Source organism: Myotis lucifugus, unplaced genomic scaffold (genome assembly GCF_000147115.1).
Source record: "Myotis lucifugus unplaced genomic scaffold, Myoluc2.0 scaffold_965, whole genome shotgun sequence".
Lineage (NCBI taxonomy): Eukaryota > Metazoa > Chordata > Mammalia > Chiroptera > Vespertilionidae > Myotis > Myotis lucifugus.
Genome location: NW_005872013.1, coordinates 1 through 72089, shown reverse-complemented (window position 1 = coordinate 72089; position 72089 = coordinate 1). Strand labels below are relative to the sequence as shown.

Genomic DNA, 72089 nt, shown 5'->3' with positions numbered 1-72089 from the left:
ATTAATAAGAAAACTGTACATTTGCAAGAAATCCTCAGGTTTTGTGTCCTCACGCTGCTGTCCTCCTCACAGACTAGCCCTAAACCTAACCACAGTCTTCCCAGCCCTGCGCTCTGGACAGAAAGGCACAGGGTCACCCTGCCCCGAGGCTCAGGGCGACACTAGGGTGCTGTGATCCCCCTGCAGTCCTGACCTGGGACGCCTCCTGAGTGGCGGCTCAGCAGCAGCTTGCAGGGAAAGTCTTCTTTCACAATCCCACCGCCCTCAGGTGGCGCCCATTCATTAGTCCCTGACATTGAAGACTGTGTGCATGCCTGTCTTCAGGCTGCAGTTCTGTTCTCCATTTCCTTCCTCTGCTTCTGGTCTATACGCAGCTCCAAGGACTGCTCTCCTGGCTCAGGAGCCCTCGGTCCTGGCCAATCCAAACAGTCGACTTCTCCTCACACTCTGAACAGGCTTGGTGCAGCCTTCATTGTGGGTGGCTGTGTATTGTTTCCCCCATGCCCTGCGTGGTTCAGGATCTGGAAGAGGGGTCGCACACAAATGAAAGAGACTAGACAAGAGATAATTTGGAAATTGGGGGGTCAGGCAAGAGCCCATCCCAAGAGGATGGACTCCACTTGTGCTCAGGCCTTGTCATCCTTTTATTGAGTTTGGGATCCACCCATAGCCCTTAGGCAGGCAAGTTCCAGTAACAGGCAGACTATCTTACCAGTAAGGATTTACATGACCATCTGTGGAGCATCACTGGCAGATGCCCCCACGGGGGATCCTGACCCTTGGCTGCCCGGTGCCCCTCATGGGACACATGCTACTCCCCTTAGAGTTTCCTGTTTGAACTTGGCTCTGAATCTTTGCAAGTTCTTTCTGATGCAGAGGCCTTAACAACCCACTTGACCTGTTCCTTGGTCTTGATTGGGACTCAGGCGCATGGTCCTTCCCGATTGACCAATTCAAAGGGAGGGGTTGGCCTGTGCTGTTTCAAGATGATGGCCCCCAGGGAAGCAGCAAGCCATTTGGCCAACATGGTGGTGTCTATACTGTTCTCCAACAGAAAAGATGATTTGTTTATTCTCACAATAAACAAGGGAAGGGCAAACCAAAATCCCTAAAAGATAGACGGCCAACATTATATTCAGACAAGCAGAAATCTCATTAGCTGTTTATACCTTTTATAATTATCTTAAAGAATATCAATTAAATTTAAACTGGTTTTTGTATTAAAAATTTCAGTTGAGATCACAAAATTAATCCTCCTTTTTTTCAGTTTTTGGCCATTTTAATTGTAAAAACCAAGACATTTATATAAACAAGACCGCTATGTAAAATAGGATTCATCCTTCTACCAAAGCACTCTCCCCACACTCAAAAAGAATATAGAAAACCCACAGAGAGAAGAAGTACAAATCAACATGAGGTCCCTGATGAGAAGTAACTGGCAGGCCAGGTTCCCTGCTGAGACGGGACACCGGCGAGGGCACTCCTGGCCCAGGCAGCTCGCTGGAGGCTCAGTGACACCTCGAGAAACTGCCGGGCAGCAGTTCCCATGCCCTCAGCTGCAGGCTGGGGGCAGTGGAAAAGGTGGACGAAGCCTGGCAGTTGTGGGTTGGGGGGTGGCTGCTTGGTCCGCAGGCCGAAGCTGGGGCCCATGAGATGCAGTGGTGCTCAGCCTGGGGCCAGCTCAGGGAAGGGGCTTCTGGGGAGTCCCCACTTCCCCGGAGGACGGAGGACGAAGAGAGAAGCTGCCAGTGCCCCTGGAAGGGAGGCTCCTTACTGGGGCCATTTGCATACGGTCCATAAATACAAGGGCAGTGGTCACTTGCCAGCGGCCCTGGGTGGAAAGCAGGGGGCTCCCGGATGCGAGGGGTGTAGCCCCGAGAGACGTGGGGCTGGCATGTCCCCACGAGAGAAGTTCTACCTCCCCACGCTCCTGCCCTGCCACATGCCCCCAGCCTCCCTGCATGGAGACCACTGCCTGCTGCCCCTCACACCCTGGGACTCAGAGTGGGATGGCTGGGAGCCTGGAGAGAGAGATGTCGAAAAACTCACACACTGGGCCTGGCTCAGGACACGAGTACACAGGACAAAAGAAAGACCCCACGGTCTCCTTCAGAAAACTCAGCCCTGCCTGGGCTGCTCCCCACCCAGAGGAGGGGCAGGGAAAAGCCATGCAGGGCGGGGGCAGGGCAGGGACAGTATCAGGAGCACTTCCACATACACACAGCCAGCGTCCCCCTGAAGTACAGGTACAGGAGGTTCTTCACCTCGTGTGTGATCTCAAACCCGAAGCCCTCGCTGATCACCACGTGCCAGGAGGAGCCGAACTTCTTGTCCAGTGTCTCTTTGATCATCTTGGCGGCACTCTCATTGTTGTTGGAGAATTTCTCACAGACCATGACACACAGCTCCATGGTCTCCACTCCCATCTCCTCTGGCATGTCTGAGTGCCTGACCAGAGGGAAGGTCTGTAGGCATTTATAATCAGTCTCATCTTTCTTCCCTTCTGCTTCTCCCATGATCTTTCCACCGCGACCACTGGAGGCGAGGCGGCTTTCAGGAGGTGCCGAGATGGGCAATTAGGACACACCCAGGAGACTCAGGACGCAGGCCCTGCCAGCGTGATGGGAGCAGAAAACATCTTAACGAGGGATGCTGCTCCCGCAGGGGCTGCAGCCCGGCCACAGCTAGTGCACCCCCGCCGGGGTTGTCAGGGAGCAAAACAAGAGTGTCTTAGCAACAGTGAGGAAGTCCCACCCCTCCAATCCTCCTTTTTAATCAGACCAATAAGCAACATATTTTGAATTCCTAATTATTTCAGAGAAAACAAAAATTATTTTTTAAAAAATAAATTTCTACACTTTAGGCATTTAGCTACCACAACTACACAATTTTTCCCAATTCAATCCAAACCCCAAACCTCCAGAGCTGACAAGTCAAACATTCAGATTAATAATAATTTCATATTTTAAAAAAATACTCTTATAATGTACCCCACGAATCACAGAAGGACACCTCAAGAAGTTGAATTAAAGAGTCACATTTATTGCAATCCAGGACTCCGAGGGGCCATTTCGCTCTCCCAAATCTCGAAGTGATAAGATGGCCGCAACACCAGACTTACATAGGCAAAAATCACAAAGGTATTGATTACATCCCAGGGTTTGGAATGAGGACCCTGGTTTGCACACAGCAGTTACAGAAGCAAGATTGAGCATGATAACTATAGTTTTGGGTCTCCGGATCATTGAGTTGACAGGAACACATTATCTGGGACCACTGGGTTGACAGGAACACATTATCTGGAGTAATTGTGCTGTCCTGGTCTTGGGACCACTGAGTCAACCAGAATGCATTATCTGTGGCCACTGAGACAATTTAGGATAATTGTGCTGTCCTGTTTCCCAGGTACAGAAGAATGTGCTTCGATAACCAGTAAGATCACAATCAATGGGATATTCACATTACAGTCAATGAGGTATTCAATTGAATGGGATGATTTATACAATTCAGAAAATCAAAGTAAGTTTTTTATTGTTAAGCCAAACAGCAGAGTTAGAGTTAAACTAAGGTTTCTACCTGAGAAGATTGCTACCATACTTCAATACAAGACAAATTTAATTAACAAATTCAATTCTATTCTCTAGATTTCGTAGGAGGCATACTCAGATTAACACTTCAGCATTATTTCACTTCAAAATACCTAGGTATAAGTTTTATCATTTGATTCAGTCAACTCCAAGGTCCCAAGTTCCCAGCGGCTCTGTAAAACCACTTTTGAGGCTCCCACACAGGCTTGGCCTAGCCTTTGACTTTAAAACGACCATAATTTTTTCTGGGGAAAGTCAAGAAGCAAATTTGTAGCTTTTCAGATGAAAATTAGCTACATTGTTTCCTGATAGTTGGTTGCCTGCGGGAAATTTCAAAATTGTCCACAATATCGAAGCCTTGGAGAAAACTGTTTTCTGCTGGCGAAACAAGTTTGGTCTAACCTGGTCCATTTAAATGTCAAAGAGGTAAGCTAGTTTCTCCCTGGGCCATTGGAACTTCACAATCAATATATCATTTATTAACTTTTGAACGCGGTTCATTAGCATTTTAAAAAAACTACTCTTTATTATATAAATACCAATCTTGTTGCTAGACTCAGCCTGCATTTTTTTTTTTTTTGGTTTCTTTCCACCATCTTTCTGAGGGAAAAAAAAAAGACAGTCTTGGTCTTTCTACACCATCTTCAAAGAGAGTTAAGCTTAGCTCAAGACTTTATTAAAGGAGAGAAACCAAGGTGGCAGCATAGTTAAACACCGGAAATTGCTGCCTCGCACAACCACTTCAAAAATACAACTAAAAGAAAAAACGGACATCATCCAGAACCACAGGAAGGCTGGCTGAGTGGAAATTCTACAAATAGAAGGAAAGAGAAAAGCACTGAGACTCAGAGGAGGTGCGGAAGTAAAGTGCAGAGGTACGGAGGCGCACGCCGAAAGGGCTGGCGGCTGAGGATGTGGTTGTCTTTTTCAATCAGGAGGAAGTCTCAAGCTCCCAACTGCTTTGAACTCCAGTTCCAGGTGAGTCTCTGGGGACCCAGACTCATATGGGGAGAAACTGGACTGTCTGGCATCGGTCGGAACTCGAAGGCGGCTTTCTCTCAGATGTGCTTGCAGCGATTACCGGGACACTGAGAAGTGGGGCCTCTGAGGGTAGGACTGGGGAGCAGCCATAGCTGCTTGCTCCACCCTGTTGATCCCCTGAGACCCCACCCCACCCAAGCTGTGCACAGAGGCTTTTGCATATGAAAGGCCTGACCCTTTGCAACCTGAAAATTACCTAACAAACTGAAGCTGAATAAGAGAGACCCAGAACTTCCAAAAGAAGGTCCAAGGCCCCACAACAGCTTGCATTGCTTCACAGGTGGGCCTCATCTGGGCACCTCCAAAGCCCAAAGAAGAGGAATCTGAAGATCTTTCCATAGCTCCTCCTGGGCAGCCTCAGGCAGAGGCTAAATTAGCACCTCCTTAGAGATCCAAGAGCCAGTGTACCCAGTGGTCAGAGTGGGACCATCCAGATTACAACTCCTCAGATCTATAAGGGACACACTCAGGGGGCAGACTCAGTGAGCACCAAAGCCCCACTGAAGCAAGTCTTGCTCCAGAAGGATGTCTCCAGCTCAGAAGTTCTTTCACTGCAGACACAGCTGATTCTCACAGACAATTAGCCTGGAGGTCAATTCCTCCCAGTGATACCTACAACAATCAAGACTTACCTAGAACAAGACTGTGCACAAAGCCTACAAAGGGGTGCACCAAGAGTGTCCACCTCAGGTAATTGGGGAGGCTGAGCCACTGGGCCCTATAGGACACCTAACACAGAAAGCCACTCTATCAACACAGGGAAGCATAAAAAATGCCGAGACAAAGAAACAGGACACAAATGACAGAAATGGAGGAAAGCAAACTACTGGATATAGAGTTCAAAACCACACTTTTAAGGTTTTTCAAGAATTTTTTAGAAACCGCCGATAAATTTAATGAGACCCCCAAGAAATCTAGTGAGACCCTTGAGGTTATGAAAAAGGACCAACTAGAAATTAAGCATACACTGACTGAAATAAAGGATATTATGCAGAGTTCCAACAGCAGACTAGAGTATTGCAAGAATCAAGTCAAACATTTGAAATACGAAGAACCAAAAATCACCCAACCAGAAAAACAAAAAGAACAAAGAATCCAAAAATATGAAGATAGTGTTGAAAGGGCGAGGGTTATGCCCTCCCCTCCATCTTGCCTGTATCCTCCATGTTGGGGCCACGTGCAGCCTTCTTCCCGGAAGCCCAGGCCTCTGCTGGCCACGCCTGGGATTTTAAACTAACCAATGACAATCAAGGGAAGTGCGCGCCATAGATATGACCACATCCTGTGTAACAAGACATCGACTTGCACTTGGCCAATCGGCAGAGCACAGTCCTTTCTCCTCCCCTTACTCCAACCCCCCCTTTAAAACCCGTCTCTAGGCGGGGTTCTGTCTCTTCGCCACTTGGCTTGTCGTTGTGTTGGTGAGTCTGGTAGATGGGGAGCTCAAGCTAGCTTGAAATACAGATTCTTATGCTTTTGCATCAGGTTGGCTGGCTCCCTGATGTGGTTTCTTGGGAATCTTGGAATCTGGGCATAACATTTGGGGGCTCACCAGGGGTTCCCAAGACCATGTAGGGACCCCCCCAATTCATAGAGTCTGCTTGGCCGCGGTAAGTGTCTGTGTGTTGTGTATTCTGTTCTGTGTGATATCTCTAAGGGACTTGTCCTGTATCTGGAGGAATGGCTTCTAGATGGTACTCACCATCAAAACTCGGACTGGCTAAAGGTTCGAATCTGGCCTATCTTTTAAAAAAGGTAGAAGAGAAGCATTCCTAGGTAGTTTTCTACTGCCTCTGTTCAGGGACTCATTCTTTATCTGTCCTGTGTGAGCTCACTTCTGGAATCTGTGCCTGAGGGGTCCAGGCGGACACGCCGTGAACGACCACAGGTGGGGAGAGTTAGAAGACGTTCTGCTCCCCACGAGGAATGTGTATTCTCCTCACAGATTTGAGGGATGTGTATTCCCCTCATGAGAGATGTGTATTCCTCTCGCGGATTTGAGACGAGGTGGGTCGCTCCCGCCGGTTTGGCGTAAGGCCATCGTCTAGTTGCTTCCATGGAGTTGGAAGGCTGTTCTTTGGGGCCCCCTGTTTGTCTGTGTCTGTGTTTTTGTTTTCTGTGGACTTACTGGACGGATGTTATGGGACGGACTCAGACTGCTCATTCGGGTATTGTGATTAATTATTTCAAGGAGATTGGGGGAGGCTTTAGAGCTCCCTCAGGAGTTGGGAAGTTGTCAGGAATTGAATGGATTGTTTAAATTCTGAATGAATGTCTGGTGAAAGTATGTGAGTGTAAAGGCAGGGGAGGGGTCCCCGCCCGCCTGCGTGCCTCCCAGGCAGGGAAGGTGATCAGGGATCACTGTGCCTTAGGCCGCAGGAGAGGAAAGATGCACCTGGATGCGGAGGCTGAGGCCGGCGCACCGAGGCCGCTTGCAGTGCAGTCAGGGCGCCAGGCGCCCGGGGGCAGGTGTGCAGGGGCGCGGTGCTCGGCGAGCGCAGCCCTCGCCCCGGAGCCCGGCCTCGCCGCGGGCCCAGGCGGCTTGGCGGCGGCGGCGGCGGCAGCGGGCTGGCGTTGGCCCCCGGGCTTGTGGCGAGCAAGTGGAGCCCAGTGGAGCGCGGGGGGACGAGGCCGGCGAGTCGCTTGCGGGTGTCAGGTCCGGGGGGAAGGTCCCCCGTGGAGCCTGAGGGCCGGACACCCGGGAGGCCGGCGGCGGAGGCTCTGGATGCGAACCGGGCTCTTCCCGTGGAGATCGCCCCAGCTAGATGATAGAAGTTAAATGTATCCTTAAATGTAAAAGTATTGATTTGAAAGTCCTTCTTGTAATTGAAAAGTTTTAAAATGCATCTGGCCGAAACCGGTTTGGCTCAGTGGATAGAGCGTCAGCCTGCGGACTGAAAGGTCCCAGGTTCGATTCCGGTCAAGGGCATGTACCTGGGTTGCAGGCACATCCCCAGTGGGAGGTGTGCAGGAGGCAGCTGATCGATGTTTCTCTCCCATCGATGTTTCTGACTATCTATCTCTCTCCCTTCCTCTCTGTAAAAAGTCAATAAAACATATAAAAAAAATAAAAATAAAATAAAATGCATCTGGGATTTCTGTGCATGTGTAAAGGGAAAAGACCAGTTTAAAAACGAGTGCGCATAGTTTTGAGCTGAACTTGACCTTTTGCTGTGTACAGAATAAAAACCCGAGACTGTTTTGGCCTTAAAAATGGCAGAGATGAACCTGACAAAGAAATGTTCGGATTGAATTGGGAAAAATTGTGTTATTGTGGTAACTAAATGCCTTTGCTTATTGGTACAGCCACCATTTTGGGCTGCAAGCCTTGGCAGCCACCATGTTGGCCACATGGTTTGCCGCTCCTCTGGGGGCCACCATCTTGAAACAGCAAAGGCCCCTCCCTCTGATTTAGTCAGGGGTAGAGCTTTAAGGCAAAGTTTTATGGGGCTGCAGATGTGCTTGCTTGGCGGATTTATTTTTTAAGCTAATCTCTTAAATCTAAAAAACCCTGCTTTCCTTAAACTAAGGACAATTAAAGGTTATGTCAAAGTCTTTAAAAGGGACTGATAGCAGTAATCCAATTTCTAAAGTCAGATAGAAACTGTGGTTTCATACTGATCTTCAAGGGCATATTTTTCCTTTGCCTGGGAGGGACAGTGCAGCTGTCCCAGGGTCGGGAGGGCTCCAGCTAACTTGCAACTCAGTGTTTGGGAGACCCAGGATATGCCTAAGTTTGACCTAGATTACCCAAGGACTCTAGATAATGTGTTTACCCACAGCTGTGGTTTGGATTGCATGCTGTCTCTGCTTCTGTAAATTGATCTGTCCTTATTGCTTAAATATGTATCCTTGTTGTTAAATTTGAATGTATTGTTAATCTGAGGAATGTTAATTATTTACGTGTCACCTAAAAATTAAGGCTAAAAGTTCTAACTAACTGAAAAGCATGGCTTTGATGTGATGGGATGAAAGAGAAATGCCGAATGGATGGTAGGCCAATAAGCTGGAACTGGTCACTGGTGGTGGATTATGAGAAGGGCTGGACATTGCCTAACTTCTCCTTCCTTGGTACCCCTGAAACATCGGAGGGTACTTCTGGCCTTGATTTTCTTGGTTTTTGGTTTTGGGTTTGTTTGTTTGTTTGTGATGAAAACCGTTTCTATCTGAATGATACATAGGTCAAGAATCCTGTCCTGGAATGTGGGAAAGGGAAGACCCCCACATCTGTTCCTGTCAGGCCCCCATCAGGGGACTTGGGCGATGTTCCTGTTATCAGCTCAAGAGCCCAAGACTGTAAAAATACTTGTTCACTGAAAAGGTGTAAGTGTAAATGTTATTTGATGTTTGTAAACATCTCTGTTTGTTTGCTGGGAACTTTGATTTGCTATGTGATATTCTGTGCTGGGTTGGGATTTTGGAATTCTGGGGTAAATTTAAAAGGTATTTGTGGATTTTCTAGTCTGATTGGGACATTTAAGGATGGGGCTCACAGTTCCTCAAGGCAAAGATTTAATGGGCCCTTCCCCCTGCCTGTGCTGAATTAGATAATACAGGCCAGTACTGATTAAGAAAAAAAATGGGCCTTGGAATCTGTAAAGATAGGCGGGAATGAAGCTGGTCAAATGTACTGAAAGGGTTTGGTCTAGCAGAGGAGGGGCTGATACCCCCTCCTAGCGCACTCCCTTGAAAGAGGCCTGGTTGCTGCTCTGCCACAAAGGGAACTGGTAGAAACAAACCATGGAAACTGGCGGGGACTGGGTGGCTCTCCTATCATGTTTAGCAGGCCACCCCCTATCATTCCTAACCCTAAAGCTGACTTTCTTGCTGCAAGAATTGTCTCTTTTCTTGAGAGGGCTCCAGAGGGCGCACGAGGACATTTGGCTGTGCCGCGGCGCCACCCAGGAGACTGGCCCAACCCCAACTCCTCATCAGCACAGACCAGGAGATTGGGTCTATGTCAAAAGGCACCACCTGGAGACCCTGGAGCCACATTGGAAGGATCCCTACACCCTACACCGTGGTGCTGAGACCCCCACCGCTCTCAAAATAGATAGACAGCCTCGCGACCTGGGTCCATCACACCCACGTCTGGTCAGCAGACCCATCCGCGATCTGGAAAGACTTCGTCACCAAATGGAGCATCGATCGAGATCAACACAACCCGCTCAAGCTCAAGCTACGGCGTGCTCGACCTGCCCGATGCTGGTAACATTGAATAGACTTAGATAATGCCTGCATCTTCATGGACATGGCTCCAAAAAGACAAGGACAATTCATAGGAAGATCAGGAATAGACTTTAGTATCACATGTTTAGTATGTTTCATTGTATTGATGTGTTATATTGACCTTTGATTCTTTTGCAGGTTTGAATGTATGTTGGCTGTCCTGGAAGGGAACTATGTGGGGTGAGCCCCAAAAGTAAAGGGTGGCTAGCTGCCAAGAGGATAGGTGCCCAAATGGGCAGGAACAGTGCCCATCAGGTTTTGGTCTCTGTTGAGAGACAGCTAACAGTTGGCAGCCTGTAATACTGTCTTGCAGGCCTTTGTGACGATGCCCATGTCAGGGGTAGTAAGCTGGAAAAGTCCTGATTAGAATAGAAGGTCTAAGGTATGATTATGCATAGAAAGAAAATTTAATGCCAACAATTACTGTTTTATCAAAAAGAATTGGCAAGGAAAGTCAGAAAATCTTAGAGTAGATCAGTATGTTTTTCTCCCTATGTAATTCCTCTGAAATTTGGCAATGCTAACATGGCAATACATTTCTTTGCATAGATTCAATAAGACCGGTTCCTAATAGTGGTTTTATTAATGGAAAACTTTGACTAGAGTATCATGTTTTAAAGAGCCCTGTCTGAGCTCTAAAGACTTGAAGCCAGTAAGAATGCCACAAAGAAAGCCTGGTGTCCTGCTTGGAAGCCCTGAAGATGGCTGGCGCTGGAGTGTCAGGCCGATGCCCTACCATCACTGGCAGTTGGTCAGAGTAGAAGGGGAGCAGTAAGGATGCCTCTGCGTCCCTGCGGAACCCCCACACACTCTGGGCCGCAACGAGTAGGAGGGCTACTGAGATGGGCCTTAAAGCCTGGAGCATGGGCTCAGGTGGAGTTGCTACAGGTGAGGGATTCACCTAACTCAGCAGATACTGCAGGCAGGCCTGATGGCAGCTGGGTGGCATGGCTTCCTGGCCCTACGGGGCATATTAAGATTCAACCATGAGATTCCAGCAAAGGTAGTCAGTTACCATTCTTGTTGTGTTTATGCAAACATCAGGACAGTAGATAAATTAATCTTGATTTGGCTTTTTGATAGCCATGGAGGAATTTTAAGAAGAAAAATCCTATTTCAATAGAAGTTGTTAAAGCTAAAATGGTTTCTTCCCCTTCCACCAGACCATTTGTTAAGATATGCCCAGTACGGGCCTCTAGCAACGGTGGAATAGAAATGCAGTCCATCTCATGATTGAGCCAGAAGTTCCAAGACAAAGGGGGGAATGAAAGGGCGAGGGCTAGGCCCTCCACCTTGCCCCAGGGTAAGGGCTAGGCCCTCCACCTTGCCCCAGGGTAAAGGCTACACCCTCCATCTTGCCCCAGGGTAAGGGCTACATCCTCCATCTTACCTTGGCCACCTGCTTGGCAAGGAGCGTCTTCCCGGAAGTCTAAGACTCTGCTAGCCACACCCAGGAACGAGACATCGACTTGCGCCTGGCCAATCGGCAGAGCACAGTCCTTTCTCCTCCCCTTACTCCAACCCCCCCTTTAAAACCCGTCTCTAGGCGGGGTTCTGTCTCTTCGCCACTTGGCTTGTCATTGTGTCGGTGAGTCTGGTGGATGCGGAGCTCAAGCTAGCTTGAAATACAGATTCTTATGCTTTTGCATTGGGTTGGCTGGCTCCCTGATGTGGTTTCTTGGGAATCTTGAAATCTGGGCATAACAGTGTAAGGAGCCTCTGGGACAACTTCAAGTGTCCCAACAACCAAATTATAGGGGTGCCAGAAGAAGAGAGAGAGCAAGATATTGAAAACCTATTTGAAGAAATAATGACAGAAAACTTCCCTATCTGGTGAAAGAAATAGACTTCCAAGTCCAGGAAGCATAGAGAACCCCAAACAAAAGGGATCCAAAGAGGACCACACCAAGACACATCATAATTAAAATGCCAAGAGCAAAAGACAAAGAGAATCTTAAAAGCAGCAAGAGAAAAACAATCAGTTACCTAAAAGGGAGTACCCATACAACTGTCAGCTGATTTCTCAACACAAACTATGCAGGCCAGAAGGGAGTGGCAAGAAATATTCAAAGTGATGAATAGCAAGAACCTACAACCTAGATTACTTTACCCAGCAAAGCTATCATTCAGAATTGAAGGTCAGATAAAGAGCTTCATCAATAAGAAAAAGCTAAAGGAGTTCATCATCACCAAACCAGTATTATATGAAATGCTGAAAGGTATACTTTAAGAAGAGGAAGAAGAAGAAAAAGGTAAAGATACAAATTATAAACAACAAATACACATCTATCAACAAGTGAATCTAAAAATCAAGTGAATAAATACTCTGATGAACAGAATAAATTGGTTAATATAATAGAATCAGGGGCATAGAAAGGGAGTGGACTGACTATTCTCGGGGGGAAAGGGATGAGGGGGGTGTGGGAAGAGACTGGACAAAAATTGTACACCTATGGATGAGGACAGTGGGTGGCAGGGGTAAGGGCAGAGGGTAGGGTGGGAACCAGGTGGAGGGGAGCTATGGGGGGAAAAAAGAGGAACAACTGTAATAATCTGAACAATAAAGATTTAATTAAAAAATAAAAATAAAATAAATCTTGGAAAGGTATGGACTAGATACCTTCTAAAAAAAAAGACTTTATTAAAATCCAAAATCGGACTGCGCGCACATTTTGTCTTAAGCCAGCTTTCTCCCGACATGTGCACAGAAACCCTAGATGCATTTCTAACTTGTAAAACTTTTCATGGAGAGAAGAAGACTTTTCCTAGCTCACTGGGGAGGGGGACAGGATCACCATGTGGCTCCCTTCCCCCACTCCTGCTGGCTTTTCATATGTTAAACTGTAAGAGATTACCTTCTGAAACTTTGATTCCTTAAGCATCCAAACCAAAAGTCTACAATAAAATGTCTTACTTGTTAGGCCGAATCCTGCTCCATTAGCCTGGCTAAGGAAATGTTCCCACCCTACTTACAGATCTTGAATTCTGCAGCTGATTGTTGGCTTTGTGTGCGGTGAAATATCTCCCCAGCTATATGGTGTGCCCACCTATCCAGTGAATAAATCTTTGTTTTTTCGCTCTTGGCGAAGTCTTCTCTTCCAGATGTCCCGTTGAGGTGCCAGATGTGATGTGTTTCCCCCACGTCCTGCGTGGTTCAGGGTTCAGGATCTGAAAGAGGGGCCGCATGCAAATGAAAGAGTTAATAATTTGGAAATTTGGGGGCCATGCGAAAGCCCATCCCAAGAGGATGGACTCCGTTTGTGCTCAGGACTTGTCATTCTTTTATTGAGTTTGAGATACACCTATAGCCCTTAGTCAGGCAAGTTCCAGTAACAGGCAGATTATCTTATCAGTAAGGATTTACATGACTATCTGGTGGGGAAGTTGCTTCAGTTATCATTGTCTCCAGTAAACAGTGGGTGCATAACTCTGACCTTTGTCTTGGCTTCAAGGGTCACCAGCATTCCAGGCTCCTTGTCCACACCTCTCTGCTAGAGAAGACAATAGGCAGCTTCCCACAGGTGGCCACATCCATCCTCTGAATATCTGTTCCTGGTCATCAGGCTTGTCTGCAGGGCAGGCCCAGTGCACCCTGGGCTGTGTCTCCATGGCTCCCTGGCATTTAATGTGCCACATGTCCAGGACCACTTGGATAATCTGTGCGAAACTCCAGTCGGACTGTTCACACTCTAAAATACAATCCAATGCATTAACCCATGAAATGAGTCACCGACTCTGGGTTAAGCAGGGTCAGAGCTTCCAGAACACTAGGTGCTTAGAGGACAACCACGGCTGCCCTGCACATGGCTGTGTCCACTGCGTCCACCTTGGGGTGTCCCCAGCCCTGGCCTTGGTGGCCAACCAGGGCTCCTCCCACCAAGGCCGAAGCAGCTCCTGACCAGGGCTTCTCCATGACTAGCTTCCGTCAGCCTCCTCCCAATCTCTTCCCAACCAGGCTGCGACCTGTAGACTTGAAGGACCATCTCTGCATAGCCCACTATTAGCAAGAATCCCATCAAGCTAGTTTGGCTAGAATCCCCCACCCTCAGTATGTGCTCGCCCTCGAGGCCTCATTGGGTTCCCCACCAAACACCCCCACCTCAGGAGATGTCTGGTCACCCTGGCTGACCCCTGCCTGAAGACTGTCAGGGCAACTCACCAGGACCCCCTCAGCCCTGCTGTTCCCTCTTAGCACTGTTCTAATGTACCCCTCGAATCACAGAAGGACACCTCAAGAAGTTGAATTAAAGAGTCACATTTATTGCAATCCGGGACTATGAGGGGACATCTTGCTTTCCCAAATCTCATAGTGATAAGATGGCCGAAACACCAGACTTATATAGGCAAAGATCACAAAAGTATTGATTACATCCCAGGGTTTGGAATGAGGAACCTGATTTGCAAAAAAGCAGTTACAGAAGCAAATCAGCATGTTATCTAAATTATAGTTTGGGGTCTCTGGATCAGTGAATTGACAGAAACACATTTTCTATAGCCCTCGGGTCTGGAATGAGGAACCTGGTTTACAAAAAAGCAGTTTACAGAAGCAGAAGCAGCATGTTATCTAAATCACAGTTTTGGGGTCTCCAGAACACTGAGTCAAGAGGGACACGTTAACTGGAGCCCTCTGACCTTGGGATAATTGTGCTGTCCTTCCCAGGTAAAGGAAAATGTGTTTTCTAAGACCAGTATGACCACAATCCATGGGATATTCACATTACAATAAAAAGGGTATTGAATGGGATAATTTATATAATTCAGAAAATCAAAATAACTTTTCTATTATTTTAGCAAACAAATAAGAACAGAAACCAAACAGCAGGGTTAAAGTTAAACTATAGTTTCTACCCGAGATGATTGCTACCATACTTCAGCACCTATCCATCCATTGACCCCACCCTCTCTTTGCACCTCAATTCCAACATGTGCTTGTTTCATTCAGACTTGAACCATCTCTCTCTCCTACTGACAACCCCACTGGGCCTCTGCCCACTGAGGGCCTGAGCCCATCAGGACACACATCAGCCTTGCCTATTAATCGGTTCAGCCCATGAAGTGCCTGCCACACACTGGCGTCTGGTTGACTTCTGACCATGTCCCCCTTGGCAGGTGGCAGTTCTCAGGTGGGTGTCCTTCTACCAGGCCCACAGTCTGGGTGCCTGTCTTGCTCCCCCCAGAAGTCTCAGACAAGCACCTCTCCTCAGGCCTGGCCTTCTGGGTTATGAACCCTGGGACATCTCCCCTGGAGGGCAGGGTGGGGACTATGCAAACTCACATGGGCAAACCCCCTTTTAACCCAGGAATCCCCTCCCCACCACCCAGCGGGGTGCTCAGCACTGTCCTCACTGTCTGCCTCCAGCATGGGCTGTGCCACCAACCTGGCCATCCTCCTGGCTGTGCTCCCAGGTGAGTCACAGACCAGGTATTGGGGTCCCAGTGGAGGGAGGCTGGGAGGCACCCCACCCTGAGTCCTGCTCTCGCATGCAAGTGTCTGCCCTTAGGGGTATCTGGTGCAGTCAGAGGTCAAGACGAAAACACCTTGGGAGTCTGAAGATTTCCTGCAGGATGTCTGGCTACAGCTTCACCCTCCACTGGTTGCACTGGGTGTGCCAGATGCTAGGGAAGGGCCTGGAGTGGATGGGATGGATCTGGCCTGGTGATGGGGATGCCAGATACAGCCCGTCCTTTAGAGGCCATGTCACCATCTCCAGAGACAACTCCACCAGCACCGGCTACCTGCAATAGAGCAGCTTGAAGGCCTCTGACATGGCCGTGTATTACTGTGCAAGGGACAAGCGAGAGAGAAACCACATCCCGTGGGCACCAAAACCCTCCACCAGTGCAGGGAAGATGCCCGGCACCTCCCCCGGGGACCCCTCAGATTCGCCCCTGGAGGAAGCAATGTCTGCTGTGCCCACAGGGTTGAGAGCAGAAGAAGGTCAGTGTGGAGGAGCTGGGCCCTGATGGACCGGTGGGACCGCTCCTGGGCCCTGACCCTCTTCCAGGGAGGCGGTCGCTGTGCAGAGCTCACCCCTGGGCTGCAACGCAGCCCCTGGTGCTGGTCACTCCTTCTCTCAGCAGCTGCACAGGAAATGCTGCAGACAACCTCAGTGTCCCCATCGCCCTCACGGCCATCTCTCTCCATCCTCGCACACTTGCCTCTCATCTATTTTATCTTCCAGGTCATAGAAATTCCTCTCACACACAGTGTTCTGATTCTTGAAGTAGTATTTTTTACAACAAAAATTGTACTTATTTTTGAGTATTTTTATTTCATAACATTATTGGTTTTATGGGGTTTGTGTTGTTCTGCTATTTTTGACAAGGTTTCTTCCTGTGACCCAGGGGGATATGGCAAGTTCTGACTATAAAATTCCATGTTTCATACATGCTGTAGATGGACTTCAATGACTTCATACATTTTGTCTGCTGCTTCTTTTTTATTCATCTTCTGCTTGAATTTGCTCCTCATTTGCTGAATATTCCAATGAAAAGTGTAGGAGCTTCGGCTGGGGATGACGGCTAAGGGTATGGCCCCCAGGGCTCCTTAAAACAGGGAGAAAGGGGTATTTCATAAGAGGCTGTGCACTTGAATTTATTCGGAAATGGTTGCATGTCAAGAACGAAGCTGTTGTGTGGCTCCTGTTGAAGTCTGTGATGGCTGCTGCTCTAATGCACGGACGCACCTCAGCAATCCCACGTGTGTCTCCCGCGTTCCTGATGTGCAGCCTCTCAGAGGTGTTGCTTGAAAAGCTCCTTCCTTGGTCCAGTCTCAGTCCCTCCTGCTGAGACAACCCTACAAGCAAAGTCTCTCTTAAAATGAATAAGCTGACATCTGAGGACACGGCCTTGTATAACTGTGCGAGACAAATAGTGAGGGAAAGTCAGTGTGATCCCATACCTCCCTGAGGAAGACAGCAGGGCTGGGCTGCAGGGGGCGCTCAATACACCAGGGCGCTCAGGAGACACTGAGCACAGGTTGCAGGCCAGGTGCAGATTCCGATTGTCCTTAAGGGCTGGTTTCCTGCCAGGTGTGGGGTTACCTCTTCACTATCTGAATTACAGGGTTTTATTGTAGTAAGAGGAAATGTTTGTCACACGCACAAAAGGCAGATCAAATGCATTTGCTTACTCTTGTGCCTAAATGCCAATTAGTCATAAAATCTTCTGAACCAGGTCCCCTAAATCTATCAAGAGGCTCTGCTAACTCAACAGTGAAGCTCAGCCACACACAGCTCAGGTCCCAGCCTGCCAGCAACAGGACACGTGTGTGCTGGACAGCAGGCACCAAAGGAGTGTGACCCTACACTCCTAGGCCAAAGCTAGAGAAGAAGGACCCCGGGTGGTAATGGTCATTGCCTTGGCATCAGGCTCATAGCATTGAGAGTGGGTGACACAGGCACAGGCAGAGGGGCCCAGAGAGGCTTGGTACAGATGTCCGGGGTGATGACAAATGCACACACCAGGGACGTGCAGTGGTTATTAGGTGCATAGTGGGAATCCCTGGGAAGCACAGGAAAGCCCTTTCAGGAAGTTGGATGAGCTTTGATAGAGCCAGGAAAGGAGCCTGGCTTCAGGCTTTTGTTTTGTAGATGTGGAGGGAAGGGAGGAATTCTCCTTACAGAGGCCTGTGTGGTTTCAACCTCTTAGTGACAAATGAAGAGGAGACCCAGCCTTTCTTATAGATTCCTGTGAGGGGAAGATGGAGACATGCAGGAATGAGACATCAGTTATTGGCAGTCCAACATAAAATAATATAGAATCTTGCTACCTATTTCCCTTAAAAATTTTAATGAATCATCAAAAATGAGATAAAGAGTCATTATTTGCTGACAACAACCAAATCTATAGAAAATGAGTGGAAGAATGATTATAAGTAAAACCATGTTGTTGATGGTGATGATGATGATGATAACGATGGTGTCCAAGATGAACTGAGGAAGGGGTCCTGGTCCAATGAAATGAAGGCTCCTCCAGTGAGGTGTGTCCACTCTTCCCTGTAAGTGTTGAGAGATTTCGTAAATGGGAACCCAATGAATCATGCAGCTTCAGGAATCCAAGGTGAGATCAGATCAGTAATGACCCCAAAGGTGTCCAAGTGGGAATACCCTGGACCCGGGAAGGTGTCACCTTCTAGAACAGAGACACTGTGAGAATGTGCATGTAGGAAACAGGGGTCCCCTTCCCACCAGTTTGCAGTGACAGATTCCTTATTTCTCTTGATCCCTGCCTGCATGACCTTTAACATTTCTATTTCTAACAACTCCTGCTCATCATTATTCAGGTATTTCCTATGATGATACAAGCTGTCTCTATCAGCGGAGGCTCAGCATTTTCTGTGAATTCTTTGGAAAATCACCCCCATTAAGGAAAATTTTGTTAAATCAGCCTTTGTTATAATTAAACACATTTTCCCACCAAAACTTTCATTAAGCAAATTAAAATACAAACATATGTAAAGAATATATTTCCAAATCACTTGTGATTGGAGAACGTATAAATTTATACAATAAGGATGTTATATGTTATGGGGGGCCCAGCACCCTCTGACCACAGTGACCAAACCCAGGAAAGGACAGAGGGAGGCTGGGAGTGAGGGATTCCTGTCAGGGTTGAGGTTTCCTTTCTTATGAGAAATTCCATGGTAGGAATTCTCACTCACCTCCCTCTGAACTCTGACATCACTGATAAAACTAGACTGAGAAAACAGATCAATCTCATTCCATCGTCATTTCAACATATGAATGATTCCGAGTTGTACACATACATGATCACTATTTTCACATCTTGTCTTTTCTTCACTTAAAACCATGACTAGCCTGACCAGTATCACTCAGTGGTTCAGCACTGACCCATGAAACAGGAGTTCACAGTTCGATTCCCAATCAAGGAACAAACTCTGTCTTTGGGATGGATCCCTGGTAGGGGGCATGCAGGAGGCAGCCAATCAATGATTTTCTGTCATCATTATTGTTTCTATCTGTCTCTGTCTCTCCTCCCCTGTCTGAAATCAATAAAGACATTAAAATATTTAAAACCATGACTTTTTCTGATGTAACTATTTGGTGTCTCTGCAATAGGCCATGAGCTTGCATAAAGGAAGAGTTTGCACACAAGCTGTAGACACAATAAAAAAATTTCCAACATCAAGAATCAAGAATGTCCTATCTGCCTGTTCTTGAGAGATAGTTTCTGGGATCAAAGAAACATCATAAATTAAGATAAAATGTATTGAGACTGGCTGTCCTTTATATTTTCTTTTTTATACAAAGGTAGAAATTATTTGTATGAAATTATGAAATAAATATTTGGAAATTGTAGATACATTAGAATGTTTAGATTCAGAAATGGTCTGAACAAATGCTAATCCCTTTTACATCTATTTTAAATGTGGCTGAGAAGGTAAAGGTGTAAACTGCTCATCTTGTCCATGTTTCTTCTTATGCTCAAAAAGGTGAGGCTGTGATTTGACCTGAATCCAATGAGTCTCATGACCCAGGTGGTCCCCTGTCCTTGACTTACATGCTGAGTGAGGTCAAGGGAAGAGATGCCTCCACAGGGATCCCAGAATGACCAGGGAAGCCTGACCTCAGGCCCTACACTTATAGGAAAGGCTGCCCCACATATAAATATCTCTTCAAGCTCCAGGGTACATCCTCTCCTGGGCTGTGCAGGCTCACAGCTCTTTCCACACACAGGGCTGAGGTCTCTGGGAAGGCAGAGCTGTGGTCTAGGAGAAGATGAGACTCCTGGGTCTTCTCCTGTGCCTGGTGACAGCCCCCCAAGGTGAGGTTCTCAGGGGTCAGACAGGGGTCATGGGATGGCTGTGACTGCACTTGACTGACAGGACTGATGCTCCTTGTCCCCAGGTGTCCAGTGCCAGGTGCAGCTGCAGGAGTAGGGCCCAGGACTGGTGAGGCCCTTGCAGACCCTCTCCCTCACCTGCTCTGTCTCAGGTTACTCCATCACCAGTGGGTCCTGCTGTCATTGGATCTGTCAATCCCCCAGGAAGGGACTGGATTGGATGGGGTGCATACGTTATAATGGAGACACTACAGCCCTTCCCTCAAGAGCCGAACCTCCATCTCCAGTGAAACATCCAAGAACCAGTTCTCCCTGCAGCTGAGCTCTGTAACCACTGAGGACACAACAGTATATTACTGTGTGAGACACACAGTGAGGGAAAGTCAGTGTCAGCCCAGACACAAACCTCCCTGAGGGAGACAGGAGGCTCAGGACACCAGGATGCACTAAGGATACAAGGAGTCTCTTAGGACCAGCAGAGGGCTCAGGACAGAGACCTACCCAGCACAGAGACCAGACCCAGGAGCCCCTGTGGACTTGATGGGGAAGAAAGTGTCTACCTCCTGGGCCCAGGGGTTTCCTCTCAAGGCTCAGCTGCCTCCACGGACACTTCCTTCTTCATGGCTCTAGTTTCTCGTGGCCTTACTGCAGACACAAATGAGGGAGGGACACTGCCCGTTTGCAGATGAGATAGCACCATGTATAGTGACCCTTTCTTCACTGCATTCCAGTGTGTCCTTTTTCTTTCATGACAAAGATCATCCTGACAGCTTTCCTCTTCCTGTGGTTGCAAACTTTCCCACTAAGAGCAACCCCAGCACAGCTCAGGCCCCTGAGTGCTGAGCTCAGACTCTGTCCCCCACAAGCCCATATGCCTCCACTTCTCTCCTGCCTCCTCACAGGCCCACCTGCCCTTCAGGGGTTACGATCATCCAACGGGACCTCCACCCACAGGTGTGTGTCCATCCGACCACACGTGACCCTCTGGGTGCTCAGTGACTTGGGTGCATGTGGAAACCACCTCAGCAGAACCCGCTGTCGCATGCTGTCCTAGTTCTCACAGACTCAGACCTAGACCCTGAGCTCCACAGGCCTGGGGCCCTGCTCTACCACATTACCTATCACAGAAGACACTTTCAATCAATAAGGGACCACTTATGTCCCAAATTCATCTCTGAACATGTCTGTATAATGTTAACGTGAAAAACCATTGAAACCTGTGAAGAATTGTGTGAGTTTATTTGAGCCAAACTGTCCACATATGCTGGTAAGCAGAATCTCAACGGATTGAGATAATGCTCCAGAGAATGGTGGGTTACATCTGTATTTATACATTATAATCAAAGGAAAGCGATGTAGGTGGGTTATATGAAATTCATTGGTGATAGATTAAGGAGGTGGGATAAAGCAAAGCGGGGAGACCTCTGGGATAGTGTAAAAAGTGAAATGATGTACATGTGCTTCTTTTACACAGATGGATACAGGATAGTTAACATAGTTAACAGTTGGCAAATAACTTGATAACAATAACAATGAGGGAATGTCCTGGTGCCATTTGCTGTGCCCTGAGAGGTCCAGAAAAAAAAGGGAAGTTACAAGTTACCCAGTCATTTCACCTCTTAGAGGCAAAAAGACGAATGTGCTCAGTACAGACCTAAGTTGATCTTTGTCAGGGGAAATACTGGCCTAGGACATGACTACCTACCATAACCTGTTTGTAGTTAAGTATTTAATGTTCAGACCATCTTTTGTGGTTATTTTAGGTCCTTGAGTTTGTACAACCACCATGCAGGCCTTCCCTGAACTAATCAGGTTAGAATATGACCCTTTTCGTCCACACCACCACAAACACCCAGGTCCACCAATTTGTGGGAATTTGGGCTTTTAAATTCCACATGATGTTCCTGTGTTGAATGGAGGAAATTTCTAATTTTAAAATGTTCAGGTAAAGTCTTACTCTCATCAGTTTCACATGACATTGTACAATGGCATTTCCGGGAAAATGATGAAGACACAGAGGAGGAAGGTTTCCAGTCCCACAGGCCTGTGGGGAAGAGGGTGTCGGTGCCTCCCCAGGACTCAGCTACACTCACTGCTGCTCTCTGCAGTGCACAGGGGGCAGGTGAGGCCCCCATGCGCAGGCCCCCCTGAGGCCAGAGTCAGGTGGGCCACTCCTTCCTTCTTTCTGATTGAGTGCCACTGCCTCGTCCGCCTACACACAGGGAAGAGTGTTCTCCAGGAGGCTCAGGCGTCACTAGCAGACAAGGGACCCTCACTCACAGCCCACAGCCACACCATGTGAGACAGACAGGGTTGGGGGGCGGGGGAGGGGGGCCGCAGGGAGCATGCCATTGCCCAGAGCCCAACCTGTTTAGAGAAGGAGATCTTACCTAGGGACTGGGGGACACTTGGTGCTGAAGGGCACGATTGTGGGGAACTGACAGGAATTGGTCCTAAAGGAACCTGTGGCCACTGTCACTAATCCTGGGACAGGCGTCCACAGCACAAGGCCAGCTGCTGACCAGGTCCCCTCTCCAGGCCCGAGTCTCAGACTCACTCAGGGCTGTTACAGACCTACAAGAACTCCACAGGACTCCAATGTGTGGTGCTCAAGCTTTATTGCAGACGCTGCCAGCGAGCTGTCAGAGAGAGTGGTGTGAAAACATCCAAGGTGCACTCACCCTGGATATGGGACAGGACCCCTGCAGCCTCTCAGAAGTGTGGGCTTGAGCTCTGAGAGCGGGTTATGGTGACTTTTTTTTAGGTGTTTCTTCATGTTGCCTGAGCTGTACAGTGGTTGGTAGGCTGACTTGCTGTTTAGTTTTTAACTTGCACTTCAGTGACTGGAGTGGCCTCGAGAGCTCTTACATTACTGGCTACGCCAAAGAGGATTGCGGCTATGAGGGCAAGAAAGCGACCAAAAGCGACTCTCAAATACAGCATTGACATAGGATTTGTCCTCACTGACCGACTTTTTCTTGGAGGGGATCCACTGTCCACACTCCCTCCGGCACCGTAGTTTATGCACAGGGGAGGGTCCCAGCCTACATGGCAATGGCAGTTCCCTTGGTTGTTGCACACGCCCCTGTAGTTGCATTTGGAAGGGGGGCAGTCGTAGTTTATTTCTTCTATGGAAGAATTGCAGAAGCCCTTATAACAGAAGGTGTTTTCACGACAGGGAGTACCAGTTCTCACAAAACCAACGTCGGTTGTTTCTGTTCCACGGTGTGTATCCAGTCCAAAACACCAGGTGTCTCCAATGAGAGACTGATGGAAACTCACATGTTCCTGCATCCGAGGCATATGAGTGATGTTCATACACTGTAGGCGTGCACACAGATGGTCATCCCTATAACAACGGCTTGGATTGAACACATGAGAAATTTTACAGTGTCCGAATCGGGTTCCCTGCCTATTAATTTGGTAGCACTCTTTTGGAGCATTCAGGGCGCCTTCCCCAAAGATCTCCTTGCAGTGCATACTGCGGTCGGTACAATTACCATGATAGCAGTAGCCGTCCTCAGTGCACGGGGTTCCATCTTGGAGATAAAAATTCCCAGGGCACCTCGCGTCCTTCCCCATGCAGTACTCCGGAAGGTCACAGATGTTCTGGATCGGTCTGCAGAGCGTCCCCGAAGGCGCGTAGGTGCAGTTTGTGCAGCACGTTTCTCTGTTACAAATGCTTCCAGGCGTGAAGTAGCAGTTGGTTTTACAGCAGGTGTTGCTATAGCACTCCTTGAAGGACCCACAGTCACACTGCTCTGTGTCTTCCACCTCAGAGTTTCCACATCGAGTGACTGTCAGGCTTTCATTTACATGGACAAATCCAGTTAAGTAGAGGCATTCTGCACGGTTAGCACTATAGGAGTTTTGTAGGTATACCACGGAGCAGTTGCTAAAGGCATCTGTCAACACAGGGTACCTGTTCATGATGCAGGTGGTCCTTCGCTGGCAAACACAAGACTTTTCATCAAAATCCAGACCCATTGTCCTCGCAACTTGCTGGGTGGCTATAACCGCCAACAATAATATATGTCTGTACAGGTGACCCACATAGACCAGACTCCTGGCTGAGCACAAACTGCTCCCAACAGGATTAAAATTAAGTTCATGGGGTGCATCTTTCAGCATCATTAAGCCTGTATAGGGCTTAAATGGAATATAAATATTGGCCTGATAATTCTGAGCAAACGGACCTTGGGGCACCTTAAAGTTGTTCATATTGGCTGGATCCCTCTGATTATAAATGACCATGATGCTGATGTAGTACCTTATGTCAAGGCCTCGGAACATGGAGTCCATTAAACTCCCTAGATATACTAGGAATTTGATGTTTTCTGACATATTTCTGTACAGAGTATAAATGGAATTGGAACTCATGAGGCAGGCTTTCATGTTTCCTCTGTGGGATGAATAGAGCTTACTGCTGACCCTGGAGGCTGCACTGGTGTTCACTTTGGAGAGCAGCGGGTACCTCTCAGCCTTGTGTCCCAGACTGGACATGGGTCCTATGGCGTTGGTGTCGGCTAAGATCTGAGAAATGATGTGCTCAAACCTCTGGGAATCCTTGAGGGGTTTGATTTCATAGGCAAGGTCGTCCACCTTCAGGATGCCTTCCAGGCCCCCATAGCACGTGTCCACGGTGACCATGGAGAGAGGGACGTCCTCCAGGTAGCCCAGGTAGTAACAGTCGAGAGGGAAAAAGGGGTAGTCCACCTGCAAGGCCCCCTGGTCATCCTGAGTCATCATCACCAGCTGTCCAGGCCAAAAGAGTCTCTTGCGCCGCATGTGGAGGACGTGTGTCTGGCCCCCAAACCTCAGGCTGTAGGAGAGCCAGCCAGCTGCCTGCATGGCTTTGCTGTGGTGCAGCTCCTTCCTGGGAATCACCACCTCGGAGGAGATGTAGCGCCAGGAGGGACGACCTTGAGAACACTGGGTGGGAGCCAGCACCACCCAGAGCCCAAGCAGCAAGAGGGGCGTCCTCAGGGTGACGGGGCCCCCTGCCAGCCTCATGCCCGTGGTGGGGGAGAACCGTCGATGGGAACGGAGAGAGGGAGGGTCCTCAGTGAAGCCTGGTCCCCACCATCTGCTGTGGCCACTTCCTGCCAAGAGGATAGTGACAGAAAACCCACCCTGGCTGGGTCAGCTGAGGTAACAATGACAGGGCGTGGCAGTGGGTGGGGCTGGGCATGCATCCAGCTGGGGTGGAGGTGGGGGAGGTGAGAGGCAGGTCTGAATGCTAAGGTGGAAATAAGAGAGAAGGAAGCAGGGCCATGTCTCCCCTGCACACCTCAGGCTTCCCTCTAGCGACCTGCACACATGCTGTGTAGTTTCAGCAGTTAAAGTCCCTACAACCCCATTGGCTCTGTGAGCCTGCGTCACTTCCCAGGGGTCACTGTTTTCCTTGTTATGGGGCCTGCTGTGCCTGTGCCTCTGGCAGGCCAGCTGGGCTTTGTTAATTTTACCCTCATAGGTGTTGAAAGGCTTTAAATTGTAACTATATGTGTCTTCTTCTGGTTTGCAGCTAATTAGTTTCCAACCCTGAGCTCTTGCTGATTGCTGCTTGGAAGCTCTTTGGGGCCTAGTGAGGGAAGCGTCTCCCAGTCTCTACCTGAGGCTTCCTGGATGAGCTTTTCCTTTTCCTCCTCCAGCTGGTGACGATGACGGGAAGGACTTCTGGCCCAGGGGGAGCCACGGGGTTGTTCCCTGGAGTCCTTCCCTGTGATGCTCTCCTGGCCTTTGAGTGATGCTTCGTCTGCACGTGCTGACCAGCTCTTCCCTGAAGACACGGCAGGCCTCTTCGGGTGTCCGACGGGAGATGTTATGGAAGGTGGGATTTATGAAATCGGCACAGAAGTGACAGTCGGACACTGTGAGGTTCGGGAAAGAGCCTTTAATTAAAGCAGTGCTGCTGGTTCAGGGGACTCTAAGATCCAGATCCTGAACCGCCTGGACAATGAGATTTTCTCTACATATATTGAAGGGGTTAAAAAACAAAACAAACAGGGAAAAGAAGTATTTATTGTGCTTAGCAGACATCTTGTAGAAAGCTTGCAGCCTTGAGCACAGCATAGCTCAGATAACCAGGAGACACCTGGCATGGGAGGAACTAAGGACAGACCAAACCCGTCTCCCACCTTCTTTCACAAATGAAGTTAATTACAGATAGCAAGAGAGTGCAGTAGAAAGCAGGTTACTGGGACTAATTCAGATTGCTAGCCCCCCCAAAATTTCTCATTTTCCCTATTGTGTGAACGAGTATTTTACACGTTTTTATCCAATTGTGCAGTGTCTTTAGGAGAGGATGGGAAATTCACTCACAGGTCGTGATAAGAATTGATCATTGTTCTCCAGCACAGGGTGGCAATTGCCCTTTTATTAAAGGCTACAGTCACTTTTTGAGCATAATGTGGTCACGGGTGTATTTCCGAGGCTATACATTGAGTTCTCTGCTGCCCACATTGTTTTCCCACTGCAAGACTTCTGAGTCCTCCCACAGTGCTCACCTGCCCCTCATACTGCGATGCTGACAGACTCCTTCACCTTCTCTTCAGTTTCCACATAGGGTGGCATGTGGGTACCTGAGCTGTCAAAGTCTAAATACATTCACCCTCCCTCTTGGATGCTGTGGACGGGCTGAGAGAGTCTATCACTTCACGATTGTGCAGCAGGAGACATGAGGTGTGGAGGCTGCAGGGTGCCAGCACCCACGGGGACCCCGGTGGAGGGAGTAGCACCCGGCCTTTCAGCAGGCTCTGATCTCCAGGAGGGGTGTCTTGGCTGGATGAACGCTGGCAGCAAGAATGAAAAATGCCAGGTCTGTGAGATCTGGTACATGCCATGCCCTGGAAAGCCAGTAGAAACACCTTCTGCAACAGAATTTGGCTCCTCTGAGATGTGCCTGTGTCCCTGAGAAGTACAGCTACAAAGGAATTTGCGACTGAAAAGAAACTGCCCATTCCATGGAGGCTGGGACCTTGCAGGGTGCCACACCAGGGTGCCCGTGGGAGTGTCAGTAGTGGCACCTCCAGGGAGAATGTGGTCATTGATCCGAAGCCAGCCACCAATCCTGTGTCTGTGTCTGAGAGGCACTCTTCAGTGGTGGCCACAAAAGCACGTCTACCTGGACCCCAACGTGAGGAAGTGAGGTGCTCTGAGCCTGGATGGATACTGTCAGCCCTCCAGTGCTGGGCAACTAAGGCAGTACAGGGAGTATGTGTCCCTCCCAGCCTGTTGGTAGGATGGCCTTGGCCAGAAACCTCTGAGGCACTCACCCAGGACCATCGTACCTACACCAAAGGTAAAAAAATCTCAGACATATGCTGAAGCAATTTCTTTTATTTTTTTTATTGTTTTATTGCTTAAAGTATTACAAAGACTATTACATATGTCTCCTTTTTTTCCTGCCCTTGACAATTCCCTGGCCTCCCCTACCCCCCAGCCTCTTGTGTCGAGTGGTAATGCCTATGGGCATGCATACAAGCCCGTCAGAAGACCACCCCCCAACCCTCCCTGGCCTTCCCGCTGTAGTTTGACAGTCTGTTCAAGGTTGCTCTGCCTCTGTATCTATTTTTGTTCATGTGTTTATAATGGTCTTTATTATCCATAAATGAGTGAGATCATGTGGTATTTTTCCTTCATTGACTAGCTTATTTCACTTACAATAATGCCGAAGCAATTTCTTCACTGATACAGCTCCTAGGGCATTGGAAACTAAAGAGAAAAAAAAAATGGGCTACATAAAAATAAAAAGCTTCTGCACAGTAAAAGAAACCAACAACAAAACAACAAGAAAACCCACGGCATGGGAGAACATATTTGCCAATGTTATCACCGATAAGGGTTTAATCTCCATCAATTACAGGGAACTCATACAACTTAAAAAAAAGGAAGATAAACAATTCAATAAAAAAATGGGCAAAGGACCTAAATAGACACTTTTCTTCTTTTTCTTTTTTGCTGGTGAAATCTCAGTTTATTAGTGCGTTTGGTAAAATAGACACTTTTCAAAAGAGGACATTCAGAAAGCCAAGAGACATATGAAAACACGCACAAAGTCACTAATCATCTGAGAGATGCAAATCAAAACAACAATGAAGTACCATCTCACACCTGTCAGAATGGCTATCATCAACAAATCAACAAACGACAAGTGCTGGAGAGGATGCGGAGAAAAAGGAACACTCGTGCACTGCTGGTAGGAATGCAGACTGGTACAGCCACTATGGAAGACAGTCTGGAGTTTCCTCAAAAAGTTAAAAATGGAACTCCCATTTGACCCAGTGATTCTACTTCTAGGAATATATCCCAAGAAACCAGAAACACCAATCAGAAAGGATACATGCACCCCTATGTTCATAGCAGCACAATTCACCATAGCTAAGATCTGGAAACAGCTTAAGTGCCCATCAGTAGATGAATGGATTAGAAAACTGTGGTACATCTACATGATGGAATACTATGCTGCTGTAAAAAAGAAGGTATTCTTACCATTTGCAACATCATGAAAGGAACTGGAGAGCATTATGCTAAGTGAAATAAGCCAGTCAATGAAAGAAAAATATCACATGATCTCACTCATTTATCTATAATAAAGACCTTTATAAACTGATGAACAAAAATAGATACAGAGGCAGAGCAGCATCAAACAGACTGTCAAACTACAGTGGGAAGGCTGGGGAGGCGGGGTGGTAAGAGATCAACTGAAGGACTTGTATGCATGCATATAAGCATAACCAATGGACACAAGACACTGGGGGGTAGGGGAGGCTAGGAGAAGGTCAAGGGGGAAATAAAAAGGAAACATATGTAATACTCTTTCTTTGTAATACTTTAAGCAATAAAATAAAATTTAAAAAAATCTCTATATCAATAATATATCTATATCTATAAATATATCTATAGTCAAACTATGCATATATCTAAATCAATATCTATATCTTATCAATATCTATCTATATCCGTGGGAGAAGAGGCACATTGATTTTATCCCTAAAGAGTCACTGATTATTCCCACATCCTACTTCCTGACTGTTGGGGTCCAGCCCCAGCAGGTCCAGGGGTTCCCAAAGGTGTGGACGGAGTCGGTGAAGAAGGAAGGACACAGAGACAGCATTCAGGTCATCAACATAGTTGGGTTCTCTCTTTTTCTCTCCCCTATTGTCCTGTTACAACTGCATTTATAAGCATGACATAATGGTATGTTTTGGGTCCTCCCTTGGCCTTCCTGGTTTCTTATCTGACCTTTGCCAAAAATCCTGTCTCTATCTAGTTCTGTTGATTTTAATCTTGTCTAGGTTAATCTCTGCGTTCCAATAAGGGCTATTCCAAGGTCACTATTCTACTGCTCTACTGATTAGCTACAAGGAAGTAACTGAAGGAGATTATCCTACCCAGTAAAGGTTATGTCCTCCCAGCCCTGCTGCTTGCCTTCCCTGGGACTGCCCTGTGTTGGTGGGTCTCCAGGGGTATAGGCTTTGGTGCTTTCCCTGGTGGGCAGACCCCTGGGGATGTGGGCCCAACAAGTCCCAAATTTATTGCCAACAGTCTTAGTCCAAGTTTTTCATAAGTAGTATATGGTATTTCTATAACACTAGGGGGTTTTACTGATTTATTCCCTTCCTTAGTCCTGTTAATTCCTAACTCCAGGGAAATAGTCCCACCTGGGGAAACAACCTTTCTCCGGGAGGTGGCCCTGGTTAAAACACATAGTGCTAAGAGGGGGAGCAAACATAGTAAGAACAGTATGCCATATTCGCCAGGTCCCTTAAAACATATGCTATGCAGATGTTTCTTCCCTGCAGCGACTATGTCAAGCAACAAGAATGGACTGGCTTCTGGCACCTGACCACCTCCGGCAGCATAGCCCCTGGTGTGGAAGGAGAGGTCCCTGGGCACGGTGACCAGGACCCCAAGGAGGGCCTGGTTCTCTGAGAGCACAGTCAGCACCTCCTTCCAGGAGAAGCCCCAGAGACCAGGACCTCCCTCACTTCCTGCCCTTTGTATGTGCAGACACCTCCCATATGCAAATGCCCACACGGCCACCAGACACACTCACAGTTGGCCTCCACTTAAATTCAGGGCCTCCTCACCCTGGAGAATACTTTCTGGGGGACGAGGACCTCACCTGCAAGACATGACTCCCATGTGGCTCTTCCTCTTCCTGCTGTCAGCTCCCAGATGTGAGTGACTCAGGGCTTAGACGTGAGGAGATGGGGATCCTGTATCTGAGCACAGGACTCACTGTGTTCTCTCTGTCCCAGGTGCCCTGTCCCAGGTGCAGCTGCAGGAGTCGGGCCCAGGACTGGTGAAGCCCTCACAGACCCTCTCCCTCACCTGCACTGTCTCTGGATTCTCCATCACAACCAGTGGTTACTACTGGGACTGGATCAGCAAGCCCCCAGGGAAGGGCTTGGAGTGGATTGCAGAAATATGTTATGAGGGGAGCACATACTACAGCCCCTCCCTCAAGAGCCGAACCTCCATCTCCAGAGACACGTCCAAGAACCAGTTCTTCCTGCAACTGAGCTCCACGACCACCGAGGACATGGCCGTATATTACTGTGCAAGACACAGTGAGGGGAAGTAAGTGTGAGCCCAGACACAAACCTCTCTGAGGAGACAGCAGGGCTGGGCTGCAGGGGGCTCTCAGGACACCAGGGGGCGCCCAGGACCAGCACCTTACGCAGCTGATTGGGGACCTGCTGCCATGGGGAGACTCGCCTGGTTGCCTTCACGTGCTGGGTCTGTTCACCTGCCACGTCAGCAGGCATTTCCAATGGGTCTCCTGCTCCTGGGCCTGCTTTTCTGATTCCTCATGATGCACAAGCTGCCTTTCCAGGTAGTTCATCCAGGCACGTTCCCAGGCAGCGTAAGGTGTCATATTCCCTGTGGCCAGAGGCTGTGGTCCTCAGGTCCGGCAGGAGCTTGGTAACTGGCTCTCCAACTCCAGGGCCAACTCTGGAGCCTGTGTGTGGCCCCCCAGGTGTCTCTCTCAGGCCTCATTATCCTTGGAAGGCAGACGTACTCCTACATCCTCTTAGGAATTGTTTTCCATGTTCCCCCCTCACCTCAGCTTGGTTTGCAAAGAATGCAGCAAAACTCGGTCCTCCTGGCCTTCAATGGGGTCACAGGCCACAGATAAGCAGCCTCACTGATGGCAGCTCACAGATGCCACGTGAGGAACAGCAACCCACACCCTTCAGAGAGCGGGTGCTGGCTGCCATCTCTGCTATAGAGAAAACCAGGCAGAAACAGTGCTGGTCCCAGACTGCACATTCCAAGTGGTGGTGGCCACCTTCCCAGAGGAACAAGTGACCACAGTCCCAGATTCCTGTGTCCCTCTGTCCTTACTGCCTGGGGCTGTGGGAGGATGGACACAGGTGGCCGCTCTCCTCCAAGAAGGGAGGTGCTCACCTGCCCACAAGGACGACATGGTGGCTCAACTCTCTACTCAGGGTTTTGTTCCAAGAGCCAACATCTTCCTTTTTTAATCATTTTTTGTAATTATTTAATTTTTATTGGTATTATTTGTTTGAATTTTATAATTTTGTTTGTTAATCCTCCCCCCAGGATATTTTTTCATTGGTTTTTAAGGATAGTGAAAGAGAGAAGGAGAGACAGACAGGAAAATCAATGTGAAAGAAACACATGGATTGATTGCCTCCTGCACCAGCCCCGACCAGAGCAGGAGCCTGCAAGCAAAGTAAGTGCCCTTGACCAGAATCCACCCTGGGACCCTTCAGTCCACAGGCCCATGCTCTATCCACTGAGCCAAAACAGCCAGGACTCCTTATTTAAATGATGGAAGTTCCCCCAATTTGAGGGGCTGGAAACAGGGCTTTTGCACAGGAACAGCAGAGAAGTTGAGTGAAATGTGTGCTTTAGGGAGGCAACTGTGTGCTTGTGAGAGTGGCAGCAGATTTGAGACAGAGGCTGAGGCCACAGCATCCAGCCCAGTGTCTCCTGCCTCCTCACATGTAGAGGTTAGAATTTTGTGGAAGATCTGATTGAGGAAAATAACAAGGAAAATCATTCAGATTCAAAATAAAAGCATCATTCAATGCAAATTCTTATTCCCAAACCTCAGAAAGGCCACATGGCCCACGGCGGGTGAAGGAGAGCGAGAGGAAGCCCCATCCACGCGCCTCTGGGGGAGCACCCCTGGGTCCTCATCAAAACCTCAAGGAATGAAGACTCTCAATCCTGTAAGCTGCCCCCAAAGGAATGGTGTCATGGTGACAGGTCTCAGGAAAGGGGGGAGGGAGGCCAGCATCCTTGAGTCCTTTCCCATCTGGGGTCGCCCCTAGGATGACAAGGTCAGGCATGCAGCCCAGGGTCCTAGCTGCTCCTTATATGCAGACTCCATGCAAATGGGGCTCTCCTCCTGCTCATAAAACTGGGCCTTGCCCGGCATGTTGGGGAGACACCTAGAACCCAAGTGCCTGAGACAGGACCCCAGCGGCTCCACCATGGACTTGGTGCCAAGCTTTGTTTTCCTCCTGATCATTTCTCAAGGTCGTTCTCAGGAGTGGGGAGCACTGAGACCTGTGCCTGTGCCTGTTGGTGCTTCCATGTGATTCTCAGTCCACCTTGTGTCTCTGTGTTTGCAGGTGTCCAGTGTGAGGAGCAGCTGGTGGAGTCTGGGGGAGGCCTGGTGCTGCCTGGGGGGTCTCTGAGACTCTCCTGTGCAGCCACTGGATTCACCTTCAGTAGCTACTACATGAACTGGGTCCGCCAGGCTCCGGGGAAGGGGCTGGAGTGGGTCGCACGCATTAGTGAGGGAAGTAGTTACATATACTACGCCGACGCTGTGAAGGGCCACTTCACCATCTCCAGAGAAAATGCCAAGAACATGCTGTATCTGCAAATGAGCAGCCTGAGAGCCGAGGACACGGCTGTGTATTACTGTGCAAGAGACACAGTGAGGGGAAGTCAGTGTGAGCCCAGACACAAACTTCCCTGAGGAGACAGAAGGGCTGGGCTGCAGGGAGAGTCCAGGACACCAGGGGGCGCTCAAGACCAGCAAACCCAGGCTCCCAGCTCAGAGGCTGTTGCTGGAGGGTTGTGCAGGCTTCCTATTGGGGTCAATGCTTTCTTCCCTCCTAGTGTCCCTGGGGCAGTTCCTCTTCCTTCTTTGTGTCTTTAATTAGATTCTCTGCAGGAAAAAAAGCAGGAAGTGGCTGTGTTCCAGATCTGGTCGACTTCTCATCTGGGTTCTTCCTGTCACCATGTCCCTGATGGTCGCTCTCTGGGTTGACAAGGAAAACATTGTAGGGATTCCTGTCTCCTCACTGAGAGCGACGTCCCCCACTCTCCACACAGTGCTGAGCGGGGAACAGGGTGTTCAGGCCCCAAACCTCACCTGAGGGCGATCATCCCCTCACTCTGCCCCTGGAGGAACCCTTTGGGGCAGTTAGCTGATTGCCTCTCACTGACATGGCTGCACATGGAGGTGTATTGTTGGACCTTGCATGTGTTGCCCTTCTGTGCGCCTGAAAGCACCCACCTCTCCGTGTGCCCCAGATGGAGGCAGGAAGCCCTGCTGGGCCCTGTTCCCTGCTGGTCTTAGAGCCTGGTACCAGGGGATGTGTCCCAACACCTGTGCTGCTTCCCCTGGGGAACCACCTGCATCCTGAGAACCTGCTGAAGGGAGACATGGTCCCACTCATCTCTGCTGTGCCTCCAGCTCCACTGACACCACCCCATCCTCACCCTCTGTCTTCTGCTGCCCACACTCTCACCCCATGGGGCCTGCACAGGACTCTCGTGTTGATGTGTCTGCCCTTTCCTTCCCACCCTGGTAGGTTTGGCCTTAAATGCACCCCCACACCATCCCCTCATGCCCATCATCTGTTCCAGGCCCTCTTTGAGATGCCAGGGCTGGGACACTCAGGCGGCCTGCTGAGCCCACATGCAGTGCCCACGTGTGATGTCAGCTTGTGGGGGCCCCTCCTGTGTCAGGTGGAGACATAGCTGAGCACTGAGCTCTGAGCACCTCCAACGGCTCACACCTTTGCTGAGGGAACCTCCATTGCCTGTGAGCTGCAGAGCATCGTGGTGGACAAGCCCGTGGCTACTGGGGTCAGAGGGCAGTCAGGGAAGGACTGGGGCCTGGTCACCTATAATGTTGCTAATATCCCACTGACCAGAGCCCAGGTACACAGGGAGCTTTGTGAATCCTAACAGTGCAGGAACAGCCCAGCCTGTATGACTCAGTGGTTGAGCATCTACCTATGAACCAGGACATCATGGTTCAATTCCCAGTCAACACACATGTCCAGGTAACTGACGACATCTCCAGTGTGGGGCCTGCAGGCAGCAGTCCAACAATGATTCTCTCTCATCATTGATGTTTCTATCTCTCTCCTTTCCTCTCTGATATCAAATAAAAAGTACTTAAACAAACCCTATATAATAAAGTGCTAATATGCAAATGTTTGTCACACAGTCACATGGCAATGGGCAGACACTCAACACTGGGGAGAGAGGAATGGGGACCAGCCAGGCTGCAACCTGGGAGAGGGACAAGGCTCCTGCCCCATGGTCCCAGGCACCTTGGACTGAGATTGGCCAGGGTGAAGCCGGCCCAGGTCCTGTTGCCTGTGGCCGGCCAGAGGGAGGCAAGCCCAGGTCCCGGGTGCCTGTGACCAGCCAGAGGAGGGAATACTGGGTCCTGGGTGTGGGGCAAGGCAGAGGCTGTTAGGGGCGATCAGGCCGGTTATGGATCAGTTAGGGGCAATCACGCAGGCAGAGGTGGTTAGGGAAGATCAGGAAGGCAGAGGGGTTAGGGGCGATCAGGCAGGCAGGAAGGTGAGCGGTTAGGAACCAGCAGTCCCAGATTGCAAGAGGGTGCAGGCCGGCTGAGGGACCCCCTCCCCTTGCACAAATTTCATGCACCGGGCCTCTAGTAAATACATAAATGAAAATGTTGCTGGTTTGCTTCACATTATGGGCATATATGGAAGGTAACTGATCAATATGTCTCTCTCACATCAATGTCTCTCTCTCTCTGTCCTTCTCTCTGTCTCCTTTCCTTTCCATCTAAAAATCAATGAACATATCCTCAGGTGAGGATAAAGAAAAAAGTATCTATATCTCTACCTATGTGTACATCTATAAATACATCAACATCTTTATATCTATATCTATCTCTACATTTATATCTCTATCTATATCCAATCCATATCTATATCTAAAGCTATATCTATAATCTATAATCTATAATCTATAATCTATAATCTATATCCATGGGAGCAGAGGTACATTGATTTTTAACTCTAAGGAATCACTGATTGTGTGCACATCCTACTTCCTGACCACCTCCTGTGTGTGTGTGGTGCCCACACGGCCACCACACACACACACAGTTGGCGTCCACTTAAATGCAGGGCCTCCTCACCCTGGAGAATACTTTCTGGGGGACCAGGACCTCACCTGCAAGACATGACTCCCATGTGGCTCTTCCTCTTCCTGCTGTCATCTCCCAGATGTGACTCAGGGCTTAGACATGAGGAGATGGGGATCCTGCATCTGAGCCCAGGACTCACTGTGTTCTCTCTGTCCCAGGTGTCCTGTCCCAGGTGCAGCTGCAGGAGTCAGGCCCAGGACTGGTGAAGCCCTCACAGACCCTCTCCCTCACCTGCTCTGTCTCTGGATCCTCCATCACAACCAATGGTTACTGCTGGGGCTGGGTCCGCCATCCCCCAGAGAAGGGGCTGGAGTGGATGGGGGCACATGTAGTAGTGGAGACACTGCCTACAGCCCCTCCCTCAAGAGCCAAACCTCCATCTCCAGAGACACATCCAAGAACCAGTTCTTCCTGCAGCTGAGTTCCCTGACCACCCAGGACACAGCCGTGTATTACTGTGCAAGACACACCGTGAGGGGAAGTCAGTGTGAGCCCAGACACTAACCTTCCTGCGGGAGACAGCAGGGCTGGGTAGCACTGGGCTCTCAGGTCACCAGGGGGCGCTCAGGACCAGCAAACCCAGGGTCCCAACTCTGAGGCTGTCCCTGGAGGGTTGTGCAGGCTTCCTATTATGGTCAATGCTTTCTTTCCTCCTAGTGTCCCCGGGACCCTTCTTGCCTCCTTCTTTGTGTCTTTAATTAGAGTCTCTGCAGGAAAAAAGCAGGAAGTGGCTGTGTGTCAGATCTGGTTGAGTTCTCATCTCAGCCCTTCCTGTCACCATGTCCCTAATGATTGCTCTCTGGTTGACAAGGAAAACATTGTAGAGATTTCTGTCCCCTTACTGAGAGCGACGTCCCCCACGCTCCACGCAGGGCTGAGAATGGAACACGGAGTCCAAGCCCCAAACCTCACCGGGGATGATCAGCCCTCGCTCTGCCCCAGGAGGAGCCCTTAGGAGCAGTTAGCTGCTTGCCTCTCACTGACATGGCTGCACATGGAGGTTTAGGGTCTGAACCCTGTGGTCACTGCCCCTTCGTCAGCCTGGCAGGTGGACCCAGCTCCCAGAGTGTCCCCGGACAGAGGCAGGCAGGAGGCCCAGTTACCGGCCCTGTCACAGGCCTGCTGGGCCCTGATCCACGTGGGTCTGAGAACCTGGTCCCTGGGGACATGTCCAAACACCTCCCCACTTCCCCTGGAGAATCACCTGCATCCTGAGAACCTGCTGAAGGGAGACATGGTCCCACCCACCTCTGCTGTGCCTCTCACTCCGCAGACATCGCACCATCCTCACCCTCTGTCCTCTGCCTCCCACACTCTCACCCCATGGGGCCTGCACAAGACTCTCGTGTTGATGTGTCTGCCCTCTCCTTCCCAGTGTGGTAGGTGTTGCCTTAAATGAACCCCCTCACAATCCAGGACTGCTGCCTCCTAACCACTTGCCTTCCTGCCTCCCTGATTGCCCCTAACTGCCTCTGCCTGCCAGCCTCTCACATCATCCCCTCATGCCCATCTCCTGTGGCAGGCCCTCCCTGAGATGCCAGGGCCAGGGCCACTCAGGCAGCATGAAGTGACCTCAGCTGCTCTCCTGAACTCACATGCAGTGCCCACATATGATGTCAGTCTGCCTCCACCCTTCCTACCAGTCTCAGTGTGCTTTCTCTGTACCTCCCTAGTAAGGAATGATCATTGTTCTCTATTTTAGTTGTGCATTTCATGTGGTTGTGGGAGGTGTGTCAGGTGAGCACTGACCTAGGACCACTTCCAACAGCTCACACCTGTGCTGAGGGAACCTCCCGGGGCCCCTGAGCTTCAGAGCATCGTGGTGGACAGGTCCATAGCCATTGATGTCAGAGGGAAGTGAGGGAAGGGCTAGGGCAGGGGTGGGCAAACTTTTTGACTCGAGGGCCACAATGGGTTCTTAAACTGGATAGGAGGGCCTGAACAAAAGCATGGATGGAGTTTTTGTGTGATCTAATATAAATTCAAAGTAAACATCATTACATGAAAGGGTACGGTCTTTTTTTTTTTTTTTAGTTTTATTCATTCAAACGGGCCGGATCTGGCCTGCGGGCCGTAGTTTGCCCACGGCTGGGCTAGGGCCTAGTCACCTATAATGTTGCCAAAGTCCCGCTAACCAGAGCTCAGGTACACAGGGAGCTCTGTGAATCCTAACAGTGCAGGAACAGCCCAGCCAGCATGGCTCAGTGGTTGAGCATCGACCTATGAACCAGGAGGTCACTGTTCAATTCCCAGTCAGGGCACATGTTCAGGTTGCTGACAACATCTCTAGTGTGAGGCATGCAGGATGCAGTCAAACAATGATTGTCTGTCATCATTGATGTTTCTCTCTTTCTTCTTTCCTTTCCTCCTAATAATAAATGAAAATATCCTCAACGGATGATTAGAAAAGGAGAAGCTATAGCTACATATGTATCTGTGTCTATATCTATATATGTATCTATATCTATATATGTATCTATATCTATATATGAATCTATAGTTGTATATGCATCTATATCTATATCTGTATCTGTGTCTATATTTATCTATATCTATATCTATATCTATATCTATATCTATATCTATATTTATCTACTAGAGGCCTGGTGCAAAAAATTCAGACACTAGGGTCCCTCAGACCAGTCTGCACCCTCTCCAATCTGAGAAAACCTCAGGGGTTGTCCAACTGCCAGTTTAGGCCTAATCCCACAGGCCCCAAGGGGTCCCGAATTGTGAGAGGGTGCAGGCCAATTTGAGGGACCACACACGTGCATGAAACTGTGCACCAGGCCCCCAGTTTACACATGGAATTGAAATCCCAAAAGAGGAGAAAGGGGCACCAAGAAAAATGTATGAAGAGATTATGGCAAATAGTTTTTCAGAATTTGATGTAAACTATAAGGAGATCTAAGAACACCAAAGTACAATAAGAAGAATGAAAATAAGCAACATTAAATCAAGGCACATTGAAGTCAATCTGGTGAAAAAGATAAAATGCCCAAGGGCAGCAAAGAAATAACCAAACATGAGTCAAGGAACACGATTAATAAAAACATCAAAGGTCAGATGAAAAACTACCAAAACCAGAAGACAAGGGAGTGACAACTCAAATATCTGCAGGAACATTGAGAAGTCATCGACATAGAATTCTAAACTGGATTAAAATGAAATTACAAAATATCAATTTTGTGAGACGCAGTGAGAGTAGTGCATGGAGGGAAATGTACAGCATTAAATGCTTATGTTAGAAAAGAATAAATATTTTTAAATCAATAATCTAAGACACCACTTTAAAAAATTGGAAAAGGGTGAGAGCCAATTTGGAGGCAGAGGTAAATGCATGTTCTCACTGCCTCCCACAACCACATGAAATGCACAACTAAAATAGAGAACAATGATCATTCCTTACTAGGGAGGTACAGAGAAAGCACACTGAGACTGGTAGGAAGGGTGGAGGCAAGGAAAAGGCTAGTCTGAAACCCACATGTGACATGTGTTTAATTGGCAGGGATATCTCAGCTCTGGAGGCCTCCTGTGAGAAGCAGAGGGTCCGATTCCCACACCAGCCCCCAACCCAGGGATCCAGAGCTGGGAAGAGAAGTCCTCAGAGATTCAGGATGTAAATACCAGCAAAGATTGTAGCTGAGTGACATGGAGGCAGCTGGAGACCCAGAATCTTCCTCTTAAAGGGCCAGCACAGGAACTTACAGGGTCCTGCTTCCTCTTAGCTCAATGGGCAGGTGGTTGAATTAGGAGATCCAGGGACATTTGGAGAAGAACTGGGTTGTCTGGCATTATGGCAGGAAGTTGGGGTGGCTTTCTCCTAGACAGGGCTGCTCCTAGGGATCATTGTTTCTGTGCTGGGATCTCCCCATCACATAGCTGTTTCCAAGCCATATCTGAGGCTCCCTCAGTGTGGCTCACACAGTTTGCTCTGCCCTGGTGATTCCCTGAGAACCTACCCCATCCAAATTGCAGCCCCACCCAAGCTGTTTGCAGCAGCCTTTCCATAGGAATGGCTTGTCATGGATCAGGCTTCAGACTCTCCTATAATTTATCAAACAAGCAGCAGCTGGAATCAGCATGCCCCAAACCTATCAATAAGACATCCAAGACCTTGCACTAGCACCAGCCTGCCTTGCTTCACAACTTATTCTTGCCTAGGCACTTCCATGCCCAACACAAGTAGCAGTGATCTGCAGATCCCCCTGTAGCTCTGCTTGGTGGCCCCAGGCAGTGGCTGATGTTGCACCTTTCAGGAGGCCCTAGAGCCAGTGCACATGGTGGACAGCTTCAAACCACACCAGATTACAACTCGACACATTTAGGAGGAGGAGGAGGAGGAGGAGGAGGAGGAGGAGGAGGAGGAGGGAGAGGAAGAGGAGGAGAAGGAGAAGGAAACTCCACACATTCAGGAGGAGGAGGAGGAAGAGAAGGAGATGCAGGAAATGGAAGAAGAAGAAGAAGAAGAAGAAGAAGAAGAAGAAGAAGAAGAAGAAGAAGAAGAAGAAGAAGAAGAAGAAAAGAAGAAGAAGAAAGAGATATAAACAAAGCCATAGCAAGCTTGGCTCAGTGGATAGAGTGTTGTCCTCCTGACTGAGGGGTGCCAGGTTTGATGCTGGTCAGGAGCACATGCCTGGGTTGCCGGCATTCAGAAGGTGGCTGATCAGTGATTCTCTGTCATCATTGATGTCTTCTCTCTCTCTCTCTCTCTCTCTCTCTCTCTCTCTCTCTCTCTATATATATATATATATATATATATATATTAGAGGCCCAGTGCACAAAAATTTGTGCACTTGGGTGGGGGGCGGTCCCTCAGCCCGGCCTGTGCCCTCTCAGTCTGGGATCCCTCAGGGGATGACCACCTGCTGGTTTAGGCCTGCTCTCCCTGGGGGATTGGGCCTAAGATGGCAATCAGATATCCTCTGGCAGCCCGGCAGCCCTCAGGGGATGTCCACTTGCCAGCGGGGAGAAGACCTAAGCTGCAGTCAGACATTCTTAGCGCTGCTGAGGAGGCAGGAGAGACTCTCACCACCACCACTGTACTGGCAGCCATCAGCCTGGCTTGTGGCTGAGCAGAGCTTCCCCATGTGGGAGCGCACTGACCACCAGAGGGCAGCTCCTGCATTGAGCGTCTGCCCCTGGTGATCAGTGTGTGTCATAGTGACCAGTCATTCCCAGCCTTTCTGCTGTTAGTGTCAGTTTGCATATTACCCTTTTACTATATAGGATAGAGGCCTGGTGCATGGGTGGGGGCCACCTGGTTTGCCCTGAAGGGTGTCCCAGATCAGGGTGGGGGTCCCACTGGGGTGCCTGGCCAGCCTGGATGAGGGGCCGATGGCTGTTTTCAGGCTGGCCACACCCTTTCAGGGTGGGGGTCCTGCTGGGGTGCCTGGCCAGCTTGGGTGAGGGGCTGATGGCTGTTTGCAGCTGGTCACACCCCCTTCAGGGTGGGGGTCACCACTGGGGTGCCTGGCCAGTCTTGATGAGGGGCTGAGGGCTGTTTTCAGGCTGGCGGGTTACTGAAGCTCCCAGCCTCTCCTTTTTTTCTTTTTTTTTATTCTAGGATTTATTTACCTTCTATAATTGAAACATTGTTGCTGTCCTGCTCACTCCAGCTCTGAGGCTGCGGCTGGCTGAAAGCAGGTATCTGGGGTTTGTTTAGCTTTTATAATTGAAGCTCTGTTGCTTTCAGAGCTCAGAGCTGGGCTGGGACAGGCGGGGAACCTTGGCTTTCTACACCAGTGGAGCTAGCAAGCCTCATGTTCACTTCAGCTACATGGCTGCCAGCCGCCATCTTTGTTGGCAGTTAATTTGCATTTTGCCTTGATTAGCCAATGGGAAGCATAGCAGAGGTATGGTTAATTACCCCTTTTGTCTTTTATTAGATAAAAGATTACATATATATATATATATATATATATATATATATATATATATTTCTCCTCCCCTTCCACTCTGAAATCAATAAAAATAAAAAACAAAATATATGAACAAAATAATGACAATACATAAGTATCTATCAACAATTGAATCTAAGAACCAAAATAAATGAACAAAGCATCTAATGAACAAAATTAATTGATTAAATAGAATAGGATCTGAGGCATGGAAACATGGAACATAATGATGAATCTCAGAGGGAAGAGGGAGGGGAGAGTGGAAAGAGATGAACCAAAGAGCTCATATGCCTATGCATGACCTACGGACACAGATAGGAGGGTGGTGAAGGACGGGGGTGGGTCAGAAATGAGTTAGAGGGTTGATATGGGGGTAAAAAGGGGGACATCAGTAATACTCTCAACAGAAAAGATTTTTTGAATATATTTTATTGATTTTTTACAGAGAGGATGGGAGAGGGGTAGAGAGTAAGAGACATCAATGAGAGAGAAAAATGGATCAGCTGACTCCTGCACACTCCCCACTGGGGATGTGCCTGCAACCAAGGTACATGCCCTTGACCGAAATCGAACAAGGGACCCTTGAGTCCGCAGGCTGATGCTCTATCCACTGAGCCAAACTGGTCAAGGCAGAAGATTTTTTTTAAAAAGAAATTACAAAAGGAAGATCAAAATCACTGAAAATCAAGCAGAAGGAAGGAAAAATAAAGATGAGCTGAGATTAATGAAATCAAAACAGAAAAATGATAGAAAACAAACAATGATGCCAACAGCTGAATCTTTGAAAAGATCAATAAAACTAACCCAATGCTAACAAGACTGGCAAAGAGACAAATGACCAATATCAGAAATTAATTAGGAGAATAAACACATTCCCAAATGCATTCTTATGAGACCAGCATTCCTTGTGCAGTCAGTACAGAGAAAGAGTAAACTACAGACTGAAATCTCTTGTTAAGATATTTACTAAAATCCTAAACAGAAGTTTAGCCAATCCTACCAGTAATATAAGAAAAGCATACTCCATCATGACAAAGCAGGAATTATCCCAACAATTCAAAGCTGATTCAATATTTTTAAATCATCTGATTTAACCAAAAGCGTCAACTGTGTAAAGAAGAGAAGTCACATGGTCAGTAAAATTGATACAGAAAAGTTTGTACAAAGCACACCTTCATTCATGATAAAACCTTAGGGCACTTGGGATAAAGGGGCCCTTCCTCACTCTGATCATGGGACTCCTGGAGCTAATGTCACACTCAATTGTGGGAAGTTATATGATTCCCTCAGATGGGGACAAAGTCAAAAAGGCCCACTCTTACCACTTCTAATCAACATTGTCCTTGACGTGTTAACAAAAGCAATAAGACAGGAAAAATGTATAGAGACATTCAAATGTGAGCCCACACACAAGGTGTCCCTACTCACAAGTGACATGTTCATCTATGAAGAAAAATCAGAAGAATCTACTTCACAATCCGGGGGAATGTACAGAAATGGGTCTATTTGGAGACTTATCATAACTGCAGTGGTGCTGTCTGTGCGGGGCTGGCAAAGCAGCAGATAAGGGGAGGGAACAGAGTTCTTGTGGGAAACCATCCCCAGAAACACAGCTGTTCACAGAGGTGCAGCCTCAGGAGGAACTGGCAGCACCACTGGTCACCAGAGTTCACCCTGAATCCCCTGGTGCCTGGAGGGGCCACGCGTGTTTGCTCCTTGAGCTGATCCCAGGGAACATGAACCCTCCCACCTCTTTAGGACAGGAAGGAGGTTTACACTGGGAGCCAGGAGCCCCCTGAAGCCTGGCTGCCCCCTTCCTCCCACAGAAGCGGGGAGAGGGTGCCCCCTAGTGGTCACACTTCAGAGTGGGTCCCAAGGTCCCCAGAAAACACGCTGGGGTGTAAGCTGGGGAGGACTCAGTGAGCCTTTAAACTGACACTGAAACCTCCATGCGTGTTGCAGGGAGGGAGGGAGGGAGTCCCTGTCTCTTCCTGGCACCTGGGAAAACGGACTTTTTCCTCATTTAGGTCTGTGTTTCCCTCAGCCTCACGGGGCCTGACCAGCTGGCTCAGGTGGGTCCCCACAGCGAGGCCCAGCATCCGCCTGCAGGAGAGGGGGTCTGGGTGGTTCTTCGTCTTGAAGTCTCTGGAGAGAGGTTCCAGCCCAGCTCCCTGTGCTCCCCTGTGTCCTGGCACCTGGGGCTGCCCTTCTGGGGGCCTCTCCATCCTAGTTCCCCTCGTCCGGCAACACAGACAACCCCCAGGTCTGTGGGTCCACCCAGCAGAACCCTGGCTGCCTACATGAGGTGCGGGGCCTCCACAGTGTTAACTAGACATGGGGGTAGGGCCCTACCCATGTCGCTCAGTGGATAGAGCATCAGCCTGCGGACTCAAGGGTCTCCGATTTGATTCTTGCCATGGTCACTTAGCTCCATTGCACGCTCGATCTCTGCCTGCAAGAGGCAACTGCTCAATGTGTCTCTATCACTCTCCCCCTCTCCCCTCCCTTCCACTTTCTCTAAAAATAAGCGGGAAATATACTCAGGTGAGGATGAAGAAAACTAACTGCATAAAGGAATCCAATTTAAAAAAAAAGAAAGAAATAAAGAAAGAAAGAAGGATAGAAATGGTAAGAGGTCACCTAGGAGCCCGCCCCGTGTTGCTTATTGGTTGAGCTTTAACCTGTGAACCAAGAGGTCAGTGTTGGAACCCTGGTCAAGGCACTTGCCTGGGTTACTGCCAGGACCCCCAGTAGGGGGCGTGCAGGAGGCAACCAATCTATGATTCTCTTTCATCACTGATGTTTCTATCTCTCTTACCCCTCCTTTACTCTCTGAAATCAATCAAAATATATTTTAAAACAAAAATAAAACATGAAAAGGAAGAGAGAAGTAAGGCTTTGTGGTGTTTGACCTGCCCATGCCCCACCCCCACCCCAGCGTGATTGCACTTTTCAAGTGGTGGAGGCCTCCTTCCCAGCGGAACAGTGACCACAGTCTCAGATTCCTGTGTCTGTGGGTCCTCAACTGGGGCTGTGGGAGGGTGGACATAGCCAATCAATGATTCTCTCTCATCATTGCTGTTTCTATCTCTCTCTCAATCTCCCTTCTTCTCTGAAATAAATTTAAAAATTTTAAATAAATAAATAAATACATACTTTAAAATGTTGCAGTTTGATTCCCAGGATAGTCATATATGAGAGGCAACTGAACAATATTTCTCTCTCACACCTATGTTTCTCTCATTCCTTCTCTCGAACTCCTTTCCTTTCTCTCTAAAAATCAATGAATATATCCTTGGGGAGGATAAAGAAAATAATATCTATATCTATACCTTTATGTACATCTACAAATACATTTACATCTTTATCTCTATCTCTATCTCTACATCTGAATTGATATTTCCATATCTATATCTATGTCTATATCAATAACAATATCTATATTTATTTTATCCCTAAGGAGTCACTGATTGTGCCCACATCCTACTTCCTGACAACCTCCTGCAGCACAGCCCTTGGCGTGGAAGGAGAGGTCCCTGGGCACGGTGACCAGGACCCCAAGGAGGGCCTGGTTCTCTGAGGGCACAGTCAGCACCTCCTTCCAGGAGAAGCCCCACAGACCGGGACCTCCCTCACCTCTTGCCCTTTGTATGTGCAGACACCTCCCATATGCAAATGCTCCCACATCCACCAGACACACACACAGTTGGAATCCACTTAAATGCAGGGCCCCCTCACCCTGGAGAATACTTTCTGGGGGACGAGGACCTCACCTGCAAGACATGACTCCCATGTGGCTCTTCCTCTTCCTGCTGTCAGCTCCCAGATGTGAGTGTCTCAGGGCTTAGACGTGAGGAGATGGGGACCCTGCATCTGAGCCCAGGACTCACTGTGTTCTCTCTGTCCCAGGTGTCCTGTCCCAGGTGCAGCTGCAGGAGTCGGGCCCAGGACTGGTGAAGCCCTCGCAGACCCTCTCCCTCACCTGCTCTGTCTCTGGATTCTCCATCACAACCACTTATTCCAACTGGAATTGGATCCGCCAGGCTCCAGGGAAAGGGCTGGAGTGGATGGGGCACATAGATTATGATGGGAGCACTTACTACAGCCCCTCCCTCAAGAGCCGAACCTCCATCTCCAGAGACACGTCCAAGAACCAGTTCTCTCTGCAGCTGAGTTCTGTGACCGCCGAGGACACAGCCGTGTATTACTGTGCAAGAGACACAGTGAGGGGAAGTCAGTGTGAGCCCAGACACAAACCTCCCTGAGGGAGACAGCAGGGCTGGGTTGCAGAGGACTCTCAGGCCACCAGGGGGCGCACAGGACCAGCACTGGGACCAGACCAGGAGTAGGTGGAGAGTTGAGCAAAGATACTATTTCCTGCTCTGTCTTAAATTAGTTTTGCTCAGAGGCTCAGCCACAGAACTCACAGAAAGCACTTTCCTATGTCCAGTTTTAGGGATTGTATTTGTGAACAAAAAGGGGGCTCCGTCATAAATCTGACAAAACTCAGTGACTGACAGGACCCTCACAGGAGGCTCTGATCACACATCCTCCCTGGGCAGTCCTGGGTGTGGGCACGCCCAGGCTTATGACTTCTTTACTAAAAGGCTCATCTTTGCCTTAAGCACCCCGTCCATTGTTCCTGTGCATCTGGGTTAACACACCTTTGACATCAGCATGACCACCCTCAGGAGAGCACGTCTTGGCATCTGTGTGCCCACTTTGGAGACTTACCTATGAGGCCCTTCGCCCATTTTTCATTTGTGTTGTTGTCTTCCTTTTGTTAAGTTGTATGAGTTCCTATACATTTTGGAATTAACCCGTTAGCAGATGGACCCCTGCTGTTGCAAATGGTCAGAGTTCTTTCTTTTTCATGGCAGCATAGTATTCATGGTGTAGATGTACCACAGTTTTTTTATCCAATGGTCTGCTGACTGGAACTTAGGCTGTTTCCAAAGCTTATCTGTTGTAAATTGCACTGCTATGAGCATAGGGGTGCATGCATTCTCTCTGATGAGTGTCTTGGGTTTCTTAGGATATATTCCTAGAAGTGGCATTACTGGGTCAAATAAAAATTCCATTTTTAATTTTTTGAGGAAACCCATATTGTTTTCCATAATGGCTGGACCAGTCTGCATTGCTAATGGACCAAATAAACTGATAAACAAAAATAAACCCAAGACACAGAAGCATGAACAGACCATGGAACCTCAGAGGGAAGGGTGGGGAGTGTAGGTGGGAAGAGATCAACCTAAGAACTTGTCTGCATATATGCCTAACCGTGGACACAGACAATGGGGTGGTGAGGGCCTGGGGAGGAAATGGGAGTGAGAGGGAAGAGGATAATGGGGAGAAGGGGGACCTATGCAATACTTTCAACAATAAAGATTAGAAAAGAGAGAGAGAGGAGAGAGAGAGAGAGAACCTCCTGTTCACTATCCCGGCATCCAGTCCCCACCTTGCTCTCTCCCACCTCCATGTCATCCCTCACTTTCCCTCCTTAACTTCAAATGCACAAACACAGCTGCAAACGATTATTCTCCAGAGCATTTGAGGTCTTGTTCCCTGACAGTTCTCCTCTGTTTGGCTCCAATAAAATCTTATAAACATTCCCTACATGTTTAGACATTTCTTACATCAACATGTTGTACCACATACATTCATACACGTTTCTTCCCCGTGAGGAGAAGAAAGCGCACACAATTATTATAAACCTGTCACTTCGAGAGGATGAGGTCTAAAGCGTTTCCTGTGTTGGAGATAAAACACATTTGTGGATGTTGTCATGGACATTAGGTTCCCTTCCTTAGGAACGAGGCTTCCCCAGCTGTGCCCGTCGCCCCTGTGACACTTTGGCAGGTTGCCCTTGGTTGTTGAATCGGCATAAAATCCACAACATAAAGTGAACCACATTGAGGTAGTTGACATAAGAACATCCAAACCTGTGGAGAATTTTTTTGAGAGTTTATTAGAGCCGCTCTCTCCCTCCAGGGAGCCCACCTGTGCCATTCCCTTCCCTCTTTTTCCCCCACAGGCACATTTCTCCTAAACTCCAATGGACCTCACGGGACTTGCAGCCAGGGGGGCAGTGGGTCCAGGGCTAACTCCTTGAACCTGTCTCCCAGGCCCTTTTTCTCTGATGTCCTGGTGAGCCAGGCCATCCAGCATCCGCTCTCCTGCTCCTTCGATGCCCTTCCCCTTCCACGGTCCTAGGCATGTTTGCTATCCCCAACACACGCTTGTGAGCTTGTCTACACGTTGTCTCTTGATTGAAATCTTTCCCTCAAGAAGACAAGAATCGAGATCTCACCAACTCGCTTATAACACTATTTCAATGTGTCATTTCCTTTATTAATATCATTCAATGGTTATGGACTCTCTGTAGCCCTTGGGGAAAATTCAATAGAAACATTCAAATAAAGTTGAGGAAATTTTCTAGAAAGTAAAGCAGTAAGACAAAGAGATGAAAAGGGGTCAAAGGGTGTAAAGAAAGACAGAAAAAAATAGAGTTTATTTGAGCCAAACTTGATCACCAGAACAGCAAGCCCAGCTTTTTCTGTCCCCCGGATCCGGTGTCAGCAAGTCCAAGAATGAAATCAGGGACCAGAAGATTTAAGCAAAAGGGTGGAGCATTTATTACAAGCAGATTCAGGCTCCCCGCAGGGGGAGGGGCCCACTAATGGGCTTCCCCTGAAGCCTGTGGTCTAGGGTCACTGAGCAGAAGGGGCTGAAGCAAAATGGTGGCGTAGGCAGCTCCAAACTCTTGTTCCTCCACAAAAACATCAAAAAACAAACCAAAACTATCAGAACTGGCATCTGTCGGTCTCTCAAAAATAGTCAGAGACCTGCAGCAACTGAGCGAACCCCGAGTCAAGTACATGCTACTCAGAGAGGGAAGGAGCCCCGGGTGTGGTTCAGGGGCTGTGGAAAGGGGTTGAGCATCGGCCCAGGAACCATGAGGTCAAAGGAGGGGTTACTGGGTTGTGGGCTCGATTCCCAGGACAGTACATGCAGGAGGCAGCCCATTTATGGTTGTCTCTCTTGAGGTTTCCACCTCTCTACCACTGTCCCCACCGCTCTCTCTAAAATCAATTTACAAAAACAAATTTTAAAAAAGGAAGAGAGAAGTAAGGCTTGGTGGTGTTTGACCTGCCCAAGCCCCTCCCCTCCCAGGCGTGATTGCACTTTTCTTTTCTGTTTTATAAATGCAGCAATAGGCCTGTTTGTACGCCCACCAGTAAAGGACAGCCGTCTCCTGTCAAATGGAGAAGATCAGGACCTTACCCAGCTGATTGGGGACCCGCTGCCATGGGGAGACTCGCCTGGTTGCCTTCACGTGCTGGGTCTGTTCACCTGCCACGTCAGCAGGCGTTTCCAATGGGTCTCCTGCTCCTGGGCCTGCTTTTCTGATTCCTCATGATGCACCAGCTGCCGTTCCAGGTAGTTCATCCTGGCACTTTCCCACGAAGCATAAGGTGTCATATTCCCTGTGGCCAGAGGCTGTGGTCCTCAGGTCCGGCAGGAGCTTGGTAACTGGCTCTCTAACTCCAGGGCCGACTCTGGAGCCTGTGTGTGGCTCCCCAGTTGTCTCTCTCAGGTCTCTTCACCCCGGAAGGCAGACTTACTCCTACATCCCCTTATGAATTGCTTTCCATGTTCCCCCCTCTCCTCAGCTTGGTTTTCAAAGAATGCAGCAAAACGCAGTCCTCCTGGCCTTCAATGGGGTCACAGGCCACAGATAAGCAGCCTCACTGACGGCAGCTCACAGATGCCACATGATGAACAGCAACCCCACACTCTTCAGAGAGCGGGTGCTGGCTATTGTCTCTGCTTTAGAGAAAACCAGGCAGAAACAGTGCTGGTCCCAGACTGCACTTTCCAAGGGGTGGTGGCCACCTGCCCAGAGGAACAAGTGACCACAGTCCCAGATTCCTGTGTCCCTCTGTCCTCACTGCCTGGGGCTGTGGGAGGATGGACACAGGTGGCTGCTCTCCTCCAAGAAGGGAGGTGCTCACCTGCCCACAAGGACGACATGGTGGCTCAACTCTCTACTCAGGGTTTTGTTCCAAGAGCCAACATATTCCTTTTTTTAATCATTTTTTGTAATTATTTAATTTTTATTTGTATTATTTGTTTGATTTTTATAATTTTGTTTGTTAATCCTCCCCCGAGGATATTTTTTCATTGGTTTTTAAGGAGAGTGAAAGAGAGATGGAGAGACAGAGAGAAAACATCGATGTGAGAGAAACACATGGATTGATTGCCTCCTGCACCAGCCCCGACCAGAGCAGGAGCCTGTAAAGAAGGTAAGTGCCCTTGACCAGCATCCACCCTGGGACCCTTCAGTCCAGAGGCCCACGCTCTATCCACTGAGCCAAAACAGCCAGGACTCATTTTTTAAATGATGGAAGTTCCCCCAATTTGAGGGGCTGGAAACAGGGCTTTTGCACAGGAACAGTAGGGAACTTGAGTGAAATGTGTGCTTTAGGGAGGCAACTGTGTGCTTGTGAGAGTGGCAGCAGGTTTGAGACAGAGGCTGAAGCCACAGCGTCCAGCCAAGTGTCTCCTGCCTCCTCACCTGTAGAGGTTAGAGTTTTGTGGAGGATCTGATTGAGGAAAATGACAATGAGAATCTTTCAGATTCAAAATAAAAGCATCATTCAATGCAAATTCTTATTCCCAAACCTCAGAAAGGCCACATGGCCCACTGCGGGTGAAGAAGAGCGAGAGGAAGCCCCATCCATGCACCTCCGAGTCAGCACCCCTGACTCCTCATCAAAACCTCAAGGAAGGAGGACTCTCAATCCTGGAAGCTGCCCCCAAAGGAATGGGGTCAGAGTGACGGGTCTCAGGAAAGGAGGGAGGGAGGAGTTCAGGAAGGAACCCTTGTGGCCAGCGTCCTTGAGTCCTTTCCCATCTGGGGTCGCCCCTAGGATGACAAGGTCAGGCATGCAGCCCAGGGTCCCAGCTGCACCTTATATGCAGACTCCATGCAAATGGGGCTCTCCTCCTGCTCATAAAAGGGGGCCCTTGCCGGCATGTGGGGGAGACACCCAGAACCCAAGCGCCTGAGACAGGACCCCAGCGGCTCCACCATGGACTTGGTGCCAAGCTGCGTTTTCCTCCTGATCATTTCTCAAGGTCGTTCTCAGGAGTGGGGAGCGCTGAGACCTGTGCCTGTGCCTGTTGGTGCTTCCATGTGATTCTCAGTCCACCTTGTGTCTCTGTGTTTGCAGGTGTCCAGTGTGAGGAGCAGCTGGTGGAGTCTGGGGGAGGCCTGGTGCAGCCTGGGGGGTCTCTGAGACTCTCCTGTGCAGCCTCTGGATTCACCTTCAGTAGCTACGGGATGAGCTGGGTCCGCCAGGCTCCAGGGAAGGGCCTGGAGTGGGTCGCACTCATTAGTAGTGGTAGTGGTGGTAGCACATACTATGCCGACTCTGTGAAGGGCCGCTTCACCATCTCCAGAGACAACACCAAGAACTCGCTCTATCTGCAAATGAGCAGCCTGAGAGCGGAGGACACGGCCGTGTATTACTGTGCAAGAGACACAGTGAGGGGAAGTCAGTGTGAGCCCAGACACAAACCTCCCTGAGGAGACAGCAGGGCTGGGCTGCAGGAAGCGTCCAGGACACCAAGGGGCACTCACGACCAGCAAACCTAGCGTCCCATTTCAGAGGCTGTCCCTGGAGGGATGTGTAGGCTCCCTATTGGGGTCAATGCTTTCTTCCTGAACACATGGACCATCCCAGCAGCAGGTGCAGTTGGAGGTCTGGGCTGGTTCCTGTGTGGTTTCCTCTTCATTTCACATTTTCCCTCAGGGAACCTCCGGATCCTGATTCTTCGCTGACGTCTGAGTCTCTGAGTGAGAAATTCTCTTGTAAAGAGAGAGAACTTTCTCCTGTGAACAAAAGGCAGAGAGTCTCTTTCATACACACTTGTGCCATAATGTGTTTTATCATCAAATCTTCTGACCTGAATCTAACAAGAGGCTCTAATGACTCAACAGTGCAGCTCCCCTGAATGCTGGACCATGGGCTCCACATGTGTGTGAACCCAAAGCTGCAGAAGAAGGACCCACATGGTGACAAACCTGGTCTTCTCCTCATGCTCACAGCACCCAGAGGAGTGGACACCATGCAGAAGCAGAGGCACAGCAGCTGGTACAGATGTTCATGACACACCCTCACCAAGGGAACGTGGGATGGTTATTATGCTCCTGATTGAAACTCTTGAGAAGCACAGGAAAGATCACTCAGCAAGTCAGACCTGCTTCATGGAGACTGGAAAGGAGAGGGCGCAGGGCTTTTATTTTGGCGAGGTGGTGGGGGAGGGGGAGGAATTCTGCTTCCAGGGTTTCAATCTCCCAATAACTTCTAACGAGAAAAGTATGATTTCTTATCGAATTTCCGGTGTGTGTGGTAGGTGAAGAAGAGGCAGCAATGAGCCCTCAGTAGTTAGAAGTCCAACAAAAAAGAAAATATAGTTGCATTTTATCTAACAACTATAGAAATTGAACAAAAATTAAGAAAAAGGTCCTTAGGTCTGTACAAAAACCACAGGTAAATAAAGTGAGAAGAATAAGCATAAGTAAGAAAATGATGGTGATGATGACATTGATAATGATGATGGCAGCGGTGGTGGTGGTGATGACGGTGAGGGGGCTGATAAAATTGGAAAGGAATCTTGGTCCAATGTCGTGGTGGGAATGGGTCCTTTCCCACCAATCTGTCATTGGCTTTTTCCAAGGCCTGTGTCAACTTACAGTTGTGCCATTGGGGTCTCAATCCGTAATGGCATCTGAAGAGGAGGCACCTGCTTTGTTTACTTATAAGAAGTCACTGTGTGTGGACAACCACCATGTCCATAGAAAACGAGAAGGATGATTATAAGTAAGCAAATTGTGGTGATGATGATGAAGATGATGGTGGTGATTACAATGAAGATGATGGACTGAGACAGGAGCCCTGGTCTAATGGAATGAAGGCTCCTCATACAGACACACCGTCACCTTGGCTCCTCCAGTGAGGAATGTCCACTCTTCCCAGTGAGTGTTGAGAGATTTCATAAATGGGACCCCGATGAATTATGCAACTTGGGGGATTCCTGGTGAGACCATGTGGATAATCAACCCAAAGGTGTCCAAGTGGGAATACCTTGGACCTGGGAAGGTGTCACCTTCTAGAACAGAGACACTGTGAGAATGTGCATATAGGAAACAGGGTCCACTTCCCACAAGTTTGCAGTGACAGATTCCTTATTTCCATTAATCCCTGCCTGCATGATCTTTTTCATTTCTACTTCAATCAACTCCTGCTCATCATTATCCAGGTATTTCCTAGGATGTCACGAGCTGACTCTCTCATGCCCTGTACTTCCTTCTGGGCCTTCACTGGAGGAGGCTTTAAACCCACATGTCCAGTAACTCTCTGTCCATGAGCATCAGGCACATTTCTGTCATGTGACTCAAATCAAGTCCTGCCTCCTCCCCTCCCCCAGGTCCACAGTCACGTCCACATTTATGGGTAGTTTCCCAGCAGCGGTCCCCCCTCTGGTACCAGAACCTGCTCCAGTCCCTGTGGCTGCTGTAGCCAATCCACATGGACAGTGGATGCTCACAATTTTCTAGGGAAATTCTTTGTAAAATCACCCAAAACAGGTGCCAATAAAAAAATACTGATGTATTGAACTTTAATAAAAGTAAAACATTTGTTCCACCAAGAATTTCATCAAGGATATTCAATGACAAGCTTAGCAAGAGACTATCTTTCTGAATCATGTGCCTCATGGGAGAATGTTTGTATTATACATTAAGGATGTTGTATATTATGGTGGAGAGCCCACCACCACCTCACCACAGTGACCACCCGGGGGAAGGGTAGAAGGAGGCTGGCAAGGAGGTATTCCTCTCAGGGTTGAAGTTCCTTTTCCTGTGAGAAATTCTGTGATAGAATTCTCCTCACTCACCTCCCTCTGAACCCCAACATCACTGATAACACTAAACTGAGAAAACAGTTCAATCTCCCTCCATGACCATTTCAACATATGAATGATTCTTTGTTGTGCACATACATGATCACTGATTTATTTTGTGTCTTCCCTCCACTTAGACCCATGACCATTTCTGAACTAACGACTTGGTGTCTGTGCAATAGGCCATGAACTTGCATAAAGGAAGAGTGTGCACAGGAAGCTCACACCTGTCAGAATAGCTACCATCAACAAATCAACAAATGACAAGTGCTGGCCAGGATGTGGACAAAAGGGAACCCTCCTGCACTGCTGATGAGAATACAGGCTTATGCAGCCATTATGACATGCAGTATGGAGTTTCTTCAAAAAATTAAAGACGGAACTGCCAACTAAGCCAGTGATTCCACTTTGGGGAATATATGCGAAGGGGCTCCAAACACCAATCAGAAACAATGTGTGCACCCCTACTTCATAGCAGCACATCTGTAATAGCGAAGATCTAGAAACAGCCCAAATGTCCATCAGTAGATGAGTGGATAAAAAAGCTGGGATACATCCATCCACAGAATACTATGCAGCAGAAAAAGAGAAGGATCTCTTCCCTTTTGGGACAGCATGGAGGGACCCGGACAGTATCATGTAAGTGAAATAAGCCAGTCAGAGAAAGACAAGCATCACATGACCTCACTCATATGTGGAACCTAATTAACAAAATAAGCAGATGAAGAGAATGGATCCAGAGACCTAGAAGCATGGACCTGACTGGGGAATCTCAGAGGGAAGTCGTGGTCGGGTGGGTGGGTGGGAAGAGGTCAACCAACAAACTCGTATGCATATGTGCATCATCCAGGGACACAGACAATAGGATGGTAAAAACCAGGGCACCCAGGGTTGGCTAGAAGGTGTCAATGGGGGATAAAGGGACATCTGTAATACCTTCAACAATAAAAGTATAATTTAAAGAAAAAACTATTGGGATTGGACTTTCAGACTCCCACTGAATATGGTCCCTGTGTCATGTATCTTTTCTCAGGTGGGGTCAATCCTCTGCTATGAAATACTCTGCCTCATGAATATGCAAAAGAGAGGAGGTAGACCAGGTTAAATATGGGTAAGTCTGTGCCCTGAGGGCATCACCCACAGACACACCCTCCCCTACAGAAGTGCTCACAGCACAGCCCTCAGCATGGACTGGAGCTTGAGAACCCTCCTCCTGGTGGCCATGGCGACAGGTAAGGGGCTCCTGTCCTGGGTTAAGGAGGATCCAGGGAGAGTCAAGGGGGATTCTACTCACTCCTGTCTCCTCCCCACAGGTGTCCACTCCCAGGTGCAGCTGGTGCAGTCTGGGGCTGAGGTGAGGAAGCCTGGGGCCTCCGTGAAGGTCTCCTGCAAGGCTTCTGGATACACCTTCACCAGCTACTGGATGCACTGGGTGCGACAGGCCCCAGGACAGGGGCTTGAGTGGATGGGATGGGTTGACCCTGGTAATGGAAACACAAACTACGCACAGAAGTTCCAAGGCAGAGTCTCCATGACCAGAGACACTTCCAAGAGCACAGCCTACATGGAGGTCAGCAGCCTGAGAGCCGAGGACACGGCCATGTATTATTGTGCCAGACACACAGTGAGGGGAAGTCAGTGTGAGCCCAGACACTAACCTCCCTGAGGAGACAGCATGGCTGAGTTGCAGGGAGGGTTCATGACCAGCAGAGGGCGCACAGGACCAGCACAGGGCACTGAGCTAGAGCAGGTGCAGAGTTAAAGAAAGATACCATTTCCTGCTCAGTCTTAAATTAGTTTTGTTCCAAGGCTCAGCCACAGAGCTCACAGAAAGCGCTTCCCTAGGTCTAGTTTTAGGGATTGTATTTGTGAGCAAAAAGGGGGCTCTGCCGTAAATCTGACAAAACTCAGTGACTGACAGGACCCTCACAGGAGGCTCTGATCACACATCCTACCTGGGCAGTCCTGGGGGTGGGCACGCCCAGGCCTATGACTTCTTTACTAAAAGGCTCATCTTTGCCTTAAGCACCCCGTCCATTGTTCCTGTGCATCTGGGTTAACACACCTTTGACATCAGCATGACCACCCTCAGGAGAGCACCTCCTGTTCACTATCCTGGCATCCAGTCTCCGCCTTGCTCTCTCCCACCTCCATGTCACTCCTCACCTTCCCTCCTTAACTTCAAATGCACAAATAGAGCTACAAACAGTTATTCTCCTGAGCATTGGAGGTCTTGCTCCCCAACAGTTCTCATCTGTTTGGCTCCAATAAAATCTTATAAAACATTCTCTACATCTTTGCACATGTCTTACATCAACATGTTGTCCTTTCTTCATTGACAACATACATTCATACACGTTTCTTCCCCGTGTGGAGAGGGAAGTGCACACAAGTATTAAAAACCTACTACCTGGACGGGATGAGTTCAAATGAGTTCACGGGTGTTGGAGATAAGACAAGTTTGCTGTTGGTTGTCATGGACATAAGTGCCCTGTCTTTTTCCAGCCCAGCAGGCATGACTGGGAGGTTGAGCATCAACCTATGAACCAGGAGGTCATGGTTTGATTCCTTGGTCAGGGTACATGCCTGGGTTGTAGTCTCCATCCCCAGAAAAGGGAAGGCAGGACGCAACCAATCCATGATTCTCATCATTGATGATCCCATCACTCTACTTGCCTCCTCTGTGGAGTCAAGGAAAGAGTATAAAAAAGGGGAAGGAAGGAAAGGAGGCTTCCCCAGCTGTGCCGTCAGCCCTGTGACACTCTGGCAGGTTCCCCTGATAGTTGAATCAGCATAAAATCCACAACATAAATGAACCACTTTAAAGTGTTGACATGAGAACCTCTAAGCCTGTGGAGAATATTTTTCAGAGTTGATTTACCCAATCTTGGTAACCGGAACAGCGAGCCCACCTTTTTCTGTTCCTGGGATTGAGGGTCACCAAAAGCATGGAGCGTTTATTACAAGCAGATTCAGGCTCCCAGCACGGGGAGGGGCTCACTAATGGGCTGCCCCTGAAGCCTGTGGTCTCGGGTGAACATGTGCCACCAGCCTGCTCTGTGTCTACCCGTGTGCCCACCTGATTGGCCCCTCATTGTTCTTGTCCAGCAAGGGACCTGCACATCCCTGTTCCCTTGTGTGCGTTCACCTTACTGTCGCAGGCCCTCCCTCCTGTCCCAGGCCTCCTGCTCTGAGTCCAGAAACATTCTGTTATGTCTGCCTGGTTGGTCCCTGTGGTTGGGCTGCTCAGACTGCCCTACCAGCCCCGCCTACCTTCCACCTGCCTTTGTTCCCCTTGGACCCTGCCCTGTCTGTCTGCCCATCAATCTCACTCCACTCAAAGCCATGCCTTCTGGGCATGTGTCTGGGGTGCTCCAGGAACAGGAAGCTCAACTTCCTAAACACAGGCTCTCCTTACAAACACCAGAGTCACTGCTCAGCCTGGGCTCCTCCTCCCGCCTCTGCTGGCCTGGGATGGGTGCTGGCCCCTCTGTTTTCTCTGTTGTTGGTAGATTTCCAGGGGGGTTGCTCTTCTCCCTTCTCATTCTCTCTTTGTCCAAAAGGAATCACTGAGCAGAAGGGGCAGAAGCAAAAGGTGGAGTAGGCAGCTCCAAACTCCTGTTCCTCCACAAAAACATCAAAAAACAAACCAAAACTATCAGAACTGGCATCTGTCAGACTCTCAAAAACAGTCAGAGACCTGCAGCTACTGAGCAAACCCCAAGTCAAGTACATGCTACTCAGAAAGTGTAGGATCCCGGGGGTTTGGCTCAGAGGTCCAGCATCCACCCAGGAACCACAATGTCACAGGATGATTTCTGCTCAAGGCACATGCCTGGGTTGCGGGCAGGGTTCATGGGACACAAAAGCAGGTGGAGGGTAGGCAGGGCTGACCTGGCAGTCTGAGCAGCCTAACCACAGAAACCAACCAGGCAGACATAACAGAATGTTTTTAGACTAAGAGCGGGAGGCAACCCATTCACGTTTGTCTCTCTCGATGTTTCTACCTCTCCATCACTCTCCCCTCCTCTCTCTCTAAAATCAATTTTAAAAACCACATTTTAAAAAAGGAAGAGAGCCCTAACCGGTTTGGCTGAGTGGATAGAGAGTCAGCCTGTGGACTCAAGGGTCCCAGGTTCAATTCTGGTCAAGGGCATGTACCTTGGTTGCGAGCACATACCCAATAGAGAGTGTGCAGGAGGCAGCTGATCAATGTTTCTAACTCTCTATCCCTCTCCCTTCCTCTCTGTAAAAATTCAAACAAATATAAAAAAATAAAAATAAAAATAAATAAAAAGGAAGAGAGAAGTAAGGCTTCGTGGTGTTTGACCTGCCCATGCCCACACCCTCCGCAGAGTGACTGCACTTTCCAAGTGGTGGTGGTCGCCTTCCCAGAGGAACAAGGGACCACAGTCCCAGATTCCTGTGTCCATCTGTCCTCACCTGGGGCTGTGGGAGGATGGACAAAAGTGGCCGCTCTCCTCTGAGAAGGGAGGTGCTCACCTGCACCCTAGGATGACTGGGTGCCTTAACTCTCTACCCAGGATTTTGCTTCCAAGAGCCAACATATTCCTTTTTTATCTTTTTTCATCCTCACCCAAGAATATTTTTCCATTGCTTTTCAGAGAGACAATGGAAGGGAGGGAGAGGAAGAGAGAACCATTGATGTGAGAGAAACACATCAATTGAGTTCCTCCTGCACAAGCTCTGACTAGGGAGAGGGCCAGGGAGGAGCCTACAACCCAGGTACACGCCCTTAACCAGAATCTAACCTGAGGCCCTTTGGTTCCCAGGGGTATGCTCTATCGATTGAGCAAAACCGGCCAGGGCTAGGACTGCATTTTATTTACTTATTTATTTATTTATTTATATTTAATAATTTTTTATTGTTGAAAGTATCACATATATTCTCCTTTTCCCCCCCAATGACACCAGACAGCCAGACAGCCCCACCACCCAAACGGGATCCATTTTTAAATTATGGAAATTTTCTCATTTTGAGAGGCTGGGAAACAGGACTTTTGCACACGAACAACAGTGAAGTTGAGTGAAATGTGTGCCTTCAGGGGGCAGCTGTGTGCTTGTGAGAATGGCAGCAGGTTTGAGACGGAGGCTGCGGCCACAGTGTTCAGCCCAGCCTCTCCTGCCTCCTCAGATGTAGAGGTTCGAGTTTTGTGGAGGATCTGATTGAGGAAAATAACAAGGAGAATCTTTCAGTCTAAAAATAAAAGCATCATCCAATGCTTTTACTTTGAGACTAAACCCCAGAAAGGCAGCATGGCCCACGGCAGGTGAAGGAGGGGGAGAGGAAGCCCCATCCACACGCCTCTGGGGGAGCACCCCTGGGTCCTCATCAAAACCCCAGGAAGGAGGACTCTCAATCCTGGAAGCTGCCCCAAAGAAATGGGGTCAGGGTGATGGGTCTCAGGAAAGGAGGGAGGGAGGAGGGTCAGGACGGGACCCCTTGTGGCCAGCATTCTTGAGTCCTTTCCCATCTGGGGTTGCCACTAGGATGACAAGGTCAGGTATGCAGCCCAGGGTCCCAGCTGCACCTTATATGCAGACTCCATGCAAATGGGGCTCTCCTCCTGCTCATAAAAGGGGGCCCTTGCCCGGCATGTTGGGGAGACACCCAGAACCCAAGTGCCTGAGACAGGACCGCAGTGGCTCCACCATGGACTTGGTGCCAAGCTGCGTTTTTCTCCTGATCATTTCTCAAGGTCATTCTCAGGAGTGGGGAGTGCTGAGACCTGTGCCTGTGCCTGTTGGTGCTTCCATGTGATTCTCAGTCCACCTTGTGTCTCTGTGTTTGCAGGTGTCCAGTGTGAGGAGCAGCTGGTGGAGTCTGGGGGAGGCCTGGTGCAGCCTGGGGGGTCTCTGAGACTCTCCTGTGCAGCCTCTGGATTCACCTTCAGTAGCTACGGGATGAGCTGGGTCCACCAGGCTCCAGGGAAGGGGCTGGAGTGGGTCGCATACCACTACATTAGTAGTGATGGTAGTAGTTACATATACTACGCCGCCTCTGTGAAGGGCCGCTTCACCATCTCCAGAGACAATGCCAAGAACATGCTGTATCTGCAAATGAGCAGCCTGAGAGCGGAGGACACGGCCGTGTATTACTGTGCAAGAGACACAGTGAGGGGAAGTCAGTGTGAGCCCAGACACAAACCTCCCTGAGGGAGACAGCAGGTCTCGGTTGCAGGGAGTGTCCAGGACAACAGGGGGCGCTCAGGACCCACAGCACAGAGAGCAACCCCTGGAGCAGGTGCAGAGGGAGGTGGGAGGGAAGGGCCTTCCTATTGGGCACAGGGATTTCCTCTCAAGCTCTCAGCTGTCTCCAGTGACAGGTCTTCCTTCTCATGGTCTCCCCGCAGACAACAGTGAAGAAGGGACATGTGTTTGCAGGTGACACATCAGCAGGGAGTGGGGACTCTCCTTCACCATGTCTCTGTATTTTCTATTTCTCTTTCTCCAAAAGGAGACCATCTCAGTGTTCTGGTCGGCTTGTGGTTTGGGAAACGTTCCCACCCAGATAGACCCCAGCGCAGCCCAGGCCCCTGTGTGCTGACCTCAGGCCCCTGTCCTCACCTTTCCCTCTGACAGGCCCACCAGGGCCACCACAGTGAGGATCATCCCCCAGGACCTCCCACCACAGCCCTCCGTCCTCCCTACCACTCGCTTCCCTCCTGGTCCTCATTCAATTGGGTGGATGTGCAAACCCATCCCAATGTCTGGCTTCAATGATCACAAAACCTTTGTCTGATTTGCTTTGTTTCCTCTGAAGGGGACCCTTGTGGCTACAGGTATGTCCCAGCAGATGGCTCAGGGTAACCCCCACATCAGCACCTTTAGCTCCATCATTCTCACCCTAACCATCTCCAAAGTTCTGTCATATAAGGACACCCACAGGCCCCAGCGATGAGAACCCAGATATTCCTAAGGTCAAGATCCAGCCATCACAGTCCCCTGAGAGTCAGGGCCTCTGGGACCCCTCAGGAACCTGGGGAAGGGTTTCCTTCCTGGGAACTGGGAGTTGTGTGTGTGAGATTGTGAGTGTGCATGTGTGTGAGCACATGGTAATCTGCTTGGGATTCAGCCACGACACCTGTCTCTCTGGGACACATGACACAATCGTTTGGAACTCACCTGGAACCTGGGACTTGGGTTAATCTTCAGGCCAATGCTTTCTTTCCTGAAGGACTCCAGACATTATGTGTGGCTGTTTCAGGAAAGAGAGAGGCAAATGGAACTGGTGGACAATGAGGAAATCACAACACAATGAAGGGACGATCCTGGAGGTGTGCCTGCTCAGACGTGGTGAATTCCCATCCATGGTAATTCACCTTCAGGCTCAGGGTGGCTTTTCCCGTGTTGCACATGGTCCATCCAGTAAATGGGCTTCAGGTCCTGGGGTCGCCCATCATGTACGGACATGGTGAGGGCACTGCCAAGGGCCACATGCAGACCTGAGTAGTCACTGGAGAGGAAAGACATGGTGCCTCTGAAATGAGCTGCTGATGAAGCAGAAAAGCCCAAATTCCCTCCTGCTCTCTGGTTAAAACTAGGTCAGTGTCCACATGGACACAGACCCTGATGGTGAAAAGAAGGCAGAGCCACCAAGGCTGACCAAGTTTCTATGACATTAGGTTCATCAGCTCCAGTAACGGGCAGTTATCTGGGTGATTTATTCATTCTGTAATAATGGACAGAGAAAAACAATACTCTTCATATAAAAATGACTTTTCTATATGTGTTCCTTCATATCAGTGTTTTACATCAAGACTTTTTATAATTAAACTAAAGGCCTGGTGCACAAAATTCATGCACAGGGGTGGGGGCGCATGTGTCCCTCAGCCCAGCCTGCATCCTCTCCTATCTGGGACCCCTCGGGGGACATCCCTCTCACAATCCAGGACTGCTGGCTCTTAACCGCTCCCCTGCCTGCCTGCCTGATCGCCCTTAAATGCCTCTGCCTGCTGGCCTGATACCCCTAACTGCTCTCCCCTGCCAGCCTCATTACCCCCTATCTGCCCTCCCCTGCCAGCCTTATCACCCCCTAACTACCATCCCCTACCCACCTTATCACTCCCTAACTCTCTCCCCTGCCATCCTGATCACCCCCTAACTGCTCTCCCCTATATCTATATCTATATCTATATCTATATCTATATCTATGCCTATATCTATTATCTATATCTATATCTATATTTATATCATCTATATCTACAGTATATCTATATCTACATCTATATATATATTATCTATATCTAAATCTATATCTAAATCTACATCTAAATCTATATCTATATCTATATCATCTATATCATCTATATCTATATCTACTACTGGCTAGGTCAGTGATGGCGAACCTTTTGAGCTCGGCGTGTCAGCATTTTGAAAAACCCTAACTTAACTCTGGTGCCGTGTCACATATAGAAATTTTTTGATATGTGCAATCATAGTAAAACAAGGATTTATATTTTTGATATTTATTTTATATATTTAAATGCCATTTAACAAAGAAAAATCAAACAAAAAAATGAGTTCGGGGGTCACCTCTGACACGCATGTCATAGGTTCGCCATCACTGGGCTAGGTGCATGAAATTCGTGCATGGCGGGGTCCCCTCAGTCCAGCCTGCACCCTCTCCAATCCAGGACCCTGCAGGGGATGTCCGCCTGCTGTTTTAACTGCCCCCCCTGCCAGTCTAGTCACCCCTAACTGCCACCCCTGACAGACTGATCACCTCTAAACGCCTCCACCTGCTGACCTGATCATCCGTAACTGCCCCCCTTGCCGGACTGGTTGCCCATAATTGACCCCCTCCTGCCAGCCTGCTCACCCCTCACTGCCCCCCCCTACTGGCCTGGTTGCCTTCAACTGCCCCCCTGCTGGCCTTGTCACCCATAAATGCCCCACCCCCGACGGTCTCGTCACCCCTCACTGGCCCCCATTGCCAAAATGGTCAACCCATGCAACCTGCTGTTTGGTCTTTTTGTTGCCCCTCACTGCCCCCCCCCCCTGCCAGCCTGGTGACCTCACAGCCTACATTTTGGTCATTGAGTGAGGGCATCTCGAACAATCTGCGTATTCTGTTATTACAAGTATAGATGTCTATATATCTATAAATCTATATCTCTATATCTCTATCTCTAGCTCTATATATCTATATCTATATCTATATCTATATCTATATCTATATCTATATCTATATCTATATCTATATCATCTATACCTATATCTATATCTATTTATCTATCTACATGGCAGCAGAGGCACATTGATTTTATCCCCAAGGAGTCACTGATTGTGCCCACATCCTGCTTCCTGACCACCACCTGAAGCATAGCCCCTGCTGTGGAAGGAGAGGTCCCTGGGCACAGGAACCAGGACCCCAAGGAGGGCCTGGATCTCTAAGGACACAGTCAGCACCTCCTTCCAGGAGAAGCCCCACAGACCGGGACCTCCCTCACCTCTTGCCCTTTGTATGTGCAGACACCTCCCATATGCAAATGCCCCACATGGGAGCCAGACACACACAGTTGGCGTCCACTTAAATGCACGGGCTCCTCACCCTGGAGAATACTTTCTGAGGGACGAGGAACTCACCTGCAAGACATGAATCCCATGTGGCTCTTCCTCTTCCTGCTGTCAGCTCCCAGATGTGAGTGACTCAGGGCTTAGACGTGAGGAGATGGGGACCCTGCATCTGAGCCCAGTACTCACTGTGTTCTCTCTGTCCCAGGTGTCCTGTCCCAGGTACAGCTGCAGAAGTCGAGCCCAGGAATGGTGAAGCCCTTGCAGACCCTCTCCCTCACCTGCTCTGTCTCTGGATTCTCCATCAAAACCAGTGGTTACCGATGGAGCTGGATCCGCCAGTTCCCAAGGAAGGGGCTGGAGTCGATTGGGGAAATATATAATGATGGGAGCACATACTACAGCCCCTCCCTCAAGAGCCGAACCTCCATCTCCAGAGACACGTCCAAGAACCAGTTCTCTCTGCAGCTGAGCTCCATGACCACCGAGGACACCGCAATGTATTACTGTGCAAGAAACACAGTGAGGGGAAGTCAGTGTGAGCCCAGACACTAACCTCCCTGAGGAGACAGCAGGACTGGGCTGCAGGGAGCGTCCTGAACTCCAGAGGGCGCTCAGAACCAGGAAGGAGCCAGGGCCAGGAGCAGGTGGAGAGTTGAGCAAAGATACCATTTCCTGCTCTGTCTTAAAATAGTTTTGCTCAGAGGCTAAGCCACAAAGCTCACAGAAAGCCCTGTCCTATGTCGATTTTAGGGATCGTATTTGGGAACAATAAGGGGCTCTGTCTTAAATCTGACAAAACTCGGTGACTCACAGGACCCTCACAGGAGGCTCTGATCACTCACTCCTACCTGGGCAGGTCATGCTGGGCACGCCCCAGGCCTATGACTTCTTTACTAAAAGGCTCATATTTGCCTTAAGCATCCCCATCCATTGTATCAGATGTATCCATGCTGTTGCAAATGGTAAGAGTTCTTTCTTTTTCACAGCTGCATAGTATTCCATGGTGTAGATGTACCACAGTTATTATGTTACCAAACTTACCACTCGATTGAGAAATACACAGGAGTACCCAGAGATACAGGAAAAACCCACTTATTTTGAGATGTTCCACATGTACTAGTACAGTGACTCAAGGGAGACTGTTTCTCTCCAAATCATGAGCAAACCTATATGGAGGAAGCTCCTCCTTTATATCCTTTGGTTTCTTTGTCCCCCAGATATGGATGGGACTTCTGGGCCTTTCTGGGACTTTGCAAAAAGCTCCATGTGTTGTGATGGGGGCTGTGAGACCACCCAAAAGTCCTGACCTTGTGCCAGCGCTGAAAACCCTAGAGGGGGTTTTGTTGTGTATTGTTCATGGTTTGGGGCCTCTGTAAAATGTGAGTATTTAGGTAAAATGGTCTTGAAAGACCAGATTGTGGAGAAAGGGGCTGTAAATTATAGGCCATCAAGAATGTACATTAGGTTACTGGCACAGACTCAGATTGCTAGCCCCCTCCCCCCAAATGTCTTCTTTTCCTCATCATTCCCTCCCTTGATCCTCAAGCTGATTTTCAACCTTGTGGATTCAATAGAAGACTCAAAGCTAGGGAGTAGGGTGCTCAGCCCCTTGAGTCTTTTTTCATCTTTATCACCCAAGAGATTGTAACAGCAGTCCAGAGACCTGGTCTGGTTTAACATTGGGGGCTTCAGGACTTACTGATTCTCTCTACTAACTATTCTAAAGCCTGTTGGCTTTCTTAGAGGAAGGGAGAGGGAGTCTGCATAGGTTTCTTCATTTCAGGCTTCACAGCAGTTGCAGTGGTGAGAAGCATGTCTCAGGGTCCCATCTATTTCCCCTCCAGTCGGCCCGTTGTCCTTGCTCTGCTCATGTCTGTCTAACTGCCTAACCATCCGCTCAAGGATCCTGGCTCTGAATCCTTTCATGGAAAATGAGCATTGGAGGGTTCCTCTGACTACTTCCATTCTGTGGAGAGATGAAGTTTTCTTTCAGAGCCAAGAGATCCATGCTCTCTGTCAGAGGGACAATGAGGCCTGGGCACGGAAGGGGTTGGGCTTGTGACCTGGTGGAGACAAACTGCATTATAAAATTTAGTATCATTGAGCAATTAGAACATCAAATGGTCTGGTGGAAGGGAAAGAAACCATTTCGGTTCAAATAACTCTTATTGAAATAGAATTTTTCTCCTTAAAATCACCAAAATATTTATTAAAGATCCAAATTAGAACCAATTCATCTATTGCATTTAATTTGACCGGATTGTTTGCATAAACACAACAAGAATGGTAACTGACCACCTTTGCTGGAATTTCATGATTGAGTCTCAATGTGCCCTGTAGGGCAGGGAAGACAAGCCATCCATCTGCCGTCAGGCCTGACTGCAGTATCTGCTGGGTTAGGTGGATTCCTCACCTGAAGCGGCTCCACCCTGCCCGCACCCTAGGCTTCAAGGCCCATCTCAGCAGCCCTCCTACTCGTTGCAGCCTACAGTTCGTGGGGGTTCTGCAGGGACACAGAGGCGCCCTCTTTGCTCACCATCCACTCTGACCAACCGCCAGCAATGGCAGGGTATGGGCCAGACACTCCAGCGCCATCCACTTTCAGAGCTACCAAGCAGGATACAGGCTTCCTCCATGGCACTCTTATTGGCTTCAAGTCTTCAGCATCCAGACAGTGCCCTTTAAAACATGACACCTCAGAGTTTTCAGTCAATAAAACCACCATTGGAAACTAGTCTTATTGAATTTATGCAAAGAAATGCATTGCCATGATTCATTCATTAAATATTGCCAAATATCAGAGGGATATATAGGGAGAAAATACACTGACCTGCTTTAAGACCTGATTTTCCTTGCCAGTCCTTTCCATTGACCCTTCAAAAGATGTAATATTATCCAAATGCATTACAACAAAACAGTAACTGTCTCCAAATGACAAGAAATTTAAAATGACTTGTTTATGGATTTCATTATAATGAATATGACATGGAATGTTGTCCTTTCTGTAAGACCCAACATTCTATAATATTATAACCAATAACCATTAGTATGTAATTGTATTTGACAAAGGTTCCTATGTATTTTCAGTGTAAAATTTTCCTTCAGTGAGAGAGAACAAACATTTGAGGCATCTCAGAGCCTATTGGGATGATCTAAAGTCAATTCTAGATCAAGAGAAAGTGTTTGTTTATTTTCATTCAAACCCTTGAAGGATTGTCAAACTTGATTTTACCAAAAGATTAAATATTAAAGTGTATTAGACAGGAACATAGGCCAGCAAAATTCAGTTTCTATGATTAAAAGATGGTCTATTTTATTAAATACCTGGTTAATATAACATAATTATTTGACTAGAAAAGAACTGACCAAAATAAGGCTTATTTTCTAACTTCATTTGTCTTTGAATGTGGACAGCAAATGACACTAATTGGATTTTTTCCATCAGTCTCCCTGAGTACGTTGGAGTAAGCTATTTACCCTCTGCTTAGGGAGGCAAAATACAAATCATTGACTCTTAAGTGTCCTTGGTTTAGGGAAGACAGATTTTTCTAGATGGTTTCAAACTGTTGTTATAATATCTCAATTTCCCTGTTCTGCTTCTCCTGGCTCACTGGCCTGTATCATTTAATCAATTTCCTTTTAGCATTTCTTTTTTCTTTTTATTACATACACAACCTTCACAAATGTCACACTTTCAAAGTAGCCTTCAAATTTTCTTTCTATGTCCTTCAAAAATGCATAACCATGCCTTAGACCAGCGGTTCTCAACCTGTGGGTCGAGACCCATTTGGGGGTCAAATGACCCTTTCACAGGGGTCACCTAAATACATCCTGCATATCATATATTTACATTATGATTTATAACAGAAGCAAAATTACAGTTATGAAGTAGCAACGAAAATAATTTTGTGGTTGGGGGTCACCACAACATGAGGAACTGTATTAAAGGGTCGCGGCATCATAAAGGTTGAGAATCACTGCCTTAGACCTTCCATTAAGGATTTCTAATTTAATTTTCTTTCTGTCATAATATCAGCAACTTGTACAGACCTTTTCTCTTTTTTTCTTTAAAATGTATTAGAATTCTTCACTCTCAGAAACCTTAATTTTTCAATGATTACCAAAAAGTAAACAGCCACATTTCTTAGATTACCATTTATGAACTTACTTTAAATGCACTTTTACTTTCAAGAAAATCTACCTTCAATAAAGTACAAGAGACCTTCTGTAATATAAACTAAGAGCAGGCAAATTAAAACGTGTCTAGCAAGTAATGTTTCAGTTCTTAAAAAAAAATATTTAGATGTTTATCATTTAACCCAGCAATGCTCCAAAGCCTTTAAGTTAATAAAGACCTTGGGAAATTTGTAATAAGCCAATGATGCTAGAGAAAAGGCAGGGGGAGGGGGGAACAGGCTCTTCCCAGGCCTCTAGCTGCTTGGATTTAAACTGCCATCTTTTTCCTTAGAGATAACATGTTAAGGTTACTTCTGTGGCTTCTGTTTCTGTCCCTCTGGGCCAGCCCTTCCCTAGGCCACTTGATCTTTTAGTCTCGTTAAATTCGGAAGGCCCTTCTTTGCCTCACTGAACATTGAAGGCCTTATTTAGGGTCTGAGTCCCTCTGGGGCTCCCGGGTTTGGAAATCTTACATCTGCTGGAAGCACACCAGGGCCAGCCAGGTGCTTCCTTTTCCAGATAGCCACAGCCGACTTTCAAATCACTTCCCCTTCTTTAATCTGGCTAGTCAGCTCAGTCGTGTGAGTCTTCCCACAGTGTTTTTAACACTTTTTTATTGCTCCAACTCCTTTCACATCCTAGCAAAGCCGATTGATGGCGCAGTGGCCTCATGGTAGTTGGAGCCTTATGAAGATAGCTCTCCTCTTGAGGGAGAGGCTGGGATTGTAAATCACCATCTTGGCTGTTCCCTCAGATCGTCCCTGGGTCGCATAGGGTTGGGGAAGGCAGGACAAGGGTCTCATTGCCCTTGTTCTCTTTTAGGCTTCTCTGCCTTCACAGGGAGAAGAGAACAGGCCCCTTCCTCCAATAGAGAGCAGTCAGTCTCCTCTTGAGTGACTGGACATTCATTATTAACATATTCACAATTGCTACTGAAAAGGCTTTATCCAAATTCTTCATTTTAGTTACATTTATTTATTATATCTGAACAACTTTGAGATTTTGAAGCCAATTATTACCTAAAGCATCAATCTTGTTACCCAACCCAGCCTTCATAGCTTATTTCCTTATGTAATTTCAAGTATATTGTATTTATCTAATTTTGTTGAAAAATATTTCCTTTTAGGGAGAGAGAATAAATCTTTGCATCACCTCAGGGCCCTTGAAATGTCACAAAGCTGTCTCTCAGTTTAATTCTTAAAATATTACAGTTGGGAAAGCTGTCAAGCATATTCAATTTAAATATTATTAAACTTAAACCAGTTTTAATATTAAAGATTTGGTCTTAACCACAGAATTAATCCTTTTCTAGTCAGGCCATTAAAATATTATATCTTAAAGTTCCTCTGCTGAATATTCTGATGTAGTTTAAGAAGCACCCAGCAACCTCATTCTGCTAGTCTTGGGGCCAGAAACTTCTTGCTTATCTGTTTAAGAGTAAAATGACCCATTTTTTCTGTTCTTTTTTCCCCTTCTCCCCCTTCCTTTCTGCATTAACTATTTACTCTGTCCTTATCATGGGAGATAAGGGCCTGTTAGTTACCTTCAAGCTATAAACTAGCTAGTGGTTCTTTGTTTAAACTTCCCTGAGATCTTTATGACCCTTTTACAATTCTTGCAAATAGTCTTAGAATCTTAAAATGTTTAACCCAGCACAGAAAATCATAAATCAGGAATAGCAAATTAAAGTCTTTACTCTATAGACATAAAGACAGAAATCTCACTAGCTAAGAGTTTCTGGCAGGCTAGTACCTTGAAAGAAAGAGCAAGATGGTCCCCAGGAATAAGGATCCTTGGCAGCTGCTAGGACATCCTGCAATTTCTGTCATGGGTTCAGCCTCACCACACACAACTGGGCTTCCCCCAAGGTGGGACTTGCCCCTTCTTTAAACAAATTAAACAGCAAAGAGACATAAAACATCAACAAACACTCTCATGCTTCCCATACTCGGCCATAAGCTGGGGGCCCCTGATTTTTTGGAGAGACATCTGCATTGCAGGCATTGGTCTGGGCCCTTCTTAAAATTCTTTAGCACATACTCTAAGGCAGCAGGTTTAGAGGAACTACTCCCCATGTTAACAGTTAGACGGTGTAATCCCCTCCCAGTTAACAGAGACACAGGACAACACAAGGTAGCTTTCGCTTCTCACAGACTTTCACACTCACATTCACACACCAGGCAGTCTGAGTTTTGACTTCCAACCAAGGAAAGTCCTGAACTGAGACAAATAATTTGCCTAAATAGGGATCAGCTACTTCTTCTTCCCCTAAAGGCAGGCCTGAACTTGGACTAGTCCCCCAGGGGAAATACACCGGTCAGATGTCTGGTTCCAGAACAGGGCTTTCCTGCCTTCCTTGGAGTCCACTGGAGCGCCAGCGGGGACCCCGGTCACCTGGGCCCCATGAGGACTTGAACCCAGTAAATCACTGGAGCGCACCTTCCCGTTATCAGGGGCTCAGTTGAGTGGGCCCACCCGCCTGCTCTCGCGTAGCAGGGCCTCAAGGGGGCAACTACAGCTGCATGTTCTTGGTCAGGGAAACCATTTTTATGTTACAGAATTTACCAGGCAACTGAAGAATACACAGGAGTACCAGAGATACAGGAAAAAATCATTTATTTTCAGATGTTCCACATGTACTAGTACCGTGACTCAGGGGAGACTGTTTCTCTCCTAATCCTGAGCAAACCAATATGGAGGAAGCTCTTCCTTTATACCATTTGGTTTCTTTGTCCGCCAAGTAAGGATCAGACTTCTGGACCTTTGTGGGGCTTTGCAAAAAGCCCTGTGTGCTGGGATGGGGGTCATCAGACCACACCAAAGGCCTGGCCTGGCTGCAGCACTATAACCCCCTCTGGGACTTCTTCGTGGTTTACAGCCTCTGTAAAATGGGAGTAGTACTTAGTTAAACTGGTCTTCAAAGACCAGATTGTGGAGAAAGGGGCAGTGATTTAATTATAGGCCATCAAGAATGTACATTAGGTCACTGCACAGATTCAGATTGCTAGTCCCCCAAAAAGGCTTAGTTTCCCCATCAATCCAATTGTCTGCTAAAGGGCACTTAGGCTGTTTCCAAACCTTCGCTGTTGTAAATTGCATGGCTATGAACATACAGATGCATACATTCTTTCTGATAAGTGTTTTGGGTTTCTTAGGATGTATTCCTAGAAGTGGGATCACTGGGCCAAATAGAAGTTCCATTTTTAAGTTTTGAATGAAACTCCATATTGTTTACCATCATGGCTGCACCAGTCTGCATTGCTAATGGACCAAATAAACTGATGAACAAAAATAGATCCAGAGACATAAAAGCATGAACAGACCATGGAACCTCAGAGGGAAGGCAGGGGAAGGTGGGTGGGAAGAGATCAACCAATGAACTTATCTGCATATATGCCGAACCCATGGACACAGACAATAGGGTGGTGAGGGCATGGGTGGGAAACAGGCGGGAGCAGGATGGGGTTTATAGGGGGAAAGGAAAGCCTATATAATACTTTTTACAATAAAGATTTTGAGAGAGAGAGAGAGAGAGAGAGAGAGAGAGAGAACCTCCTGTGAACTATCCTGGCATCCAGTGCCCGACTTTCTCTCTCCCATCTCCATGTCACTCCTCACCTTCCCTCTTTAACTTCAAATGCATAAATGCAGCTGCAAACAGTTATTCTCTGGAGCATTTGAGGTCCTGCTTCCCAACAATTGTCAGTTTGGCCCCAACAAAATATCATAAACATGCTCTGCATGTTTGGACAGTTATTACATCAACATATAGTATGTTCTTCATGTACCACATAGTTCATACCCATTTCTTCCCGTGTGGAGAGGGAGGTGCACCCAATTATAAAGACCTGTGACCTCCCCATGAGGGTGGTGGTGACTCTAAAGAGTTGGAGCCCTTTGGTGTGGGGAAGACGCTCCAACCCCTGAGCCCCACCAGCCAGGGCTGTATGTGTGAATGATGGAAAGTCTCCCAATTTGAGAGGCTGGGAACCAGGATTTTGCAAGTGAACAGCAGGGAAGTTGAGTGAAATCTGTGGATTCAGGAGGCAGCTGGATGCTGTGATAGGGACCGCAGTTTAGAGACAGAGGCTGTGGCCAGTGTCAAGCCCAGCCTCTGCTGCCTCCTCACATGTAGAGGTTCGAGTTTTGTAGAGGATCTGATTGAGGAAAATAACAAGGAGAATGTTTCCATCTCAAAATAATAGCATCATTTAATGCAAATTCCTTTCCCAAACCCCAGAAAGGCAACATGGCCCACGGTGGGGGAAGGAGAGTGAGAGAAATACCCATCCACAAGCCTCTGGGGGAGCACCGCAGGGTCCTCATCAAAACCCCAAAGCAGGAGGACTCTCAATCATGGCAGCTTCCCCCAAAGGAATGGGGTCAGGGTGACGGGTCTCAGGAAAGGAGGGAGGGAGGGGTCAGGACGGGACCTCTTGGGGCCAGCGTCCATGAGTCCTTTCCCATCTGGGGTCACCCCGAGGATGACAAGGTCAGGCATGCAGCCCAGGGTCCCAGCTGCACCTTATATGCAGACTCCATGCAAATGGGGCTCTCCTCCTGCTCATAAAAGGGGGCCCTTGCCAGGCATGTTGGGGAGACACCCAGAAACCAAGCGCCTGAGACAGGACCCCAGCGGCTCCACCATGGACTTGGTGCCAAGCTGCGTTTTCCTCCTGATCATTTCTCAAGGTCGTTCTCAGGAGTGGGGAGCGCTGAGACCTGTGCCTGTGCCTGTTGGTGCTTCCATGTGATTCTCAGTCCACCTTGTGTCTCTGTGTTTGCAGGTGTCCAGTGTGAGGAGCAGCTGGTGGAGTCTGGGGGAGGCCTGGTGCAGCCTGGGGGGTCTCTGAGACTCTCCTGTGCAGCCTCTGGATTCACCTTCAGCGAATATGGCATGAACTGGGTCCGCCAGGCTCCAGGGAAGGGGCTGGAGTGGGTCTCATACATTAGTGGTGATAGTAGTAGTGACATATACTACGCCGCCTCTGTGAAGGGCCGCTTCACCATCTCCAGGGACAACGCCAAGAACATGGTGTATCTGCAAATGAACAGCCTGAGAGCTGAGGACACTGCCCTGTATTACTGTGTGAGGTACACAGTGAGGGGAAGTCAGTGTGAGCCCAGACACTAACCTCCCTGAGGGAGACAGCAGGGCTGGGCTGCAGGGAGCATCCAGGACACCAGGGGGCGCTCAGGACCCACAGCACAGAGAGCACCCCCAGGAGCAGGGGCAGAAGGAGGTGGGGAGGGAAGGGCCTTCCTGTTGGGCACAGCGATTTCCTCTCAAGCTCTCACCTGCCTCCAGGGATGGCTCTTCCTTCTCATGTTCTCCCCGCAGACAACAGTGAAGAAGGGACATGTGTTTGCAGGTGACATGTGGGCAGTAACGGGGACTCTCCTTCACCAAGTCTCTGTGTTTTCTATTTCTCT

General features: G+C 48.5%; 1 pseudogene and 1 gene segment (V, D, J or C); one reads left to right on the top strand and one right to left on the bottom strand.

Moving 5' to 3' along the window:
- Positions 1–2198: 2198 nt before the first annotated feature.
- LOC102428255 lies at positions 2199–2516 on the bottom strand (annotated as a pseudogene).
- Positions 2517–54126: 51610 nt separating this feature from the next.
- On the top strand, positions 54127–54574 carry LOC102428572 (the record flags this gene model as incomplete). The annotated part of the segment is given in 2 exon segments: positions 54127–54172; positions 54254–54574. Coding segments are annotated over 2 exon segments (367 nt in total), but the record flags the coding sequence as incomplete, so codon positions are not given.
- Between the last annotated feature and the right edge of the window lie 17515 nt (positions 54575–72089).